The following is a 72,089-nucleotide window of genomic DNA, read 5'->3' on the forward strand; positions in this document are numbered from 1 at the left end:
CCCTCATGTACAACCACATACACCACCAACATCACCAATTTTTTCTCTCTCCTCCCTCTCAACCACCACCAGGCAACCCTATTCACTATTTTCTTTCTTCTCACACAACTACTGCACCACCACCACCTCTCAAATCAACTCACCCACCTACTCGCCAATTCGCCGCCGCCACCGCCGCCCTTCTTTGTTTTCTTTTCAAAGTCGTCGTAGTATGCTTTTTTCCCCTTTTCAAAATTCGTAGGATTTCGAAATTGGATGGGTTTTTTGAACCAATACGAGGTGAGATTTTGGATCTTGTTGGTTGTAAGGTGGGGTTTTAGATCTTTATGGTGGTAAGGTGGGATTTCGATTTGTTTCCTTGGTGGTGGTTTGTTGGGGTTTTAGATCTAAATTAGAGGTGTTTTGTTGGGGTTTCGGTTTGTTAAAGGTGGTAAGGTGGTTGTTTCGGTTCGTTGGTGGACGGCTAGTCGGTGATGGTCGTGTGAGTTAGTTGGGGTTTCGATTTGTTGGAGGTGGTAAGGTGGTCGGTTGGTTGTGCGAGTTGGTTGGGTGGGTTCGTTGGGTGGTGGTGTGAGTTGGTTGGGTGGGTTTTGGGTGGTGGTGCGAGTTGGTTGGGTGGGGTTTGGGTGGTGGTGCGAGCTGCTTAGTGGTGGTGATTGGTGAGAGGTTGGGTTACAAGGTGGGTGTTGGTGGTGTTACTTTCTCTTTAATTCAATTAGGATATTTTGTGAAAAACTACCTTTTAAACTTTGAATTTTGCGAGAAACTACCCTAAAAAAGAAATGTTGTATTTAACTACCTTATAAAGTATAAAATGTTGTAATTAACTACCTTATAAAGTATAAAATGTTGTAATTGACTACCTCCCACTGGAATAACACATTTGTTTTTTATTTTACGGTGTTGACCATGTCATGTGAGGGTCACATGACCCTTTAATGACTTAATTCCCCCCTTTTCTCCCAAATTTTCCCGCTTTATACCAACTTTTTTCCTTAACAATACGATTATTCATATTTTATATTGTTTATTTGCAACCCCTTTGCTAATTATATGGGCTGAATTGGTGTAAAGCGGGAAAATTTGGCAAAAAGAGGGGAATTAAGTCATTAAAGGGTCACGTGACCCTCGCGTGACATGGTCAACATCGGGAAATAAAAGTCAAATGTGTCATTCCGGCAGAAGGTAGTCAATTACAACGTTTTATATTTTATAAGGTAGTTAATTACAACATTTTGTTTTTAGGGTAGTTTTTCGCAAAATCTGGGGTTTAAAAGGTAGTTTTTCACAAAAAATTCATTCAATTAATCACATGACCCTTTTTTTACTAATCTTTGCTTAACAAATTTTGTCTTGGGGAATATGAAAGGGAGTTTGTTGCACATTATGTGAAACGGAGGTAGTATATAATTTGACTCTTTTTTAGTTTTGTCGTGATCTTCTTGGAATGATTGATGCATGGTTTGATCAATTACCCCCAGCCAATAATTTTGCTTTACATAATGCCCAACATCGATAAATAATTAACCTAAGTATAATGACGTTTTTCAAAATTGATTAATATGCTAAGCTAGATAGATCTTGAATATCACATCTTTTAGAACATCTTCAATCAACACTATAAATTCATTAAAAGCAAGAAAGTAAAAGAAATAATAAAGAATAACACATATCCAAACAACATTTTCAACAAACTTTTAAGATATCACAACAATAAAATCAAGAGCACACACAAGCTTTTTTTTAATTTTTCTTTTTACAAAGAGGCAAGTGAATAGTTTGATCGATGTTGTTCATATCAAGAACACATTGTCAACAATTTTGAAAAAAATATATTTTTTGATTTATGTCTGGCCTAAAGAGTACATATAAATTAATAACTAATTAAAGTATGCAATTCAAGCAGCTAGCTAGGGTAGCAAATTTAGTATATTATTAATGTGATGCTTGTCGGAAATAAATTTGCAGCCCGAATTGACTAAAGTTTGGAGCACAAAGTGTATGGTGGATTGTAGTGGCACTTGGTGTCATTATCTACAGATATTTTAACAAAATTTGGTGATTTTGTTCATTTTAGAAAATAACATCACAAACCACCATTACCGACATCGAATGAGCATGATTGATAATTTCACACCATTAATAAATAGTTAGGAAGACAGAAGATCAAAGTACAACCCACTTGAAAATCCCTTGACAAAATGACAACTTTATTTACAAGATTACTTGAAAGAGAGAAGAAAAGGGTAAAAGATCCTCACCTTAAGCACGTGCAGCACGACCGTCAGAGTTGGTGAAGACATTAATTTTTTACAAGTGCATAAATAAGAAAATAAATGTAAGGAATAAATGCTAAAAGTAAGAATGCAATTTAGGGACGTAGGGAGTAAAAAAAAACCTAATACATCCTCCAATTTTCCCTCATCTAAATTAAAGTGAAAAGATAAAAAAGATCAAATCGGAGGAAGCAATTAAGATTTGTGTGGGGTAATAGTTTTGCTCTAATTAATTAATACTCCGAATATCTCTTTCTTAACTTTTAAGTTCAACAAAGCATTTAAGATCACAACCCATTTTGTTGCATTTAAGCTCAATTGCGTATTTCATGCTTTATTTGTTAGCATCAGCATTATTGATGTGTGTATAATTCATTTGTATAGCCAGTATTTATTTGTGACACTGTTTTTGTGAGATCTCATATCCTCATACATTATTAACAAACTGTTGCCTCACTTGGTAATTTCCTACCTTAAATTCTAATAAAGGTTTGGAGTTCTCATTTTACAAGTGAGGGTGAAAAAAATAGTGAGGGCTGAGGGCCAGGTTCGATGAGTTCAGGTCGAATTTATTTTAAATTTGAGTCTATGTCCATACAAATTAAAATTTGAATTTGGTTTATTTTGGGTCGGTTTTAAATTGGGTCAATTTTTTACTCCTCTACTCATACACAGGACATGCATACAGATGAGGCGCATTGCCAGATTATTTACGATAGCTATGAAAAGAGAAGAAAGGAAACTCAATAATCCTAAAGAAGAAAGTGAGGTAATATTCGACGACTTATTGACAATTTATATGAATGAGGTAGAAAATCACACAACTCAAATAAATAGTAGTAATGGTGATGAGTTTTTAAAGGATGCATTTGTGAACTTTTTCATAGCAGGAGGCAATACAACTAGTGTTGCTTTATCTTGGTTATTTTACCTTCTAACCAAAAACCCCCTTGTCACTAATAAAATTAGTGAGGAATTAAATGCTATAATGGTAGAAAGAGACGATGATAATAATAATGACGATTTTTTAAGGAAGTTTATTAAGCACAAAAATGAGCTAGTATGCCCAAGGAAGGATGAAATCAATTTGGGGAGATGATTATATTGTAACGAGTTTAAGCCCGAGAGACGGATAAGCGGAACGAGGAAACATTAAGTTCGAACCTTCATACAAGTTTTTGGTTTTCGGGGCAGGGCCGAGGATTTGTCAAGGAAAGGACATGGCTTTAATCCAAAGGTATGATATAGAATTTGTCCAAGGACATCAAGTTGTTCCTGATGTCTCCCTTAAACTTCAAATGAAGCATGGTTCTAAGGCTAAAATTCTTCGATGTTAATTAGTAGTTATAAAACGCAGGCAAAGTACATGATTGTTGAAGATGTCGCATACAATGAATTTGATGTATTGTTGTTTTGTATTTTGAATTTACATTGTTTCTATAATCAAAATGAGTGTGTTTTTTTTTATATATATATTTTTTAACAACTGTGCTAATTTTCGTATGGTCATTTTTTTTGTAGAGGCAGATGCACCATGCTTGGTGCATCCAGTGTTCTTTAAAAAAAGGCGGAATGAACATTTAACTATTCAATAAAGAACATATAGTTGTTTTGTAAAGAACATATAGCTATTTTATAAATAACATCCGGTTTTATATGTTTTTTTTTGTAAATCTAAAGAACATTTGTAATATTAGTAAAGAACATGATAATATTAAAGAACATCATTCATATAGTAAATGTACATTTGGTATAAATGATCATGTATGTATATGAAAATGTACATTTAACTGTATTATAATGTACATTGTATTATATTCTAATGAACATATATATATGTTATAATGTTGGTTACATGTTTTATGTACATTGTATTATTTGCATCATATAAGTATATGAAAAAAGAACATTTTACTGTATTTTAATGTACATTGTATTATTTGGATCTACAACTTTTTCTAAATTTGTCTATTTGCTTGCTTTCTTCTTCCAAAATATATTAATCGGTTGATCTTCTTCAAGAATTTCATTTTATTTCTCATTGCAACAACAAAATTATATCAAAATCGCAATTAATTTTCAATAAAATCAAATATTACAAATTTCAATCAAATTTATAAAAAAACAAACACTCAAACTCAAAATAAACAAGTATGAATGTCAAATAAACAAGTATAAATGTCGAATTTGGTCCTACCTTTCGTTTTTATTTGTCATCTTGAACAATTTTGGGCTCAAAATTTCGAATTTCTTGAAATTTTGTTTGAGGTTTAAGGAATTTAAATGGGTTTGAAGTTTTGTTTGGAGAGAGAAAATGAACTTTTGGTAAAAAAAAATTGAAATGATTTATAATTAATGTATGGTAAAAAAAAAAAATAATTATAGTACTATTTATCTATTTCATTATACAAAATTTCTTTTAAAAAAAATATATATACAAAATTGTTGCATAAAAAACTGATGTACATTACAAATGAACACTATGTTCTTTTATGTATATGTCCATGTACATTATAAATGACTACTATGTTCTTTTATACGACCATGTTCATTAGTATATATCTGAATGTTCATTCCGCCTTTTTGTATTTTGGAGCGGATGCACCATGTGGATCGTGCATCCGCCTCTACAAACCAACTATTAATTTCGTACATGTTAACATTAGGAAATTTTAAATTTTGGTACCTTAAAATTAGACCCTATTGAATTTTCGTACCGGTTAAAAACATTTTTTTTTACTTTGGTACCCATCAAAGTGTAAAAAATATAGATTTTGGTACTTCTGTCCATGTTTGGTTAACTTTTCCGTCAGCGAGGCCCATTTCTTAACTATTTAATAATTTAATTTATTAAAAAAAACTTTAAAAAAATTAAAAAAAAAACAACCAGCCACTGCTACCACTCCCCCTCCTCGTCATCCACCCTTCCCCCTCCCTGTGCCGGCTGCCGGTGCCAAACTTTCCCCTGGCGTGGGCAAGCCCACCTCCTCCTTTTTCCTCCTCCGATCTCAGCCGCAATAGTTGTAAAACCACTGTACACTGCCGCACAGCAGCAACTTTCCTCCAAACCAACCATCGTTTGCTGAAAACAACCCCCTCCCCTGTTTGCCAGCATCCTCCCTCCCTGAAACAACCACCATCCCCTTTTCGCCGCCCCCCAAAACCGTAAAACCCACCTGAAATAACCTGAAAAAACAAAACCCATATAGGGTTTTTAAACAACCGAAAAAATGGGTGATTTTTTGGGGTTGTTTTAGGTGGGTTTCGCGGCCATTGCGGGGATGTTTCATGTGGGTTTTGCTGGTGCGTGTTGTAGGGGGGTACTTTTGGTGGTGGTGGTGTGATGGAGCGGCGAATTGGAGGTGCTAGTGGTGCGAATTGGAGGTACTCGGGTGTGAATCGGAGGTGCTGGTGGCGCGAATTGGAGGTGCTAGTGGTGCAAATTGAATGTGCTAGTGCTCAAATTGGTGTGAATTAGAGGTGGTGGCCTGGTGGTTAATTCAGTGGCTAACGATGGTTGCAGTCATGGTGGCGAGGTGAGTTGGCTGTGTACCTGGTTGCTATCGGCTTGAAGGTGGCTAAGTAGTGGCTGGAAGTTGGACGGGGGTACCAAAATCTATAATTTTTAACTTTGATGGTACCCAAAAAAAAAATTTTAAACGGATACGAAAATTCGATTGGTGATATTTTTGAGGTACCAAAATTCAAAACTTCCTTAAAATTATTATGATATGGAGGTTGTATGAGTGTATAAGAATAAATTTTCTTAGTGTCATAGGTAACTCCCAACACTAATATACAATATGGGCTTGTTTGGCAATTGGACTTTTCTATGGTTTTTGGCTTTTGATGTAGTCAAACAGCCAAAATATATGTTTTAGTTATTTGGCTTTTTTTGTTGGCTAAAAAGCTAGCCATTTCGCAAAAAGTTAGTAAGATTAGCTTTTTTTTTTTTTAATTGGTTGTAAGCCTTTATACATACTCTTACATTTTTTTTATCCTAATTAATAGTCAACTTTACCAAACATTTCTATTTAAGAGCTAACAATCAAACAACCAACATAAAAAGCCAACACAAACAGTTGGTCGTACCAACTAATCAAGTGAAACAGCAAGAAGCCAACAACCAACATTCATTGTCAAAAAAGCAATATCTTCTACCATAGTTGTTAAAATCTCGATCCGGATCTTACAATCCTACGATTCTACGATCCAAAATTGCGTGATCGATCTGGATCTTTGGTAGGAACTTATTACGATCCTACTCCGTTATTAATTATGCGTGGTAGGAACTCAACACGATCCTACGATTTTATTATGATCCTACGATCGATCCAATCCAACATTTTACTATAATATGAGACTTTAATTTATTTTGACATGTTTTTTTATTACTCATTACTCATTAGGTTATATGAACCTAATTAAAGTTAATGTACTCAATAATTATCGCTAATAAATTAGGAAATCCGAGACACGAATATGAGTTTATCAATTGACAACTTGCAAATGTCATAGTTAAGGTTTCATTCTTAATAAATTTAATTTGCACATAATTTATCAATTTAGAATTGTGTTATTAATCTTCTAACTACCTTACAGACAAAGCTATGCTAGATGAAGTTCAACCTTTCATAAGCAAACCAATGTCTTTTAGCATTAAAACCCCTTAGAAGAAATGTTTTTATGTCAATTTATAGCATAATATATAATATTATTCGTTATTAAGTAGGATCTTACGATCCTACGATCCGATTCTATCGATTTGATCCCACCCACCTCATTGATCCAAGGTAGAATCCCGATCCTAACAACCTTGTCTACTACTCCCTCCGTATTTAATTACTACCTCTTATCGGAAATTCTAAATCTGTCACTGCTTACATCCATATATTCAAAATTTATATTACTACCTTTTATGGAGCAAGTAATAAAATATGGAGACAGTTGAATTATATTGCCAAAAAAAAGAAATACTTCTTGTTTACCCTTCTTAATTAAAAAAAAATGATATTATGTTGTGAATTTGTGACCTTAGAAGATCGTCATCACTGTGCCTACTAGAAAGTTTGTGTCTTAGCTTAACCTATTTCACAAAAATAAGCATAAATATTTTATCTTCTTATTTAAAAAATAATTCAGAACTATTAGGTGAATTAAACACATTTGAAAACGTATTAGTAGGTGGGAGTTTAGCTATATACATTTATTTGCGTCTCATTACTCACATTAATATTGACAATACACTTTTTTTTTTTGACGGGATATTGACAATACACTTGATTTAGACGTGATAATAATAGCATTTCTAATCTTACATGTTACATTAATATTTTGTCTACACCATTAATATTACAAAAATCTCGTCCATAAAAGTACGTACATTGCCATATTATTCATAAACCAAACTCCTACCAAACAAGCAAAACCTAAACACATATTGTACTTCCTAATGGGTTATTGCATGTTGATCAATACACTAATCCTCCTTTTATTTACTTTATTTGCTTCATCTTTCGCAATAAAGATGGCCTTCCAACTAAATGGCCTCTTGTTGGGATGCTTCCTGCACTGCTCAAAAACGTCCATAATATTAATGACTTTATTTTTCATATTATGGAAAATTCTAACATGACCTTCCATTTTATAGGGCCTTGGCTAACCAACATGCACATTCTAGCAACCGTTGATCCTGCTAACCTTAACCATATATATAGCAAAAAATTTGAAAATTATGTTAAAGGTTCCAAATTTAAAGAAATCTTTGAGGGCCTCGGAGACGGAATCCTTAACTCAGATTCAGATATATGGAGTTACCATCGAAATGTGGCTCATTCTTTTCTCCACCATCCTCAATTCCATCGTTCGTTGATCAATGTAACGTGGAATAAAGTGGAGAATGGACTCATTCCCATCCTTGACCATGTTTCTAAGCACGCAATTGAGATTGACCTACAAGACGTATTCTTAAGGTTCATGTATGATACAATGAGTAAGATCATGATGGACCATGATCCGGAATCTCTTTCAATTGATTTGCCTGATTTTCCACTTTTAAAGGCGGTGTCTGATGGCGAGCATGGTGTTTTCCTTCGTCATGTTGTTCCAACATGCATGTGGAAATTCCAAAGGTGGTTAAACGTAGGAGCGGAGAAGAAGGTTAAACAAGCAATGGAAATCCTTGACGACTTTATTTACAAGTGCATAAATAAGAAGAGAGAAGAAATGAGGAATGCAACATCTAAGCCAAAGGATAATGAAATAGAGGTAAGTAGAGTAGATCTATTGACCTTATTTATGGATACCGATGAAAACTATATTAGGTCAAAGAGCCACGGTGACAATGATAAATTTTTAAGGGATACAATTTCAAGCTTTTATCTAGCCGGAGGAGAGACATCAAGTACTGAATTGACTTGGTTTTTTTACATCCTCTCAAACAACCCACAAGTTGTTAACAAGATTAAAATGGAGCTAGATGCAATAATGATACAAGTAAACAATAACTATGATAGGTTTCTAAGCAACTTTAAAGAGCTTAGCGACCAGCTAATATATCTTCATGCTACAATATGTGAATCATTAAGACTTTATCCAGCATTAGTATACAATCACAAGTCATCAGTTGAGCCAGACACCCTTCCTAGTGGTCATCAAGTGAATCCAAATACAGAAATTATCATCAACACGTACGTGATGGGAAGGATGAAATCGATATGGGGAGAAGATTGCAACGAGTTCAAGCCCGAAAGGTGGATAACTGAAGGTGGAACGATTAAACGTGAGCCATCGTACAAGTTTGCGGTGTTTAGTGCAGGGCCAAGGTCTTGCATGGGAAAGCAAATGGTTTTCACCCAAATGAAGATTATAGCTGCCTTCATCATCCAACACTACAATATAGAGACCGTGCAAGGATATTATCCTATCCTCGATCTCTCTATACTTCTTCGTATGAAAAATGGTTTTAAGGTTAAGATAAGTCGTTCTCAAAATTAATATGAAGTATAAGGTATTATATGTGGTGCCAAATAAAATGTACGTAGGTTCAAATATTAAATAATCATGGACTTTGTCCTTGCTTCCATTTTTAAATTTGTTACAAGTGATATAGAATATATCAAGGTTCTCGAAGATATACAAGTAAATTAAATAAGTAATGTCATGTATTGTATAAAATTATCTTCCCTGATAGGTTGAATTGATATTATATAACATGCATTTGTATTATATAAAATCTCACATATCTCTGTATAGAGCTGGAATACGTGCCATATCATGTCATTCTCATGTTTGTGTACAAAATCATACGAGTCGGAGAACCTTAACACTAACCCATGCCAGGTCAGGTCAGGTTCGTGTTCGGTCGACTAATTTCGGGTCAAGTACCCCCAATCCAAACCTAATCCATTTAACTTTTAATTTTGGGTTGAAATGAACGTGATATTTTCGTGTTCGAGTCAACACGAAATTGACCTTATTTGACCCCTTTTTTTTTTTACTGAAAGTAGTCTGAAACTGACCTGATTTTTATCTTCAAATAATAATTTGTCCAGTGCTTCAATTAGGTGAACCGTATAGATTATATGAATATATAAGATCGTATAAATTATGTAAATCGTATACAATATATATCAACAAAACAACAACAATAGAAATTAATAACAATATTAAAGTATTAAACTTGTAATTTAATATTACAACAACAAAAATCGAAAAGCAAAACAATATGTACAATAACGTATAATAAAATTCGAAATTAGTAAAAACAACAAGCATTATCCAATGAAAGGGAGGAGCACATGAAGTTTGAGCACTTGCAACTTGAAGCTTGATGTCCGTGAAGGAGAGGAAGACGTGGAGGAGGATGCACTTGCAACTTGCAAAGTATTTAGGAATTGATTTCTTGAGAGTTGAAGAGAGAGAAAATTGATTTTGGCAATTGATTTACCTTAGGATATTGAACTTTGAAGCCCTTAAAGAGAGAAGATGAGAGAAAGAGGAGTATGGAGCAGCGGCTACACCTAATAAAAGTGATCCTTATGGTTTTACTTTTTATAAGGAACATATATAATTTTGGCTTGGGCTGGTTACTTTTTTTTTTTTTTTTTGAAATAAGGTAAAATTATATTAACACTAGAAAAATTACACCAAAACAAGAACCCATTACGGGTTTCCCAACAAAAAAGCCAGAACAACAACAGGCTACAGGAACAGCAACCAAAAACAAAAACACAAACAGGAACTACAAGACATCAGAGATCAAAACTTAGTGATTAAACATCTAGACCACTCCCTATCCTTCTTACTCGTTTTCTTAGGCATTACCACACTAATTCTATGGTAAATATCCCCCAGCAAGTTCTTCATCACATGTTGGGGACTCTGAAGACAAAGCTCCCACACAGCCTTGTTCCTCTGCTGCCAAACAGAATACAACAACCCAACATAACAGCTCTGAATCACCTGTCTTCTAAATCTTCCTGGAATAAGTTGCAGCTTGTCATTACAACTCTCCAAAGTACTAGGGTCACATTTGTATCCAGTCACATTGTCAATAAACTTGCAGCATTCCTTAGTGTACTGACACTCAAAAAACAAATGATCTAATGTTTCATCGACTAAACCACACAAAGGACAGTCTGAAACATCAATAATGCCTAATCTAGCCAATCTCGATCTGACTCTGATTCTTCTCCATACAATCATCCAACTAGTGAAGCTATGTCTTGGAATATTCATTCTATTCCAGACCCAATTACACCAAGGCACATCCTGATGATCCTCTTTCAGCCAATTATAGCCACTAGCAACTGTGTAATCCCTTCCAGTAGCTAGCCACTTACTGCCAGAATAACCAGCTTTAAACTTTTCCTTCAACTTGCAAAACTGCTTCCAACTTCAACTAGCAGAATTAGAACAAGGAACCCTTTTCCAGTTTCTATCTTTAATATACAAGTGATTGATCCATTTTACCCAAAGACTGTCCTGATTACTAGCAAAATTCCAAACTTGCTTCCCCAAGGCAGCCAAATTCCAAAGATAGCAATCATGAATACCAAGCCCACCTTGCTTTTTACTCCTACACACAAAATCCCAAGAAATGGGAGGAACCCTGTTAGAAACAGCCTTCCCATCCCACAGAAAGAATCTGCAAACTGAAACAATCCCATCCATCACACTCTTGGGTAAAATAAAGATAGCAGCCCAATATGAATGCAGAGACAGCAGTACAGAATTAACAAGCTGAGCCCTTCCTGCATATGAGAGAGTTCTAGACCCCCAAGACCTAATTCTAGCTGTTATTTTGTCAATAAGACATTGACAATCAATCTTATTCAACTTCTTGGAGCTCACACTAACCCCAAGATCACTAGTGGAAAAAAGATCATCCGTAACGGGCAAAAACTGCCCATCCGTAACGGACAGCGGCCGTTACATATGTGGCCGTTACGGATGGCCTTTCTTATTCGTAACGGCTATTCGTAACGGGCGCTGTCCGTTACGAATAATGGGTTATTCGTAACGGGCACCTGAAAAGCCCGTTACTCTGCCCGTTATAAAAACCCCGTTATTCGTAACGGGCACCTGAAAAGCCCGTTACAAATAACCCCGTTATTCGTAACGGACAGCTTCTGCCCGTTACGAATACTATGAGATCCAATTAAAAAAAATCCAGCACATGTTTGGACAGCTAGCTTGAAAAATTATTTTATAAATTAATCAAATATATATATATATATATATATATATATATATATATATATATATATATATATATATATATACATACATACAAGTACAGTATACACTTAATAATTACCGCATAATATACAATCAAGAAAAGCTGCTTTAATTATTTACTAATAACTAAAACTAAAACAAAGCAAAAGCAAATCATTGTAATAATAATTAAACACGTTTACATAAGACTACCTAAAATAATAAATCGTTTATTCTAGCCATAATGTAAATGCTAAGCTCTCCAAAACTCTTGAGTAGCTTTGCCGCATTGCTTGCCCAACATCCTGCACGACAAGATAAATGCAAAATTTTGAGTACTTTTCAGTATAAGAAATGCATGCCTTCCAACAATCACATGGCAAAAACTTTCATCACTTTGTCTAACTGTGAATTTTAAATCCAAGTGGGAACAACAATACGATATTACATCTGGGGTAATTAGCAATGATGCAGCAAATTATGGGGCATTGATGACAAAGTACCTTGTTAAACTGTATCTTGCTCATATCTAGAGCTGTTTATAGCAATCTACTCCGGTCTCCCTCTGGGTCAGCTATCTTCTGAACAATGACATACATCTCCCAACATGAATCCGTAACATCAATAGGATTGCTACCTGTTGCCCATACAAACATAACAGATTATACTCCAACAAAAGAAAACAAATCAATAAAATTCACAAAGACAGCAAAACAAGACACATATACTTTTGCTACGAGGCTTCCATTTTCTTGCAAACTTATACATCTGAATCATCACTCAACATCTGTTAATCTGTTTTCATACTTCGATTATCATTACTTTGGGATGGGAAAATTCAATTCTGAATGTGCCTCAAAAAATTCACTTCTGAATTGGTAAAAGATCTATGGAGCAAATTGTAACTTGATGGTATAAATCCTTAATTTATTACTCCGGTTAATTGAGTTGCTAGTTTTCTGCCTTTGCTTGAATCTATCTGGAAACTCTAGCTGACATCTAGCGAGTAATGTAAAATCTCTACGACACACCATGAACAAAAACTTATGAACTTTTAGAAACAGATGTATCTTTCAAAAAGTTCATCAAATGTTCATTTACTGGGCTTTATTAAAGTGGTCAGACCTTTTATCCCCCCAAATTTGTTAGGGAGAATATCCTGGTTTCTAAGAAACCAATATTCTCTCAAAAGATTTACAGAACAAGAAAGATAAAATGTAATGAAAGTTACAAATCAATCTTCATAAATAGAGGAGCTACTTAGACCCAAGCTGACAAATTAAACCTCCCTCCATTTTACTAGCATGCCCATCCAGAATAAAACATGAAAAGTAGAATGAATCTTGATTTAAGAGTTAAAGAATTAGCTACATATTATACCTCTCAGACTAACCTCCCAACCCACCAGCCTTCTCACTCTCCTGTTATGCTATTAATATGGTTGGACTGTCTTCATATGTTTGTATAAACATCTATTAATCTCTATAAAAAAAATAATAAAAAAAAAAATTCAAAGCCAGCAATCTGACAATACCTGAACTTAAATGGCTCTCAATTTCCCCCAAATATAGTATTCTTGTACCAATAAAAATGATTGCGAAGTAACAGTTGCATAAGAAGGGAAATTTCTGGGTGGGGGTGGGGAAGGCAGGGCTTGTATATAATGAAGTTAGCATTCCATCATCGTCATATAGAAGACTAGCAGCAATATTACTCCCCATGGTAACATAGAAACTGATACATTTCAGATAACTAGTTAGTCCATTGCCTGCTTATCTGCTGCACTAATGCACTAACCTAGAGCAACCTCTACAATATCCTAAACACATATCACTGCCTCACCACTGCAACCTACTTAGATTGACAGGTGATTATGACTATTACTACATTGGAGTATGCTTTCCATAATATTTGCGTTGGAGTATGCTTCCACAAAAATGCTCACAGCGGAACATCTAACCAAAAATTTCTCAGGAAATCCTTATACAGTTATAAAACTATAACTACAAAGCTGTACCCCTAGAATGGGCATGGGCCGATCTTTAAGGGATGGAGGGAGTAATGTAAATATAAAATGTTGACTCCCCTTCACGACTCAACTCAAAATTCATGATTAATTTATTTATTAAAGGAGTCCTACCCAATAAATTAAATATATTTACAATTTCATGCAATATTAACTAATTCAATTTGTATTCAGATAATATGACAAAAACGACAAATAAAGATAGTCAAACAACAATATTGATAATTAGAAAACAAATCCAATTTTATCTACATTTAATAACAAACAAGAACCCAAAATAAAGACTTTAAATTTGATAATAACTATAGCAAAGAAAGGCAAGAATATCTTATAAAGATAACATAGGGCTTGTATTCGGCCTCGTTTCCATGACCTCAAATGAACCCCCACCAGGAAACTCTTGTACCGGCGAGACTAATTCAACAATCGAGTCACTCACACATAACAACCACTCCATTTCTCTGCACCACATCTTCTTCCTCTACGACGCCATTGGCTCGAATCTCCATAACTCCCCAAATACAGTAGCTACCCAATTTCAACAAACAAACCAAAATCAGACTAAAATATCATCAACATACTAGACAACAAAAAATCAAACAATGTTAAATAAAACAAAGTAATTATACCAGCAAGATTGGTAATTGCATTTAAGATAGCAAGAGCAGTACAAACACCCTTTCCACCACCAGACATGTCCCCTCCCAACAACAACTTTGCAAATCTCTCCTTCATCAACTCTACCACTGTACACATCAACACACACAAAACCTAAAAAAAAAAATTCAAAAATTATTATTTAATTTTTTTCAGATACACATAGAAACAGTCAATATAATGAAAAAAAATAATCATAAAAGATGCTCAAAAATGGAAATAAACACAATTTATCAATACTTTGACTTATTAGTTATTACCCATAGATTAAGCCACAGATTTATAATACAAGGTCACTATTTTTTCACTAACCCAAAAAAAAAACAAATTAGACAAAAAAATAAAAAGAAAATGACATTATTATGATAAATCCAATCAGTCTCCATTCGCAGAAATTTCGCTATAGATATATCCAATTTTTTTTAAAAAAATAAAAAAAAAATTATAGCCGACACATTAAACTGAAATTTCTCCCAAAAAAAGCAACCCAAAACACAAAATTAGAAATGTCATTATAGTAGTATAGTAAAATTATATAAATTCACATCCAATTTTCAAGCATAAATAAATTAAGTGAAAAATCGCAAAAAAATCATGAAACAAATTACATTTCTCAAACATAGAAGCAATCCTATATCATTATGTATCAATCAAACATATAAAATACCAAATAAAATAGATCGAAAAACAAAAAATCCAGAGAAAAGTAGGAAATACCCTCGAACAAAACGCCAGAAGATCTTAGAAGGAGCACAGAAATGAATAGGACCATGAGAAGGTTTGGTGTTCATCCTCTTACGAAGAAAACGAAGATACTTCATCTTCTGCCTAATAAGACCACCAGAAAGTGCGATCTCTTCGCAACGAACCACAACAACACGCTGCCCAGAAATTGTTGCGCAAATTTGAAACCCCCGTCAATAAACCCCCGTCTCTTCTGGTAGCATTGAGGAAAAACCTTGAGAAGGATCTGGCGCAACCCCGTTAATAAACCCTTGGATCTATCAAGCAAATCAAAACCCCGAATTTAAATATTTTTTCTCTAAGGCCCTTTTTGGTTGAAGGGATTTGGCAGGAAAAGAAAAGAAAGGAAAAGGTTTTAATATGTTCCCATGTTTGGTTTGATGAATGACATGAAAATTTAAAGGAAAGGAAGGGAAGTGAAAGGAAAACCTCTTTACAAATTTTCAGCTTTCCTTTCCTCCCAAATTTGGAGGAATTTGACTGGAAAGAGAAAATAAAAGCATATTTCCTTTCTCTTCCCTTCATTACATTTCATTTACCAAACATTGGAAATAAAATCTCCTTCTTTTCCCTTCTCTTCCTTTCTTTTCCCCTCCTTTCCTTTCTCTTCTTTTCCTTTACTAACAATAAACCAAACAAAGCCTAAGATTGATGGAGGAGAGGAGAGAAGACTGAGTTCGAAATGAGAGAAACAGGTGAATGACAGGGAGGAGAGGAGAGGAGAGGCCAGAGAGAGAGGGAGTGATAGCCGTGAAACCCTAATAAAAAGCCTAATGGGCTCCTCCAAGTTGGGCCAAGTTTGGGCATTTGTACGTGTAATATAGTATTCGTAACGGGCAAAATAGTGTCCGTTACGAATACTTATTTATTCGTAACGGGCACTAATTTGTCCGTTACAAATACATACGTATTCGTAACGGACACTATTTTGCCCGTTACGAATATCTTAATTGTAACGGGCAAAGCTTTGCCCGTTACAAATAGCCTGTTACGAATGAGATTTTTTCCACTAGTGGATACTTGAAAGGCAGAAAGTCTTCTTTAAACCCAGACTCCTCAATGATTTCTTTCTTCTCAGCAGGATTCATGTTGCAGCAATAAAGATTCGATTTACCACTATTAGCAACTAAACCTGAAGAAGCAGCAAAAGTGGCTAAGCTTCTTAAAAGCAGAGAGACGGACTTTTTATCACCCTTACTAAACAATATGAGATCATCTGCAAACACTAAATGATTCAGCTTCAACTTTCTGCACTTAGAATGAAACTGGAACCTTTTATCTTCACCCACACACATCAAAAGTCTAGACAAGTACTCCATACAGAGCATAAACAGCAAGGGAGACATAGGATCCCCCTGCCTCAAACCCCTTTTGCCTTGAAAAAAACCTTCCAAACCACCATTTATATTCAAAGAAAAAGCAGCAGTAGAAACACAAGTCATTATTAACTTGACAAACTTTCCAGGGAAGCCAAAAGCACTAAGCATTTCCTCAAGAAAGTCCCATTTAACTGAGTCATAAGCTTTCTTAATATCAACTTTCAACAAACAACTACTTGGAGCATTCTTTCTTCCATAATTATAGACCAAATCTTGAATAATACTTATATTATGGATGATCTGTCTATTTTCCACAAAACCAGTCTGAGAATGAGAAATAAGATCAGGAAGCACTACTTTCAGTCTCAAACACAAGAGCTTAGTAATGCACTTATAAACCACATTACAACATGCAATGGGTCTAAAATCAACCACAGACTCAGGCTGCTCAATCTTAGGAATCAGAGAAAGAGTAGTGCAATTCACTTCCTTAATCAACCTACCATTCTAAAAAAAAATTCAACACTGCTTCAGTAAACTCCTCCCCAACAATCCCCCAAGCTTTCTTGAAAAAGCAGCTAGAGTACCCATCAGGACCTAGGGCTTTATCATCAGGGATTGAAAATAAAGTTGCCTTAACCTCTTTCTTGGTAAAAGGAAGATCAATAAGCTTTACTTGCTCCTCAGTAAGCACATACCCTTTTTTCACCACATCAACATTAACAATCACTCTATCCCCAACATCCGTACCCAAAAGCTTTTTATAATAGTCCACAAAACCTTTAACAATGCTATCTGGACTATCACACACCTCCCCCATCTCATTCTTCACAGTCACAACCTTTTTCTTAAAAGTTTTCAATTTAATACTTCTGTGGAAAAAGGCAGTATTATCATCTCCTACTTGCAGCCAATTAATCTTAGCCCTCTGTCTCAACTCAGCAAAATAATGCTTTTTCACTTCACAAAACTCACTTAACTTCACAGCTTCAGAACTTCTCAGATTTACATTATCAGGACACTTCTGCAGCTTATCCTGAATCTCACCAATCTCACCTTTTAGTTTCCAGTATCTCACATCCAACTCAGAAAACTCCACTCTATTCAACTTTTTCAATTCATACTTAAGCTTCTTTAATTTCACAAGCATCCTATACATTGGGATACCCTTCACATTAGTGCTCCACACTTCCTTAACAATATCTTGAAACTTATCATGCTCAACCCACCCATTCAAGAATCTAAAAGACTTTCTGTTCTGGGAATGCTGATCAACTAATCTCATCACTGCTGGACAATGATCAAACCAAAGTTCTGGCATATAATGAACATAAGAATCAGGGTATTGAATACCCCAATCTTCATTAATCAAAGTTCTATCAATTCTGCTATAGACCCTATCTTCATTCAGCTGCTTGTTATTCCAAGTGAAAGTAGCCCCCATCTTATTCAAATCACTTGAACCACAATAATGCACACAATTTCTAAAATGCATCACCTCCCCCTGAGAAATACTTCTGCCCAATCTATCCTCAAAATTGAGAGGACAGTTGAAATCTCCAGAAATCACCCAAGGACCCATCAAATTATCATGAATTCCTTTAATACCTTCCCAAAGCTCCTCTTTCTCTTTCCCATCATTCATGCCATACACAACTGTGAAAGAAAAAGACACATTACCTGTCAGGTTCTTAACAGTTAAATGCATCAACTGTCTCTCGGTATGCACAACATTCACCTGAAAAAAACTAGGTAACCAAGCCACTAAAATCCTCCCCCCTTTCACCTTACTAAAATTAGTGGCTAAACACTACCCTTGAAACATACTATTATGAATGATAGGGAAATTCCCCACTTTTATTTTAGTTTCCAGCAAGCAACATAACCCAATCTTATTCTGCAAAAGGAAATTACCAATTTTCTTCTGCTTCTCAAGGCTATTTAAGCCCCTAATATTCCAAATCAGAACACTATCCATGATCTGGGTTTAATTCTACTCTCTTCCCAAGAGTAGCACCCAAGATCCCCATTCCAGATTCATTCACATCTCCAAATTGCACTATCTCATCCAACTGTAAGTTTGCAAAGGAATTCCTGATAGGAACAGGACAAGCAATTGTCTCACCAAGAACCTTACTTCTATGCTTCTCCCGAGAAGGCTTCCACTCATCATTGTCGACCTCCTCATTCCCATTATCATTCCCATTATCATTCATCACCCGAGTATCCTGCAACTTTTCATTCTGAACATGATTCTTCTTGGGCTGCCACACTTTCTGCACCACCCTACAATCCTTGCTCATATGCCCCCTTTTCTTACAAGTGTCACATTTACTGGGTTTCCATTCAAACTCTACCTTCTGATGAAAAATCTCCCCAGCTTCAGAAACAAACTCAATGGACTCCACAAATTCTTCGTTCAATTCAACCTCCACCAAATATCTAGCATAAGCAACCCTATCCTTCAATTGCGTAGCAGAATCTGGTTTAATTGGAACCCCAATCAAACCAACTATCTTCTCTAAGCAAGACTTTCCCCAATACTTCAGAGGAGGATTAGGCAATTGAACCCATACTGGTATTTTCGAAAATTCAGAGACATTAAACTCCATTCCATCAACCCATTGTTTCAGAAAAACAGTTCTTCTATCAAACATAACATGCAAAGCACTCAAAGCCTTATCTCTAGTTTCCACATTCAATAATCGAATCAAGAAAACCCCCTTTTTCAGCGGAATTACTTTATCAACATTCTTATCACCCCCAAATTCTCTTACAAAAACCCAGAAACGCAGAAAGAAATGGATTATTATTACCCAAAACATAAGCAACAACCCCCAAATTCCAGTATTCAAGTTCCTCAGAAACATCATCAACAGATAATTGCAATCTAGGCTTCAAATTACTTACCTCAGACGCAGATACTCTGTTTTCCTCCAATCGCACAGTACCACTTGAAGGAGCAAACACATTCAACCATTCATTCAGCTGAGACTTCTGCCTAGACCCTTGAATTAATTCCTGAATTGATTGCGCAGGTGAAAGTATGAAATTCTCCAATTCATCAGCATCATCAAAGTTCAATTGCGGAATACCCTCCCCATTCATCCTCGATTTTGTCTTCGAAACTGTAGCCAATGGATTCGCAAGCTCAATTCCTTCACAAATCTCAGATTTCTCTTGACTCCCTCGTACTCTAGTCGACTCCTTGTTCACTCGTTTCCTCGCCATTGTAGAGGTTTAGAGAGAGAGGCTCCTTCTAGAGAGAGAAAGTCTTTTTTCACATGTGTCCTTGTTATTGCCTTTTTTGGGCTGGTTACTTTATTTAGAGCTTTTTAAAATGTTTAATCCTGATTTGTTTTCGGGTTATTCAGGTGAGGTTCGAATTAACCCGACCTGATTTCAACCCAATAATTTTTTCGGGTTATATTGGACGTTTTCAGGTTGGAATTTTCAACCTTAACCTAACCCATTTAATTTTCAGGTCGGGTTCGTGTCGACCCATTTAATTTTTCAGGTTGAAAATCTCAATCCTAACCCGCTAAATTCAGGTCGGGTTCGTGTCGGGTTATCGGGCCGGGTTAGCTTTTGCCACCCCTAGTGTTGTGTTGAGTTGTTGACCCGTACAGTTTAACTATTCGTCTCAAAAGAGGTATTAACACTTACCCTCCTCATTTCGTGTCTAGTTCATATCGTGTTATCGTGTTCTAAGTAAATATGTTAGCCTCACTCAAAAAATTATCATAAATTTTTGGTCATTTTTCTTAAGAGGGGTAATTCGTGTTAATTTTGTATTGAAATTATCAGTACTAACAACCCAACCTGGTTAATAAGACGTGTCGTGTCGTGTTGACTCGTTTAATTAAATTTTTCGTAAACCCTTGACACTAATTCAGGCCAATATTTTGAGGTCCGAATTGTGTCATATCGTGTTGATTCCTGATTTGAGCTTGATACATTTGATGGAGTAATCCATAGTACAAGTTATTTAGTAGTCATGCTCACTATTAGAAAAACGTTCATTTGCTTTGCCTTATTTGCGTCATTCATAGAAACAAACGAAGCAAATGATATATTTTGGCTTCATACTAAGTGATTTGCGTCCGACATTAATTAGTAATATTTGTAAGGTGTACATAATGACGACAATGTGTTGCTTTTTGCAATGTCTAAATGTGTTACGATTATTGTCATTACACGACATATATAGTAGTTAAAAAAATGGAATATGAATATTTTATGGAGTAGTACTACTTATTCTAATGTACATATATAATTTGAGGCTTTTTCAGTTTTGTCATGATTTTCGTGGAATAATTGACGCATGGTTTGACCACTTACCCGGCAGTGATATGATTTTGTGTTATATGATGCCCAACATTGATACATCATTAACGTACAGCTATGATGACTTTTTTTCCAAAATTGACTAATATGCTAAGCTAGATGCGATCTTGAACTTCACATCTTCAATGAACACATTAAATTCATTAGAAGAGGGAAATAATAAAGAATAACACAGATAATCAAAATAATATTCTCAACAAACTTTTAAGATATTACAACGATAAAATCAAGAGCTCACATAAGCTTTATTTAATTTTTCTTTTTACAAAGGCAAGTGAATAGTTTGGTTGATGTTGTCCATTTCTAGAGTTAATTACACATTGGCAACAATTTTGACAAAATCTTCTACTCCCTTCATCCCTTTTGATAGTCCCTTATTGGCATCACGGGAATTAATAAATACAAATAAATATAGTTAAAGTACATTGAAAGGGGACGGACGTAGTACATTTTGGGACTAAAATTTGCCCATAAGAGACTATCAAAAGGAGACGGATGTAGTATAATTTATGTATGGTCTAAAGTGTACGTATAATTTTTTTATTTTTTTAAACCGTAAGATACGGGGGGATCTCCCCACCCTATCATTGGAATGGGGGATGGGAGTCAAACCCATCCCCCCCAACCACTAACCACCCCTCCATCTCCAATGTCCTCAAGACTACTTATAAATTTGATAACTTATTAAAGTATGCAATTGATGTAGCTACGGGAACAAATTTAGCAACAATACTTTATTTATGTGGGCAATGAAGATTATTATTAACACATGATGCTTGTCGGAAATAAATTTGCAACACGAATTGACTAAAGCTTGGAGCACCAAGTGTATGGTGGATTGTAGTGCGACTTGGTGTCGTTATCTACTGATATTTTAACAAAATTTGGTGATTATTTTCAATTATCACAATTAAGCTCTCATGCACATTTAATAGAAAATAACTGATAGATATTATATTTATGATAATATTTGTCGCGGATTAGGATAGATTTAATGTATATTTTGTATCCTTATCAGACTAGGTTTCCTAACGTATTTAGGCCTAGCATTGTAAACTCTATTTATTGAATCAATGGTACACACTCCAACCTTGAGGAGTTTTCCCGAAATCTAACATGGTATCACAGCCTAGGTTTTAGATCTCAAATTTTTATTTTTTTTCCAATCTTTTTGGGGTTTTTTTTACTGTTTTATTGGGACCTTGCCTTCATCACTTTCCGCATATTTTTCCCCTGATTCGTCCTCTGTTTCCAGATTTCGGCTTCGAAATTTTTTAATTTCTTGATTCTTTGCTCACTGCGTATTGAGCTACCTATGGCAAAGGATGATGAGTCCCCTCCTCCGCCACCTCCTCCACCTTCTAACGAGTTCCATCTGGCACTCACCGTCACAACATCAAGAACGCCATCCTCCTTACTCTAGACTTTGAGAAAGTCCAATATTCTAATTGGGTGGAGTTGTTTGAAAATCACATGGTTGCATACAATGTGTTAAATCACATTGATCCCAAAGTGCCTCGTCCTTCCAATGTCTCTGACTCTTTGTGGGATCGCTTGGACGCAATCGTGAAACAGTGGATTTATGGCACAATATCCACCGATCTTCTTGAAACAATTCTTGTTCGCAAGTCTACAGCTCAACAAACATGGGATCGTCTCAAGGATATATTCCAAGATAATAAGAGCACGAGGGCGGTGTTTCTTGAAACTCAACTCAATGCAATCCACCTGGATTCTTTCCCGAATGCGACTGCTTACTGCCAGCAATTAAAGAGCATTGCCAATCAACTTGCAAACGTCGATCAGCCAATCTCCGACCAGAAATTAGTGCTTTGTATGGTTGCCGGACTCAACAAAACCGGTTATGATACGGTTGCAACTATGATCGCTTAGACCGACCCATTGCCTTCCTTCAACAACGCACGATCAAGGCTTCTCTTGGAGGAGTCGCACCGGAACAATGACACAACCACTCCAGTGTCCTCCATCCTTTGTTGCACAACAGCAGCAGAACGTTGCAGATTCAGCGCAGCAACAACAGCCGCAGCCTGCTGGCGGTGGACGTGGCGGCGGCTCAGGTCGCGGCAGGGGCGAAGGCAAGGGCGGCCGAGGCAAAGGCCGAGAGCAGGGCCGTGGTGGCCAAGGTCGTGGCACACAGCAACATCAACAACAACCAAACGCACCACCTCAAGCTTCTCAACAAGCTACTGGACCAATTGGTCAACCTTGGGCCTAACAACAACAAATTCCTTGGCCTCAATGGGCTATCCCACCAGCCCCCTTTCTTACAATGGGCCAATTTCAGCAGAGGCTCGACACTCAACACCCACAGCAAGCCTACTACATTGGGTCCCCTATGTACGGTCCACCTATGACGCCAACGGAGTTTGCTGTTGCTTATTCTTCACCGGGGCTATCTACACCGGATAAGCTAGCTTTCTTCTTTCCCGGAGTCTTTTTAAAGGGATACGCAGGAGTCCAAATGTTTGAATTGCCTTGTCCGGCTGATCATTCCGCTGGCATCTCGCATTCATGCACGCCCTTGTTTGACTGTCGCTCAGGGATTTAGTTGTCCCGCCTGAAGGAGATACCTAACTTCTTTGGCTTTTGTTTAGCCGAAGGGGGGTTCTCGTGCTTCAGTGGATAAAAGCACCAGTCTACGGAGGAACGGAATTTATGCTAGGTTATGATGGAACAATTACCGACATTGAATAAGCATGATAGATAATTAATAAATAGTTAGGAGGAGAGAACTAAGAAGTACAAGCCAACGTGGAATGCCCTTGAAAAAATGACAACTTTACTTATGAGATTACTTGAAAGAGAGAAGAAAAGGGTAAAAGATCCTCACCCTAAGCATGTGCAACATGACCGCCAGAGATTGGATCTTGTAATCTTAAGATTACAACATACATAAAACTCCAACTAAGAGTTGGCGAAGACTTTAATTTTCTTACAAGCGCATAAATAGGAAGAGAAGAAAGAAACATCTAAGCCAAAAGAATAAACAAATTAAAAATAAAGGTTAGATTAGATCTCTGGACCATACATACATACATATATACATATATATATATATATATATATATATATATATATATATAAAATAGGTTTTAGAGAGGCAGGTAGGATTTAATTTTTTCAGCGCGCCCCATAATAAATTTTAGTGGTAGTCAATTAAATACAAGATTATTATTTTTTTTTAGAATTAAATAATTTAAATGACACGTAAGCAAAATTGACAAATGAGATTTTCCAGTTTAATTAATTAAATATAAAATATTATCTTTTGATATGAGAAATTTTATCTAAATACATAACAAATTTTAGCACATAAATGTATATAAATAAAAACTATTTCATCAAATTCAAACAAACCGTGCATCGCACGGGCTTTATTTAAATTTCCCTCCGTTTTATTTTAGATGCAACACACCCTTTAGCACGGTAATTAAGAAAGGTGGGGTTTACATGATATAATAAACTTTAAAATAGGATGAGTGGTTGTTAGGAGTGTAATTTAGTGGGCCATGTGCTTTAAATAAGGGAAATAGTATAGTTTTTCCCTAAAGTAACTTTCCTTTTATAATGTGTTGCAAGTATTGTGACATTTTTTTTTTTAAGAAAGTGTTGCAAGTAAAAGAAAATGGAGAAAGTACATTATAATGATAAATAAACTTTTTTAATAATACAATTTCACAAACAAATTTTTAGCCAAAGTAGAGACAACAAATACTTTTGTCAAAAAAAAAAAGGCAACAAATACTTTAATCTTTCTATTCTTTTTTCCTTTTTCTTTTCTTTTTTTTCGTTCTGTTGAAAATCCTACGCACCTTTTCATAAGATACAATGTTATCGTGCCTTGAGAAATAGAGTAACAAAAAACCTAATAATTCCTCCAATTTCCCCTCATCTAAAATTATTTTTTGTGAGACAAACAATAAAGTGAAAAGATAAAAAGATAGTTTTGAAAGTAATTAAGATTTAGAGTTTTTTTTGGTGCAGCAAGCCACACCGTGTGGCCTGCTGCCAAGTCAGTAAAAATAACGGATTCTGACGCGCGTATAACGGGGTTACTGTTCACGCGCATAATGGGGTTACTGGTTTTGTCAGGGTTACTTGTATTTTTCAGGGGTTACTTGTATTTTTTTTTTCAAGAGTTACTTGTAATTTTTTTTTCCCGAGGTTACTTGTATTTTTTTTTTCAAGAGTTACTTGTATTTTTTTTTCAGGAGTTACTTGTATTTTTTTTTTCAGGAGTTACTTGTATTTTTTTTTTTTCAGGAGTTAATTGTATGGATTAGTTATTCAAGGATTACTTGTATTTTCAGGATTTTTTTTTCAGGGGTTAATTGTATGGATTAGTTATTCAAGGATTACTTGTATTTTCAGGGGCTACTTGTATTTTCAGGGGCTACTTGTATTTTTTTTTCTGGAGTTACTTATATTTTTTTTTCAAGGGTACTTTTTTTTTAGGAGTTACTTGTATGGATTAATTCAAGGGTTACTTATATGAGTTACTTTTAAGGTTACTTGTATGAATTACTTATTCAATGGTTACTTGTTACTTATTCAAGGGTTACTTATATGAGTTACTTTTAAGGTTACTTGTATGAATTACTTATTCAATGGTTACTTGTTACTTATTCAAGGGTTGCTTGTAGGTTGGTTTCAAAAAAAAAAAAAGGGTTGCTTGTAGGCCCCATACCAAACCAATAACACCCTACAAGTAACCCCCGACCAAAACCAGTAACACCCTACAAGTAACCCCTGACCAAACCAGTAACACCCTACAAGTAACCTAACCCCTGACCAAAACCAGTAACACCCAACATGTAACCCCTGCCCAAAACCAGTAACACCCTACAAGTAACCCCTGACCAAACCAGTAACACCCTACAAGTAACCCCTGACCAAACTAGTAACACCCTACAATTTTTGACGTAGAGTGTTCGATTTGAGATTCCACAAAGAAAAGGAGCTCAAATTTCTTTGGTTCTCATCGATTTCACTATTTCAAATGTTGTTCATGATCTTAAGGATAATTAATCGCAATTTTTCACAACAATTTGACACCCAATTTTTACAATTTCGAGCTTTAATTGTAGCAATTTAGCAAAGAGGAGAGAGAAAATGGGTAGAGTAGAGATATGGTTGTTGGTGATGTGTGGTTTGGCTTGAAGAAGAAGCTAAGAAAAGAGGAGATAGAAAATGTGTGAAGTAGAGATATGCTTGTTGGTGATGTGTGATTTGGCTTGGAGAAGAAGCTAAAAAAAAAAAGGAGAGAGAAAAGTTGTGGTATTTTAAAAAAAAAATAAAAATTGTGGCTGGCCACACCGTGTGGCCAGCCACATACAAAAATTTAAGATTTGTGTGGGGTAATAGTTTTGCTCTAATTAATTAATACTCCGAATATCTCTTTCTTAACTTTTAAGTTCAACAAAGCATTTAAGATCACAACCCATTTTTGTTGGATCTCTGTTTTAAAAATCATTTCGTGGTCATTGGCTCATTGCGTATTTCATGCTTTATTTGTTAGCATCAGCATTATTGATGTGTGTATAATTCATTTGTACAGCTAGTATGTGTGACTATTTTTGTGAGAGCTCATATCCTCATACATTACCGACAATGTGTTGGCTCATTTGATAATTTTCATACCTCAAATTCTAAAGGTATGGAGTTCAAAACTTCAAATGCTACCAACTGAGGGTGGAAAAAAATCATGAGGTTTGAGGGTCAGGTTTAATGAGATTGGGTCGGATTTATTTTAAATATGAGTCATATTAAATTATTGAGTCCATATATTAGGAAAGAGATGATAGTATCCTTACAATATATGAAAATAAAAGAGCGACGTGTAAGGGGACACGCTGCCAGTCGGAGTCACACCATCCTTGCAACGTGAGCTCACTGTCCGATCGTAGTAAGATCCCTTGGCTTGGAGTACACTTCAGGTAGCGTACTACTCTTAAAGCAGCCTCCCAATGCTCTTGTTGTGAAGCCTTCATAAATTGTGATAGAACATGCACGGAGTAAGTTAAGTCGGGGCGAGTGACACCCAAGTAAACCAAGCGCCCAACAAGTCTTCTATAAGCTGCTGGATCTGGGAGTAAAGGAAAAGATATCAACAAATCTTATCAAGCTTAGGAAACTAACTATCCCTTCCTAAGATAATCTAGAAAATAATATATTGTCATAACAAATAATATATTGTCATATAGTGTAAATATAGTATCATATCTTTCCTAATACCATACAAGTTGAAATTTAAATTTGGTTAATTTCGGGTCAATTTTGAATCGGGTGGATTGGGTCATTATTTGACTACTCTACTCATACACAGGACTAGGGCTGTACAGAGTGCGGTTTAGACCACACCAAACCGCAATTTTGTGGTTTGGTGCGGTTTGCGGTTTGAAATTTGCGGTGCGGTTTTTTAAAATGACCAAACTGCAGTTTGCGGTTTGGTGCGGTTTCAAAAAATATTGAGACCAAACCGCACTTTAATGCGGTTTACGATTTTTATACTATATTTTCATTAAAATTATATAAAAGAATTAAATTATATGAGCTAATCTTTAACTATTAGTTAATTAAAGATTAATTAAAAGAGTTTAATATTTGAATTATAAACTAATAATTATAAAATAAAATAAAAGTTTTGTTTTTAAAAGAAAAATTACAATTTTAATAAAATACGGTTAAACCGCAAACCGTACCGCACCAAACCCAAACCGCATTTTGCGGTGCGGTTTGGTGCGTTTTTTTTAAAAGTGCGGTTTGAAAAAATTACAAACCGCACTTTTGCGGTTTGGTGCGGTTTATGATCCAAACTGCACCGCGAACACCCCTACACAGGACATGCATGCAGATGAGCCGCACATTGAATAATTCCTGACAACATAATCAGGGGCGAAGCTAGGAATTATAATATGGGAAGGTCGAGACTTATTAAGTAAACAGTACTCTATTTCATACGATTTTCTCATTACACAATATTTTCTTTTGCGGTATTTGCAATATTATAAATTAGAGGTGACTTTATTTTATTAAGCAACACAACATTATTTCATCAAAATATTCAAAATTACAATCATTCAACCAATGATGACTTGACGACTTGCCTCATTGATTAAAGCTAAGCGAAGGTTTGTTTACGATATGTTTGATATTGCTTTTGTGGTTCATTTGCACAAAAATAAATTAAAATATATGATAATTAAAAAAATATAATTAAGGTATGCAATTTACTGATTTAGTCAATTAGAAATATAGGAAAAATAATATAAGTAATTTAGAATCAAAACAATTGACAAAGTAATAAAAAAAGATTGATGGAAGGGGTAAAAGGAAAATAGATTAAATAAAAGAATATAGAAGTAATGAATTCTACCAGTAAGTTTCAAGTAAAAAAAAAACGTAATACTTGTAAAAGAATTAGTGAATAAAATTAAAAAATAAATAAAAGATAAAAATAATGTACACATAGTAACACCCGCGAGAGTCGAACACGTGACTTGTAGGTCAATTTATTACTGATGCTGAGCGCTCAACCACTAAGCTACCATTAAAAATGCTAAATATATACAATAAATGGATCGCCAGTTGGGCCACGGTGGGCCGGGCCTCCCACCAGCCCCCCGACTCCGCCCATGAACATAATGCTATGCTGGCCTAGGTTTACTTATTGAAAAATAATTGGAAGTGAATCAAGTATTAGATATAAATTTTATGGCTGACATTGATTCCTATTTCACACACACACACAAAAAAATAATAATAAATAAATAAATAAATAAATAAATTAAAACACAAGATAAAAACAATGTCAACCATGAAAAGAAAAAGATAAAAACAAAAAAAAACGCAAGAGAGATCAAACGGTAGTCATCAGTAGATATCAAATAAAAATATATTGCCTATTGGGTAAAGTAGGTAAAGTATATCCTCACATCTCCATGCAAATCCGAAAAATAAATCAACTTGAAAGAAAAAAAAAAAGTTTAATTCTTTTAGACACCGAAATGTTGGGAAAATAGCTATTGTAATCAAGAACAACAATTAGACAATTAAGAACTTCCTTACAATGATTGTTATATATTATGAAACCTCCTTTTGTTGTGTCATGGTTTGGGAGCTGAGACCCACTATATTAGAAGCGAAATATACCACCATAGATATCGAAAAAGAAGCTCAAAAAACACACAAAACAATTGCCGCCCTGAAATAACCATATGTAAACACGCGTGAGCAATCGGGCTGTGGCTTTGCACATTCGTCGCTTGATGACTGCCCTATAGTGCACCCGACTGCACCATGCGCATGGTGCACTCGGAAAGAACATTAGACATATTTTAAAGAACATGGGCCAAAAAAAGAACAATATAGATATTTATAAAGAACGCTACAACCCTTCAGGCAAGGTCATGTATATATCTTTATGTAGATCCCCATACAAAAAAAGCATTGTTAACATTTAGCTGATAAATATTCCATCATTTGCTTGTAGCCGGAGCAATCACATATGTAATTATAGTCATTTTGACCACTGGTGAGAATGTTTCTTCATAGTCAATCCCAAACTTCTATGTATAGCCTTTTGCAACAAGTCTGGCTTTGAATCTCTCTATGGTTCCATCAGAGCTTAATTTTGAACACTCATTTACATCCCATGGGCTTCTTTCCTTTAGGTAGATCTGCTATCTCCCATATATGATTCTTTTCAAGAGCTTCTAACTCTTTTCCCATGGCATCAACCCATTCTAAATATTTTGCAGCTTCTTTGTAAGTAGTAGGCTCTTTCATATTGGAAGCAATTGATGTTGCCAAAGCTTTCTTAGAAGGAGGAATGCTAGTATAGCATACCAAATTACACCAATGTGGTAAATTTGCCTTCTTAGAAGTCTTGTTTCACATTCTATAGTCATAATCAGACATCCAACTAGGTGCTTGTCTAGGTCTAGTTGACTTTCTTTATTCTGTCTCATACTCTTTAATTCATTAATTAACTATTATCAAATTTTGTCATGGGTTCCGTGAGAGCTCCAAAGTTGCATATATGTGTACCGGAGGTAGTATTATCAGTACAATATGTTGAAGTGTAATATTCCCAAACAACACATTTGAGTATACTACATGCATTGATAAATGAAGAGAAAGAGAATTAAACACTTTATAAGGGAATACTACTCCTCATATTTCTTATTTTAAACAAAATACCACTACTCATTTTGTATGTCATTTGGAGTATGGTTTTTTATTGGAATATCGATCCTTGAACTTGAGAAGTGGCCGGACTAGATTATTCATGTGAGGGGGAGTTTGAAAATGTGCTTATAGCACAACCTTCTCAAAATATTATCCCACATGAATAAAAGAAGATCCTGAGAGTTTAATATATTTCTTTTTCTTTTTATTAGCTGAAATTAGTTGGCTACAAATACAGAAGCTAGTTGTAATAAAAACAACAATTAATTTTCGCTCAATATTCTTCTGTAATTCTCTCTTCTCTCTTAATAAAATTTCTCCAGTTTCTTCTTCTTCTTCGATGTTTTCAATTGCATTTCTTAAGTTTTGACAAAGTGGTATTGTCGGAATTGATTTTATCACACATTGCGGGAAAAATTAAAACACATTTGAAATTAAAAGGTGTTGGTCCCTTAAAAAAAGGGCATTGGTAGGTGGGTGTTCAACTATATATGTGAAATTAGGAAATAGACTTGAAATTACGATGAAATGATTCGATTTTGATGAGTCATTTATTTTGTGAGGCCTACACCATTAACTTCTACACAAATATAAGATTAAAAAAGCATGTTCATAAAACTATAAAAGCACCAATTCAAAAATAAAAATAAAATAAAAATAAATAAATAAATAAAATAAATAAATAAATAAATAAAAAACACTGACACACACACTATAAAAGCACGTACATTTTCACATAATCATCAACCAAGCAAAACCTTGCCTAAACACATACTATAATTCCTAATGGGATTTTACATGTTGATCAATACACCGATCCTCCTTTTTTTTGCTTTATTTTGCTTCATCTTTCGCAATAAAAATGGCCTTCCAACTAAATGGCCTCTTGTTGGGATGCTTCCTGCACTTCTCAAAAACGTCCATAATATTAATGACTTTATTTTTCATCTTATGGAAAATTCTAACATGAATTTCCATTTCATGGGCCCTTGGTTTGCCAACATGCACATCCTAGTAACCGTTGATCCTGCTAACCTTAACCATATAAATTGCAAAAAATCTGGAACTTATATAAAAGGTTCCAAATTTAATGAAATCTTTGACGTCCTTGGTGATGGGATCCTTAACTCCGATTCAGATGTATGGAGTTACCATCGAAATGTGGCTCATCTTTTTTTTCCATCATCCTCAATTCCACCACTCTTTGATCTATATAACACGGAATAAAGTCAAGAATGGACTCATCCCATTTCTTGATCATGTTGCTAAGCACTCGATTGAGATTGACCTGCAAAATATATTCTTAAGGTTCACGTATGATACAATGAGTAAGATCATGATGGACCATGATCCGGAATCACTTTCAATCGATTTGCCTGATTTTCCACTCCTAAAGGCTGTGGCTGATCTCGAACACACCATTTTCACTCGTCACGTATTGCCAACATGCATATGGAAATTCCAAAGGTGGTTGAATATAGGAGGAGAGAAGAGGAACAAGCAAGCGTGGAAAATCCTTGATGACTTTATTTACAAGTGCATAAATAAGAAGAGAGAAGAAATGAAGAAAGCAACATCTAAGCCAAAGGATAATGAAATAGAGGTAAGTAGAGTAGATCTATTGACCTTATTTATGGATACCGATGAAAACACTATTAGGTCAAAGAGCCACAATGATATTGATAAATTTTTAAGGGATACAATTTCAAATTTTTATCTAGCCGGAGGAGAGACATCAAGTTCTGAATTGACTTGGTTTTTTTACATCCTCTCAAACAACCCACAAGTTGTTCACAAGATTAAAATGGAGCTAGATGCAATAATGATACAAGTGAACAATAACTATGATAAGTTTCTAAGCAACTTTAAAGAGCTCAGCGACCAGCTAATATATCTTCATGCTACAATATGTGAATCATTAAGACTTTATCCATCATTAGTATACAATCACAAGTCACCAATTGAGCCAGACACCCTTCCTAGTGGTCATCAAGTGAATCCAAATACAGAAATTATCATCAACACGTACGTGATGGGAAGGATGAAATCGATATGGGGAGAAGATTGCAACGAGTTCAAGCCCGAAAGGTGGATAACTGAAGGTGGAACGATTAAACGTGAGCCATCGTACAAGTTTGCGGTGTTTAGTGCAGGGCCAAGGTCTTGCATGGGAAAGCAAATGGTTTTCACCCAAATGAAGATTATAGCTGCCTTCATCATCCAACACTACAATATAGAGACCGTGCAAGGATATTATCCTATCCTCGATCTCTCTATACTTCTTCGTATGAAAAATGGTTTTAAGGTTAAGATAAGTCGTTCTCAAAATTAATATGAAGCATAAGGTATTATATGTGGTGCCAAATATAATGTACGTAGGTTCAAATATTAAATAATCATGGACTTTGTCCTTGCTTTCATTGTTAGATTTGTTACATCTTACATGTGATATAGAATATTTCAAGGTTCTCTAAGATATACAAGTAAATTAAATAAGTAATGTCATGTTTTGTGTAAAATTATCTTTCCTAATAGGTTGAATCGATATTATATAATATGAATTTGTATTATATAAAATCTCACATATCTTTGTGTAGAGCTGGCAAAAACATACTATATCATGTCATTCTCATGTTCGTGTTCGAAATTATACGAGTCAGAGTACCTTAACACTAACTAATGCCAACCCGCCGTATAATACGTCTCATATTGTATTGAGCTATTGACCGATACAGTTTAACTATTCGTGTCAAATGAGGTCTTAACACTAACCCTCTTTTTTCGTGTCCAGTTCATGTTGTATTGTCGTGTTCTGAGTAAAAATGTTAGCCTCACTCAAGAAATTATCATAAATTATTAATCATTTTTCTTGAGTGGGGTAATTCGTGTTACTTTTGTGTTGAAATTCTGAGCATTAACGACCCAACCTGCTTAATTAGACGTGTCGTGTTGACTCATTTAATTAATTAAAATGTCGTAAACCCTTGACACTAATTTAGGCCAATATTCCGAGGTCCGGATTGTGTCGTATCGTGTTGATTCATGATTTGATGAGCTTGTTACATTTGATATGATGGAGTAATCCATAGTACAAGTTATTTAGTAGTCATGTTCACTAGTAGAAAAACGTGACATTTGATTTGCCTTATTTGCATCATTCATTAAACAAATGAAGCGAATGATATACTCCCTCCGTTTTCTTTTATTTGCATCAGTTTGACCGGTACATTGCCGAGACACAACTTTGATCATTAATATCTTTGATTGTTAATTAGTAAAAATTATAACAAAATTATATTATGAAACTACACATTATGATGAATCTAATGAAATATTATATAATAACATTTATAATAATTGCGATCGTTTTTTTTTGCCGATCGCTTAAATTATAAAAAAAAAAAAATTAGCCCAAACACACCCCACTGCCTACCCAGCCGCACCACCAATTCCCACTAGGGGTGTTCATAAATCGGTCCGGACCGAAAAAAATGGACCGGACCACCCCGGATCGAACCGGACCGAATTAATCGGTCCAGTCTTCGAGTCTTAAAATTCAATTTTCCGGTCTTCGGTCCGGTCCGGTCCAAAACCCTATAAAAACCGGTTTTAGACCGGACCGATTATAATTTTTTCTTAAAAATATGTGTGAAACCTTAAATAATTTTAAAATTATCCTTAATAAGCTTAGTAAATTTTAACTTTATAAGTTTTTTTGCACTAAACATACAAAAAAGACGTAAAAATGACGTTACAATATAGTTTTTCCAATACTTTTTTTGTGTTTTCCTTAACTTTATTAAAAATTTAGTATTCTTTTTAAAAAAATTCTTTAATCGGTCCAAAGCGGTCCGGTCCGGGTTTTGGACCGATTCTTTCGGTCCGGTCCGCGTTCGGTCCTAACTTAATCGATCCGGTCTTCGGTTCTTAAAATTTTTTGTTCTTTGGTCCAATTCGGGTCGATCCGGTCCGGTCTTGGACCAATGAACAGCCTTAATTCCCACCATAAACCACCACTACCGCCCACAAGTAACACCACCAATAACCACCTATAACCCAAAAAACTATGAATTAATCAAAATAATTAAACCTATCAAAATACCCAATCAAACATTCAACCCAAAATTAAACCTGCAAAATTACACCAAAAAATGAAACACACAGGATTACAACCAAAAATTCAACATACAAAATTTAACCCACAAAACTTAACCTTGAAAATTCAAACCATAACAATGAACAAAACAAATTAAACCAAAAAATCAACCTAAAAACCAACCGAAAATAAGGCTAAAGTTTTGAAAAAAAAATGAACAAATATCAAATTACAATTGGAACAAAATCAATGGAAAATTCAAACACAAATTCGACCAAACATCAAACTTAAATCTGACCCAAAAAATCCAAAAACACCACAAAAATTAAAAATAAACAATTACAAACAATATTTTCAGAAAAATATACAAACCTTTTACAATGTTTCTTCGACTTTGGGTTTACATGTTCAAATTCAATCATTAAAACTCCAAATCTGGAATTTTTATGGTCGAATTTGACCTTGAAAACAATAATTCGCTTGTTGAAGAAAATCCAAACACCATAATTCGTTTATTGAGGAAAATTCGAACAACAAAACACCAGATCTGGAGAAAGTGAAAACAAAAATGGAGCGGCTTCACTCCGTGAGATAAGAACAAAATAAGAGAAGAGATCACCGGTTAAAAAAGAACAAAGGGAGAAGGAGAAGAAAAGAAAGGAAAGAGAACAGAGAGAAAGAAGAGGGAGCGATGTTCTTGTTTGAAATTAGGGTTGGGGTGAGTTGGCTAACCGCCCATTTTTTTAAAAAAATAATAATCATTTTGCGACCGATTAAAGCAATCGCAAAATTGCGACCGACTCTTAAATGGTCGTAATTTCTTCTATTTGCAACTGATTTATTTTTTTTACAATTATTTTGCACATTTTTTTACAAAAATAATATTTAAATAGCTTTGCGACGGTTTGAAAACAGTCGTAAAATTGCGACCGCATAAAAATCGGTCGTAAATTTCATATTTTAGGACCGTTTTAATGACGGTCGTAGAAAAACGGTCGCAATTTGCCCATATTTTAGTAGTGGTATGTATCCAATTTAGCAACAATACTTTATTTTTGTGGGCAATGATGATTATTATTACCGTGATGCTTACCGGAAATAAATTTGCAATACGAATTGACTAAAGCTTGGAGCACCAAGTGTATGGTGGATTGTAGTGAGACTTGGTGTCATCATCTACAGATATTTTAACAAAATTTGGTGATTATTTTCAATTATCATAATTAAGCCCGTATGCACATTTAATAGAGAGAATATTACAAATTAAACCAAGCAGCTATCTTTCTTCTTTCCAGGAGTCTTTTTAAAGGGATACGCAGGAGTCCAAATGTTTGAATTGCCTTGTCCGGCCGATTATTTGGTTGGCCGCATCTCGCATTCACGCCCTCATTTGACTGCTGCTCGGGGATGAAGTTGTCTCACCTGAAGGAGATACCCGACTTCTTTGGCTTTTGTTTAGCCAACTAGTGAATGCCTGAGAAGGGGGGCTCCGTGCTTCACTAGATAAAAATACTACTCGACGGTGAAATTTTTTCTGTGGAGGCGGATGCACCATGCTTGGTGCATCCGGTTTTCTTAAATAAAAAAGGCGGAATGAACATTTAGTTGTTCCGTAAAGAACATATAGTTGTTTTATAAAGAACATATAGCTATTTTATAAAGAACATCTAGTTTTATATGTTTTTTTTGTAAATCTAAAGAACATTTGTAATATTAGTAAAGAACATGATAATATTAAATAACATTATTCATATAGTAAATGTACATTTGGTATAATGACCATGTATGCATATAAAAAAGTACATTTTTATTGTATTATAATGTACATTGTATTATATTCTAATGAACATATATGTTATAATGTTGGTTACATGTTTAATGTACATTGTAATATTTGCATCATGTAAGTATATGAAAAAAGAACATTGTACTGTATTTTAATGTACATTGTATTATTTGAATCTACAACTTTTTCTAAAATTGTCTATTGGCTTGCTTTCTTCTTCAAAAATGGATTAATCGGACGATCTTCTTCAAGAACTTCATTTTATTTCTCATTGCAACAACAAAATCACATCAAAATCGCAATTAATTCCCAATAAAATCAAATATTACAATTTTCAATCAAATTTATAAAAAACAAATACTCAAACTCAAAATAAACAAGTATGAATGTCAAATAAACAAGTATGAATGTCGAATTTGGTCTTACCTTTCGTTTTTATTTGTCATCTTGAACAAGGCTTGTAGGGAATATTTCAAGCATTAATCCCCTAGCTTGAACCCCACTGTGATCATACACTAAAGTACGGTGGCGTCCAAACGAAAAGAAGATAGAGCAAAAGAGTCGCCAACAAGTTTTTTTAGGAACTTGTAAACCGTCACGAGGTGAAGGTTACACCCCTTAACGATCCAAGAGATCGTCAACTCCATAAGGTCTTGAACCAGATAGGGTTCGGGGATGAAGGTACAAATCCAATCTAAAAGAGATTGAACCTGCCCTAATAGTAGGCCTCTACTTTATTCTGATCGTATTCATGTGCGCTTTTTGACTAACATGCAATCAATAGGTTAAGAAAACATATATATACACAACAAATAATGCACAATTAGTCAAGTAGGCACAATATGATGCAATGATTTGCAACCTAACCATGGCTCTAGTTCTCTAAAGTTCGGGATATGGTTTAGTCAATATAGGGTCCATGGTTAATTGTCCGGATGCACCGCGCGGAAGCCTAACCGTGAAGGGTTGGCGCGAGTGGATGGGACACCGCGAGTTTTGAAAAAAACTCGCTTCCATGGTTTGGTGAATTCAACATTCTCGGATGTACCCTTTGTTGCTTAGAGTGTTCAATCAGGTAGATGGAGCATGAATTCCCAGAGGGTTATGTCCATATGTAGAACACATATGGGTTTCAGAAAAGTGAGAAAAACTCAATCAGGAAGTAGATCGAGCAAACAATGCGAAAAACTGGTCGAAATTAGAACGCATATTTCTGGCTCGGTATTGGAAGAATTTGGCGCCAGCAAACAGAGCTTGGCGCCAGGTTTTAGCTGTAGCGCCTGGCGACAAGCCTGTCGTCTGTCGCTACAGTTAAATGTCTGGCACCAATGCTCTAGTCTCTGATGCTAATTCCTACATGCCTCGGCAGCTTTCTGTGCTCGATAAAATTTTCCAATTTCGCGCAGTGTTATTTCGGTCCTAGTTGTGAAAGATATTTCTCAAATTTCCTACGTGTAAAATCCTATGCTTTAACTCATTACGGATGGTCTTTCCAATGAGATCTTTTTTATGCATATGACAATAATGTTAATCAAAATTACGCACATGAAATACTTAGAACGTTTCGAGTCTCATCCACTCATTCTAAATCATTGCCGAAACAAATTCAGGAATCAAAATAGAAATCCTCCCCAGTGGAGTCGCCAAAAATTTTAGGGAATATTTCAAGCATTAATCCCCTAGCTTGAACCCCACTGTGATCATACACTAAAGTACGGTGATGTCCAAAGGGAAAGAAGATAGAGCAAAAGAGTCGCCAACAAGTTTTTTTAGGAACTTGTAAACCGTTCACGAGGTGAAGGTTACACCCCTTAACGATCCAAGAGATCGTCAACTCCATAAGGTCTTGAACCAAATAGGGTTCGGGGATGAAGGTACAAATCCTACCTAAAAGAGATTGAACCTGCCCTAATAATAGGCCTCTACTTTATTCAGATCGTATTCATGTGCGCTTTCTGACTAACATGCAATCATTAGGTTTACCCTAAACCCGTTTATCTATGTTGGTTGAATATTAATGCACAAAATAAATCTATTATTGGCGATCACTTGAATTATAATCAAATTAACCCTAAACAAGATTATTAATTATCTTATTAAGCGTGATTACAAGTACCAATTCCCTTTAAACATGCATAAAGGCGTGATCAAGCAATAAATATAAATATATATCAAGCAACATAATAATCATAATAACAATTATAAAAATAATCGTAATATTATAATCATAACAATCATAATTAAAAATAATCATCATAACAATAATTATAACAATCATAATCATAAATCATAAAAATAATCATAATAATGTTAAAGCATAATAATAGCAAGATCCTAGGCATGACTAACAAGATTAATAACAAACCCTAGCATGTCACTAAGCAATAAAAATCAAAGCTTTAACCCTAACATGATACTAACAATCATAAATATTAGGAAGAACATAAAAGGCATCATACTTTTAATCATACTTGATATTAAAATTACCCTAGACATGATACTAGGAATATCATAATAACATCATAATATCAATTAAACCATTAAAGTACTTACTTTGATGCCTCGTACCTCTTTCTAATAACAAAATACACGCGTTAATAAGTTCAAGGAAAATAATAAACAAATCAATTAAATAATAATTGAAAGAAATATTTGGGACCAAACCCTTAGAAATTAAACCTTTCACGTCTAGGGCGAAGGCAACTTCGAATATGGCTAGGTGTATCTAGATCTAATGAATGCGGAATTTTTGTATTTGAGAGAAGCTAGTTTAGAAAGAGAGAGAGAGAGTAAATTGGTAGATTGTAGATGATTGTGGATGATTGTTGATGAATGTTGATGAATGAAAATGGAGTTTTTACGACGTTATTTATAAAGAAAATCAGCCAAAAAGATAAAATATCAAAACAGAGTTCTGGCGCAAATAAAACCTGATTAGCGCCAACACTGGCTATTGGCGCCAAACGCCAACATTAGCGCCAAACGCCAATCGTAGCGTCAGGCGCTACAGCTGGCGGTTGGCGCTGATCTGGAAATTCACTCGTTTTCTTAAAATTAGATAAAAATTGTCGTACAGGAGGTTAAAATCGTATTTTTCCTCAAAGATGCTCTTTGATTCTAATTAAAACTCTAAAAAGTCAACAAAAGTAAATTTATCAATGCTAATTGAATTAGGAATGAAAAGAACCTTCTAGAAGAATCTAGAAGACTAAAACCATTCCTAATTGCATTAGAATGATAAATCTATATTAGGCCCTCCCCTAGATCATTGGGCCGCATATAAGGCTCAAATCGGGCCCAATTTAGTAAATCGACCATAATTTCCTCAATATTCATCGGAATTAGGCTTATAATCCCTACAAAAAAATGTCCATATAGAAACGGAATTCTAGCGACGGAATTTTATCTGTTTCTAAATTAGAGACGGAATCAAAAAATCCGTCTCTAAATTAATTTAAAGACGGAATTTAAAAATCCGTTTCTAATTTAGAAACGGAATTAAAAATTCCGTCGCTAAATAAGCAACGGAATTGAAAATCTGTCTCTAAATTAGAAACGGATTTTTTTTCCGTTGCTAAATTAGCAACGGATTTTTTTTCCGTTGATGAATCTATCAACGGATTTTTTTCCGTTGCTAAATTTAGAGAAGGATTTTTTTTTCCGTTGCTAAGTTAGCAACGGATTTTTTTTTTCCGTTGCTAAGTTAGAGACGGGATTTTTTTTTTTCCGTTGCTAATATGAGCAACGGATTTTTTATTCCGTCTCTAGATAATTTTTTAAACTAATTATTTAAAATATTACATTAGAGACGAATTATGTAAGTTAAATTCATCTCTAAACTAGAAACGGATTTTCAAATCCGTCTCTAATTTAGAAACGGATTTGAAAATCCGTTTCTAAATTAGAGACGGATTTGAAAATCCGTTTCTAAATTAGGGACGGATTTGAAAATCCGTTTCTAAATTAGAGACGGATTTTAAATTCCGTTTCTAAACTAGAGATGGATTTTAAATTCCGTCTCTAATATTTCTTTCATTTATTATCAATTATGTGCGTAAAAGTAAACAAATAATATTTGGTATAGTTGGTAAGAGTATCAATATTTGACATTGAGGTCACGGGTTCGACTCCTACTAACAGTAATATTGCGATTGGAGATTCAAGGAGCGTTACATGGAAAGCCGAGTCGGGTTGACCCGAGTGAGGTCGACCCAAATAGCAGCTTTTTTTCGATTCAAAATATTTTTTCCGTTGCTGAATCTAGCAACGAATCCAACGACGGATTTATTTTTTCCGTTGCTAAATCCAGCGACGGATTTTTTTTCCCGTTGCTAAGTCCAGCGACGGATTTTTTTTTTCCGTCTCTAAATTCATTTAGCGACAAGGTTTTTACCAACGGAGTGATTCCGTTGATAAATCTGTAGCTAGCTATGTCCAGCGACGGATTTTTAGCAATTACCAACGTATTTCACCTGTTGCTAAAAGGCCAAATTTTTGTAGTATCGTCGGAAAGCTCTTGTCAAGCCCCATCCAACGACACTACTATTGGACCCATATCATGGACCAACCAAGCTGGATTAGCTGTTTTCTTAAAATAAGTTTTCAAAAACAGAGAGAAGAGAAAAGAAATTTAAACTATCCGCAACATTAAACTTTCCACACTTTTGCTTCATTCGATTATGATTCGACGTGAAAGGTACTCATCACCGGGTTTGGTTTTAGGGAGACACAAATGGGTGTCTACAAGGCTTGACTCAAAATTTTGAATTTCTTGAAATTTTGCTTGAGGTTTGAGGAATTTAAATGGATTTGAAGTTTTGTTTGGGGGAGAAAGTGAACTTTTGGTAAAAAAAATTGAAATGATTGTAATTAATGTATGGTAAAAAAAATAATTATAGTACTATTTATCTATTTCATTATACAAAAAAAATAATTATATTATTATACTAAAATAATACACAAAATTGTTGCACAAAAATCTGATGTACATTATAAATGAACACTATGTTCTTTTATGTATATGTCTATGTAAATTATAAATGAACACTATGTTCTTTTATATGCCTATGTACATTAGTATATACCTACATGTTCATTCCGCCTTTTTGTACTTTGGAGCGGATGCACCATGCGGATCGTGCATCCGCCTCCACAAACCAAGCTTTACTCGACGGAGGAACAAAATTCATGCTAGGAATTGTGAGGGAACTATTGATAATTAATAAATAGTTAGGAGGAGAGAACGAAGAAGTACAAGCCAACGTGAAAAGCCCTTGACAAAATGACAACTTTACTTACAAGATTACATGAAAGAGAGAAGAAAAGGGTAAAAGATCTTCACCCTAAGCACGTGCAGCGTGACGACCAGCAGGGATTCGATCTTGTAATCTTAAGATTACAACATACATGAAACTTTAACTAAGAGTTGGCGAGGACTTTATTTTACTCCCCATGGTAACATAGAAACTGATACATTTCAGATAACTAGTCAGTCCATTGCCTGCTTATCTGCTGCACTAATGCACTAACCTAGAGCAACCTCTACAATATCCTAAACACATATCACTGCCTCACCACTGCAACCTACTTAGATTGACAGGTGATTATGACTATTACTACATTGGAGTATGCTTTCCATAATATTTGCGTTGGAGTATGCTTCCACAAAAATGCTCACAGCGGAACATCTAACCAAAAGTTTCTCAGGAAATCCTTATACAGTTATAAAACTATAACTACAAAGCTGTACCCCTAGAATGGGCATGGGCCGATCTTTAAGGGATGGAGGGAGTAATGTAAATATAAAATGTTGACTCCCCTTCACGACTCAACTCAAAATTCATGATTAATTTATTTATTAAAGGAGTCCTACCCAATAAATTAAATATATTTACAATTTCATGCAATATTAACTAATTCAATTTGTATTCAGATAATATGACAAAAACGACAAATAAAGATAGTCAAACAACAATATTGATAATTAGAAAACAAATCCAATTTTATCTACATTTAATAACAAACAAGAACCCAAAATAAAGACTTTAAATTTGATAATAACTATAGCAAAGAAAGGCAAGAATATCTTATAAAGATAACATAGGGCTTGTATTCGGCCTCGTTGCCATGACCTCAAATGAACCCCCACCAGGAAACTCTTGTACCGGCGAGACTAATTCAACAATCGAGTCACTCACACATAACAACCACTCCATTTCTCTGCACCACATCTTCTTCCTCTACGACGCCATTGGCTCGAATCTCCATAACTCCCCAAATACAGTAGCTACCCAATTTCAACAAACAAACCAAAATCAGACTAAAATATCATCAACATACTAGACAACAAAAAATCAAACAATGTTAAATAAAACAAAGTAATTATACCAGCAAGATTGGTAATTGCATTTAAGATAGCAAGAGCAGTACAAACACCCTTTCCACCACCAGACATGTCCCCTCCCAACAACAACTTTGCAAATCTCTCCTTCATCAACTCTACCACTGTACACATCAACACACACAAAACCTAAAAAAAAAAATTCAAAAATTATTATTTAATTTTTTTCAGATACACATAGAAACAGTCAATATAATGAAAAAAAATAATCATAAAAGATGCTCAAAAATGGAAATAAACACAATTTATCAATACTTTGACTTATTAGTTATTACCCATAGATTAAGCCACAGATTTATAATACAAGGTCACTATTTTTTCACTAACCCAAAAAAAAAACAAATTAGACAAAAAAATAAAAAGAAAATGACATTATTATGATAAATCCAATCAGTCTCCATTCGCAGAAATTTCGCTATAGATATATCCAATTTTTTTTAAAAAAATAAAAAAAAAATTATAGCCGACACATTAAACTGAAATTTCTCCCAAAAAAAGCAACCCAAAACACAAAATTAGAAATGTCATTATAGTAGTATAGTAAAATTATATAAATTCACATCCAATTTTCAAGCATAAATAAATTAAGTGAAAAATCGCAAAAAAATCATGAAACAAATTACATTTCTCAAACATAGAAGCAATCCTATATCATTATGTATCAATCAAACATATAAAATACCAAATAAAATAGATCGAAAAACAAAAAATCCAGAGAAAAGTAGGAAATACCCTCGAACAAAACGCTAGAAGATCTTAGAAGGAGCACAGAAATGAATAGGACCATGAGAAGGTTTGGTGTTCATCCTCTTACGAAGAAAACGAAGATACTTCATCTTCTGCCTAATAAGACCACCAGAAAGTGCGATCTCTTCGCAACGAACCACAACAACACGCTGCCCAGAAATTGTTGCGCAAATTTGAAACCCCCGTCAATAAACCCCCGTCTCTTCTGGTAGCATTGAGGAAAAACCTTGAGAAGGATCTGGCGCAACCCCGTTAATAAACCCTTGGATCTATCAAGCAAATCAAAACCCCGAATTTAAATATTTTTTCTCTAAGGCCCTTTTTGGTTGAAGGGATTTGGCAGGAAAAGAAAAGAAAGGAAAAGGTTTTAATATGTTCCCATGTTTGGTTTGATGAATGACATGAAAATTTAAAGGAAAGGAAGGGAAGTGAAAGGAAAACCTCTTTACAAATTTTCAGCTTTCCTTTCCTCCCAAATTTGGAGGAATTTGACTGGAAAGAGAAAATAAAAGCATATTTCCTTTCTCTTCCCTTCATTACATTTCATTTACCAAACATTGGAAATAAAATCTCCTTCTTTTCCCTTCTCTTCCTTTCTTTTCCCCTCCTTTCCTTTCTCTTCTTTTCCTTTACTAACAATAAACCAAACAAAGCCTAAGATTGATGGAGGAGAGGAGAGAAGACTGAGTTCGAAATGAGAGAAACAGGTGAATGACAGGGAGGAGAGGAGAGGAGAGGCCAGAGAGAGAGGGAGTGATAGCCGTGAAACCCTAATAAAAAGCCTAATGGGCTCCTCCAAGTTGGGCCAAGTTTGGGCATTTGTACGTGTAATATAGTATTCGTAACGGGCAAAATAGTGTCCGTTACGAATACTTATTTATTCGTAACGGGCACTAATTTGTCCGTTACAAATACATACGTATTCGTAACGGACACTATTTTGCCCGTTACGAATATCTTAATTGTAACGGGCAAAGCTTTGCCCGTTACAAATAGCCTGTTACGAATGAGATTTTTTCCACTAGTGGATACTTGAAAGGCAGAAAGTCTTCTTTAAACCCAGACTCCTCAATGATTTCTTTCTTCTCAGCAGGATTCATGTTGCAGCAATAAAGATTCCATTTACCACTATTAGCAACTAAACCTGAAGAAGCAGCAAAAGTGGCTAAGCTTCTTAAAAGCAGAGAGACGGACTTTTTATCACCCTTACTAAACAATATGAGATCATCTGCAAACACTAAATGATTCAGCTTCAACTTTCTGCACTTAGAATGAAACTGGAACCTTTTATCTTCACCCACACACATCAAAAGTCTAGACAAGTACTCCATACAGAGCATAAACAGCAAGGGAGACATAGGATCCCCCTGCCTCAAACCCCTTTTGCCTTGAAAAAAACCTTCCAAACCACCATTTATATTCAAAGAAAAAGCAGCAGTAGAAACACAAGTCATTATTAACTTGACAAACTTTCCAGGGAAGCCAAAAGCACTAAGCATTTCCTCAAGAAAGTCCCATTTAACTGAGTCATAAGCTTTCTTAATATCAACTTTCAACAAACAACTACTTGGAGCATTCTTTCTTCCATAATTATAGACCAAATCTTGAATAATACTTATATTATGGATGATCTGTCTATTTTCCACAAAACCAGTCTGAGAATGAGAAATAAGATCAGGAAGCACTACTTTCAGTCTCAAACACAAGAGCTTAGTAATGCACTTATAAACCACATTACAACATGCAATGGGTCTAAAATCAACCACAGACTCAGGCTGCTCAATCTTAGGAATCAGAGAAAGAGTAGTGCAATTCACTTCCTTAATCAACCTACCATTCTAAAAAAAAATTCAACACTGCTTCAGTAAACTCCTCCCCAACAATCCCCCAAGCTTTCTTGAAAAAGCAGCTAGAGTACCCATCAGGACCTAGGGCTTTATCATCAGGGATTGAAAATAAAGTTGCCTTAACCTCTTTCTTGGTAAAAGGAAGATCAATAAGCTTTACTTGCTCCTCAGTAAGCACATACCCTTTTCTCACCACATCAACATTAACAATCACTCTATCCCCAACATCCGTACCCAAAAGCTTTTTATAATAGTCCACAAAACCTTTAACAATGCTATCTGGACTATCACACACCTCCCCCATCTCATTCTTCACAGTCACAACCTTTTTCTTAAAAGTTTTCAATTTAATACTTCTGTGGAAAAAGGCAGTATTATCATCTCCTACTTGCAGCCAATTAATCTTAGCCCTCTGTCTCAACTCAGCAAAATAATGCTTTTTCACTTCACAAAACTCACTTAACTTCACAGCTTCAGAACTTCTCAGATTTACATTATCAGGACACTTCTGCAGCTTATCCTGAATCTCACCAATCTCACCTTTTAGTTTCCAGTATCTCACATCCAACTCAGAAAACTCCACTCTATTCAACTTTTTCAATTCATACTTAAGCTTCTTTAATTTCACAAGCATCCTATACATTGGGATACCCTTCACATTAGTGCTCCACACTTCCTTAACAATATCTTGAAACTTATCATGCTCAACCCACCCATTCAAGAATCTAAAAGACTTTCTGTTCTGGGAATGCTGATCAACTAATCTCATCACTGCTGGACAATGATCAAACCAAAGTTCTGGCATATAATGAACATAAGAATCAGGGTATTGAATACCCCAATCTTCATTAATCAAAGTTCTATCAATTCTGCTATAGACCCTATCTTCATTCAGCTGCTTGTTATTCCAAGTGAAAGTAGCCCCCATCTTATTCAAATCACTTGAACCACAATAATGCACACAATTTCTAAAATGCATCACCTCCCCCTGAGAAATACTTCTGCCCAATCTATCCTCAAAATTGAGAGGACAGTTGAAATCTCCAGAAATCACCCAAGGACCCATCAAATTATCATGAATTCCTTTAATACCTTCCCAAAGCTCCTCTTTCTCTTTCCCATCATTCATGCCATACACAACTGTGAAAGAAAAAGACACATTACCTGTCAGGTTCTTAACAGTTAAATGCATCAACTGTCTCTCGGTATGCACAACATTCACCTGAAAAAAACTAGGTAACCAAGCCACTAAAATCCTCCCCCCTTTCACCTTACTAAAATTAGTGGCTAAACACTACCCTTGAAACATACTATTATGAATGATAGGGAAATTCCCCACTTTTATTTTAGTTTCCAGCAAGCAACATAACCCAATCTTATTCTGCAAAAGGAAATTACCAATTTTCTTCTGCTTCTCAAGGCTATTTAAGCCCCTAATATTCCAAATCAGAACACTATCCATGATATGGGTTTAATTCTACTCTCTTCCCAAGAGTAGCACCCAATATCCCCATTCCAGATTCATTCACATCTCCAAATTGCACTATCTCATCCAACTGTAAGTTTGCAAAGGAATTCCTGATAGGAACAGGACAAGCAATTGTCTCACCAAGAACCTTACTTCTATGCTTCTCCCGAGAAGGCTTCCACTCATCATTGTCGACCTCCTCATTCCCATTATCATTCCCATTATCATTCATCACCCGAGTATCCTGCAACTTTTCATTCTGAACATGATTCTTCTTGGGCTGCCACACTTTCTGCACCACCCTACAATCCTTGCTCATATGCCCCCTTTTCTTACAAGTGTCACATTTACTGGGTTTCCATTCAAACTCTACCTTCTGATGAAAAATCTCCCCAGCTTCAGAAACAAACTCAATGGACTCCACAAATTCTTCGTTCAATTCAACCTCCACCAAATATCTAGCATAAGCAACCCTATCCTTCAATTGCGTAGCAGAATCTGGTTTAATTGGAACCCCAATCAAACCAACTATCTTCTCTAAGCAAGACTTTCCCCAATACTTCAGAGGAGGATTAGGCAATTGAACCCATACTGGTATTTTCGAAAATTCAGAGACATTAAACTCCATTCCATCAACCCATTGTTTCAGAAAAACAGTTCTTCTATCAAACATAACATGCAAAGCACTCAAAGCCTTATCTCTAGTTTCCACATTCAATAATCGAATCAAGAAAACCCCCTTTTTCAGCGGAATTACTTTATCAACATTCTTATCACCCCCAAATTCTCTTACAAAAACCCAGAAACGCAGAAAGAAATGGATTATTATTACCCAAAACATAAGCAACAACCCCCAAATTCCAGTATTCAAGTTCCTCAGAAACATCATCAACAGATAATTGCAATCTAGGCTTCAAATTACTTACCTCAGACGCAGATACTCTGTTTTCCTCCAATCGCACAGTACCACTTGAAGGAGCAAACACATTCAACCATTCATTCAGCTGAGACTTCTGCCTAGACCCTTGAATTAATTCCTGAATTGATTGCGCAGGTGAAAGTATGAAATTCTCCAATTCATCAGCATCATCAAAGTTCAATTGCGGAATACCCTCCCCATTCATCCTCGATTTTGTCTTCGAAACTGTAGCCAATGGATTCGCAAGCTCAATTCCTTCACAAATCTCAGATTTCTCTTGACTCCCTCGTACTCTAGTCGACTCCTTGTTCACTCGTTTCCTCGCCATTGTAGAGGTTTAGAGAGAGAGGCTCCTTCTAGAGAGAGAAAGTCTTTTTTCACATGTGTCCTTGTTATTGCCTTTTTTGGGCTGGTTACTTTATTTAGAGCTTTTTAAAATGTTTAATCCTGATTTGTTTTCGGGTTATTCAGGTGAGGTTCGAATTAACCCGACCTGATTTCAACCCAATAATTTTTTCGGGTTATATTGGACGTTTTCAGGTTGGAATTTTCAACCTTAACCTAACCCATTTAATTTTCAGGTCGGGTTCGTGTCGACCCATTTAATTTTTCAGGTTGAAAATCTCAATCCTAACCCGCTAAATTCAGGTCGGGTTCGTGTCGGGTTATCGGGCCGGGTTAGCTTTTGCCACCCCTAGTGTTGTGTTGAGTTGTTGACCCGTACAGTTTAACTATTCGTCTCAAAAGAGGTATTAACACTTACCCTCCTCATTTCGTGTCTAGTTCATATCGTGTTATCGTGTTCTAAGTAAATATGTTAGCCTCACTCAAAAAATTATCATAAATTTTTGGTCATTTTTCTTAAGAGGGGTAATTCGTGTTAATTTTGTATTGAAATTATCAGTACTAACAACCCAACCTGGTTAATAAGACGTGTCGTGTCGTGTTGACTCGTTTAATTAAATTTTTCGTAAACCCTTGACACTAATTCAGGCCAATATTTTGAGGTCCGAATTGTGTCATATCGTGTTGATTCCTGATTTGAGCTTGATACATTTGATGGAGTAATCCATAGTACAAGTTATTTAGTAGTCATGCTCACTATTAGAAAAACGTTCATTTGCTTTGCCTTATTTGCGTCATTCATAGAAACAAACGAAGCAAATGATATATTTTGGCTTCATACTAAGTGATTTGCGTCCGACATTAATTAGTAATATTTGTAAGGTGTACATAATGACGACAATGTGTTGCTTTTTGCAATGTCTAAATGTGTTACGATTATTGTCATTACACGACATATATAGTAGTTAAAAAAATGGAATATGAATATTTTATGGAGTAGTACTACTTATTCTAATGTACATATATAATTTGAGGCTTTTTCAGTTTTGTCATGATTTTCGTGGAATAATTGACGCATGGTTTGACCACTTACCCGGCAGTGATATGATTTTGTGTTATATGATGCCCAACATTGATACATCATTAACGTACAGCTATGATGACTTTTTTTCCAAAATTGACTAATATGCTAAGCTAGATGCGATCTTGAACTTCACATCTTCAATGAACACATTAAATTCATTAGAAGAGGGAAATAATAAAGAATAACACAGATAATCAAAATAATATTCTCAACAAACTTTTAAGATATTACAACAATAAAATCAAGAGCTCACATAAGCTTTATTTAATTTTTCTTTTTACAAAGGCAAGTGAATAGTTTGGTTGATGTTGTCCATTTCTAGAGTTAATTACACATTGGCAACAATTTTGACAAAATCTTCTACTCCCTTCATCCCTTTTGATAGTCCCTTATTGGCATCACGGGAATTAATAAATACAAATAAATATAGTTAAAGTACATTGAAAGGGGACGGACGTAGTACATTTTGGGACTAAAATTTGCCCATAAGAGACTATCAAAAGGAGACGGATGTAGTATAATTTATGTATGGTCTAAAGTGTACGTATAATTTTTTTATTTTTTTAAACCGTAAGATACGGGGGGATCTCCCCACCCTATCATTGGAATGGGGGATGGGAGTCAAACCCATCCCCCCCAACCACTAACCACCCCTCCATCTCCAATGTCCTCAAGACTACTTATAAATTTGATAACTTATTAAAGTATGCAATTGATGTAGCTACGGGAACAAATTTAGCAACAATACTTTATTTATGTGGGCAATGAAGATTATTATTAACACATGATGCTTGTCGGAAATAAATTTGCAACACGAATTGACTAAAGCTTGGAGCACCAAGTGTATGGTGGATTGTAGTGCGACTTGGTGTCGTTATCTACTGATATTTTAACAAAATTTGGTGATTATTTTCAATTATCACAATTAAGCTCTCATGCACATTTAATAGAAAATAACTGATAGATATTATATTTATGATAATATTTGTCGCGGATTAGGATAGATTTAATGTATATTTTGTATCCTTATCAGACTAGGTTTCCTAACGTATTTAGGCCTAGCATTGTAAACTCTATTTATTGAATCAATGGTACACACTCCAACCTTGAGGAGTTTTCCCGAAATCTAACATGGTATCACAGCCTAGGTTTTAGATCTCAAATTTTTATTTTTTTTCCAATCTTTTTGGGGTTTTTTTTACTGTTTTATTGGGACCTTGCCTTCATCACTTTCCGCATATTTTTCCCCTGATTCGTCCTCTGTTTCCAGATTTCGGCTTCGAAATTTTTTAATTTCTTGATTCTTTGCTCACTGCGTATTGAGCTACCTATGGCAAAGGATGATGAGTCCCCTCCTCCGCCACCTCCTCCACCTTCTAACGAGTTCCATCTGGCACTCACCGTCACAACATCAAGAACGCCATCCTCCTTACTCTAGACTTTGAGAAAGTCCAATATTCTAATTGGGTGGAGTTGTTTGAAAATCACATGGTTGCATACAATGTGTTAAATCACATTGATCCCAAAGTGCCTCGTCCTTCCAATGTCTCTGACTCTTTGTGGGATCGCTTGGACGCAATCGTGAAACAGTGGATTTATGGCACAATATCCACCGATCTTCTTGAAACAATTCTTGTTCGCAAGTCTACAGCTCAACAAACATGGGATCGTCTCAAGGATATATTCCAAGATAATAAGAGCACGAGGGCGGTGTTTCTTGAAACTCAACTCAATGCAATCCACCTGGATTCTTTCCCGAATGCGACTGCTTACTGCCAGCAATTAAAGAGCATTGCCAATCAACTTGCAAACGTCGATCAGCCAATCTCCGACCAGAAATTAGTGCTTTGTATGGTTGCCGGACTCAACAAAACCGGTTATGATACGGTTGCAACTATGATCGCTTAGACCGACCCATTGCCTTCCTTCAACAACGCACGATCAAGGCTTCTCTTGGAGGAGTCGCACCGGAACAATGACACAACCACTCCAGTGTCCTCCATCCTTTGTTGCACAACAGCAGCAGAACGTTGCAGATTCAGCGCAGCAACAACAGCCGCAGCCTGCTGGCGGTGGACGTGGCGGCGGCTCAGGTCGCGGCAGGGGCGAAGGCAAGGGCGGCCGAGGCAAAGGCCGAGAGCAGGGCCGTGGTGGCCAAGGTCGTGGCACACAGCAACATCAACAACAACCAAACGCACCACCTCAAGCTTCTCAACAAGCTACTGGACCAATTGGTCAACCTTGGGCCTAACAACAACAAATTCCTTGGCCTCAATGGGCTATCCCACCAGCCCCCTTTCTTACAATGGGCCAATTTCAGCAGAGGCTCGACACTCAACACCCACAGCAAGCCTACTACATTGGGTCCCCTATGTACGGTCCACCTATGACGCCAACGGAGTTTGCTGTTGCTTATTCTTCACCGGGGCTATCTACACCGGATAAGCTAGCTTTCTTCTTTCCCGGAGTCTTTTTAAAGGGATACGCAGGAGTCCAAATGTTTGAATTGCCTTGTCCGGCTGATCATTCCGCTGGCATCTCGCATTCATGCACGCCCTTGTTTGACTGTCGCTCAGGGATTTAGTTGTCCCGCCTGAAGGAGATACCTAACTTCTTTGGCTTTTGTTTAGCCGAAGGGGGGTTCTCGTGCTTCAGTGGATAAAAGCACCAGTCTACGGAGGAACGGAATTTATGCTAGGTTATGATGGAACAATTACCGACATTGAATAAGCATGATAGATAATTAATAAATAGTTAGGAGGAGAGAACTAAGAAGTACAAGCCAACGTGGAATGCCCTTGAAAAAATGACAACTTTACTTATGAGATTACTTGAAAGAGAGAAGAAAAGGGTAAAAGATCCTCACCCTAAGCATGTGCAACATGACCGCCAGAGATTGGATCTTGTAATCTTAAGATTACAACATACATAAAACTCCAACTAAGAGTTGGCGAAGACTTTAATTTTCTTACAAGCGCATAAATAGGAAGAGAAGAAAGAAACATCTAAGCCAAAAGAATAAACAAATTAAAAATAAAGGTTAGATTAGATCTCTGGACCATACATACATACATATATACATATATATATATATATATATATATATATATATATAATAGGTTTTAGAGAGGCAGGTAGGATTTAATTTTTTCAGCGCGCCCCATAATAAATTTTAGTGGTAGTCAATTAAATACAAGATTATTATTTTTTTTTAGAATTAAATAATTTAAATGACACGTAAGCAAAATTGACAAATGAGATTTTCCAGTTTAATTAATTAAATATAAAATATTATCTTTTGATATGAGAAATTTTATCTAAATACATAACAAATTTTAGCACATAAATGTATATAAATAAAAACTATTTCATCAAATTCAAACAAACCGTGCATCGCACGGGCTTTATTTAAATTTCCCTCCGTTTTATTTTAGATGCAACACACCCTTTAGCACGGTAATTAAGAAAGGTGGGGTTTACATGATATAATAAACTTTAAAATAGGATGAGTGGTTGTTAGGAGTGTAATTTAGTGGGCCATGTGCTTTAAATAAGGGAAATAGTATAGTTTTTCCCTAAAGTAACTTTCCTTTTATAATGTGTTGCAAGTATTGTGACATTTTTTTTTTTAAGAAAGTGTTGCAAGTAAAAGAAAATGGAGAAAGTACATTATAATGATAAATAAACTTTTTTAATAATACAATTTCACAAACAAATTTTTAGCCAAAGTAGAGACAACAAATACTTTTGTCAAAAAAAAAAAAGGCAACAAATACTTTAATCTTTCTATTCTTTTTTCCTTTTTCTTTTCTTTTTTTTCGTTCTGTTGAAAATCCTACGCACCTTTTCATAAGATACAATGTTATCGTGCCTTGAGAAATAGAGTAACAAAAAACCTAATAATTCCTCCAATTTCCCCTCATCTAAAATTATTTTTTGTGAGACAAACAATAAAGTGAAAAGATAAAAAGATAGTTTTGAAAGTAATTAAGATTTAGAGTTTTTTTTGGTGCAGCAAGCCACACCGTGTGGCCTGCTGCCAAGTCAGTAAAAATAACGGATTCTGACGCGCGTATAACGGGGTTACTGTTCACGCGCATAATGGGGTTACTGGTTTTGTCAGGGTTACTTGTATTTTTCAGGGGTTACTTGTATTTTTTTTTTCAAGAGTTACTTGTAATTTTTTTTTCCCGAGGTTACTTGTATTTTTTTTTTCAAGAGTTACTTGTATTTTTTTTTCAGGAGTTACTTGTATTTTTTTTTTCAGGAGTTACTTGTATTTTTTTTTTTCAGGAGTTAATTGTATGGATTAGTTATTCAAGGATTACTTGTATTTTCAGGATTTTTTTTTCAGGGGTTAATTGTATGGATTAGTTATTCAAGGATTACTTGTATTTTCAGGGGCTACTCGTATTTTCAGGGGCTACTTGTATTTTTTTTTCTGGAGTTACTTATATTTTTTTTTCAAGGGTACTTTTTTTTTAGGAGTTACTTGTATGGATTAATTCAAGGGTTACTTATATGAGTTACTTTTAAGGTTACTTGTATGAATTACTTATTCAATGGTTACTTGTTACTTATTCAAGGGTTGCTTGTAGGTTGGTTTCAAAAAAAAAAAAAGGGTTGCTTGTAGGCCCCATACCAAACCAATAACACCCTACAAGTAACCCCCGACCAAAACCAGTAACACCCTACAAGTAACCCCTGACCAAACCAGTAACACCCTACAAGTAACCTAACCCCTGACCAAAACCAGTAACACCCAACATGTAACCCCTGCCCAAAACCAGTAACACCCTACAAGTAACCCCTGACCAAACCAGTAACACCCTACAAGTAACCCCTGACCAAACTAGTAACACCCTACAATTTTTGACGTAGAGTGTTCGATTTGAGATTCCACAAAGAAAAGGAGCTCAAATTTCTTTGGTTCTCATCGATTTCACTATTTCAAATGTTGTTCATGATCTTAAGGATAATTAATCGCAATTTTTCACAACAATTTGACACCCAATTTTTACAATTTCGAGCTTTAATTGTAGCAATTTAGCAAAGAGGAGAGAGAAAATGGGTAGAGTAGAGATATGGTTGTTGGTGATGTGTGGTTTGGCTTGAAGAAGAAGCTAAGAAAAGAGGAGATAGAAAATGTGTGAAGTAGAGATATGCTTGTTGGTGATGTGTGATTTGGCTTGGAGAAGAAGCTAAAAAAAAAAAGGAGAGAGAAAAGTTGTGGTATTTTAAAAAAAAAATAAAAATTGTGGCTGGCCACACCGTGTGGCCAGCCACATACAAAAATTTAAGATTTGTGTGGGGTAATAGTTTTGCTCTAATTAATTAATACTCCGAATATCTCTTTCTTAACTTTTAAGTTCAACAAAGCATTTAAGATCAGAACCCATTTTTGTTGGATCTCTGTTTTAAAAATCATTTCGTGGTCATTGGCTCATTGCGTATTTCATGCTTTATTTGTTAGCATCAGCATTATTGATGTGTGTATAATTCATTTGTACAGCTAGTATGTGTGACACTATTTTTGTGAGAGCTCATATCCTCATACATTACCGACAATGTGTTGGCTCATTTGATAATTTTCATACCTCAAATTCTAAAGGTATGGAGTTCAAAACTTCAAATGCTACCAACTGAGGGTGGAAAAAAATCATGAGGTTTGAGGGTCAGGTTTAATGAGATTGGGTCGGATTTATTTTAAATATGAGTCATATTAAATTATTGAGTCCATATATTAGGAAAGAGATGATAGTATCCTTACAATATATGAAAATAAAAGAGCGACGTGTAAGGGGACACGCTGCCAGTCGGAGTCACACCATCCTTGCAACGTGAGCTCACTGTCCGATCGTAGTAAGATCCCTTGGCTTGGAGTACACTTCAGGTAGCGTACTACTCTTAAAGCAGCCTCCCAATGCTCTTGTTGTGAAGCCTTCATAAATTGTGATAGAACATGCACGGAGTAAGTTAAGTCGGGGCGAGTGACACCCAAGTAAACCAAGCGCCCAACAAGTCTTCTATAAGCTGCTGGATCTGGGAGTAAAGGAAAAGATATCAACAAATCTTATCAAGCTTAGGAAACTAACTATCCCTTCCTAAGATAATCTAGAAAATAATATATTGTCATAACAAATAATATATTGTCATATAGTGTAAATATAGTATCATATCTTTCCTAATACCATACAAGTTGAAATTTAAATTTGGTTAATTTCGGGTCAATTTTGAATCGGGTGGATTGGGTCATTATTTGACTACTCTACTCATACACAGGACTAGGGCTGTACAGAGTGCGGTTTAGACCACACCAAACCGCAATTTTGTGGTTTGGTGCGGTTTGCGGTTTGAAATTTGCGGTGCGGTTTTTTAAAATGACCAAACTGCAGTTTGCGGTTTGGTGCGGTTTCAAAAAATATTGAGACCAAACCGCACTTTAATGCGGTTTACGATTTTTATACTATATTTTCATTAAAATTATATAAAAGAATTAAATTATATGAGCTAATCTTTAACTATTAGTTAATTAAAGATTAATTAAAAGAGTTTAATATTTGAATTATAAACTAATAATTATAAAATAAAATAAAAGTTTTGTTTTTAAAAGAAAAATTACAATTTTAATAAAATACGGTTAAACCGCAAACCGTACCGCACCAAACCCAAACCGCATTTTGCGGTGCGGTTTGGTGCGTTTTTTTTAAAAGTGCGGTTTGAAAAAATTACAAACCGCACTTTTGCGGTTTGGTGCGGTTTATGATCCAAACTGCACCGCGAACACCCCTACACAGGACATGCATGCAGATGAGCCGCACATTGAATAATTCCTGACAACATAATCAGGGGCGAAGCTAGGAATTATAATATGGGAAGGTCGAGACTTATTAAGTAAACAGTACTCTATTTCATACGATTTTCTCATTACACAATATTTTCTTTTGCGGTATTTGCAATATTATAAATTAGAGGTGACTTTATTTTATTAAGCAACACAACATTATTTCATCAAAATATTCAAAATTACAATCATTCAACCAATGATGACTTGACGACTTGCCTCATTGATTAAAGCTAAGCGAAGGTTTGTTTACGATATGTTTGATATTGCTTTTGTGGTTCATTTGCACAAAAATAAATTAAAATATATGATAATTAAAAAAATATAATTAAGGTATGCAATTTACTGATTTAGTCAATTAGAAATATAGGAAAAATAATATAAGTAATTTAGAATCAAAACAATTGACAAAGTAATAAAAAAAGATTGATGGAAGGGGTAAAAGGAAAATAGATTAAATAAAAGAATATAGAAGTAATGAATTCTACCAGTAAGTTTCAAGTAAAAAAAAAACGTAATACTTGTAAAAGAATTAGTGAATAAAATTAAAAAATAAATAAAAGATAAAAATAATGTACACATAGTAACACCCGCGAGAGTCGAACACGTGACTTGTAGGTCAATTTATTACTGATGCTGAGCGCTCAACCACTAAGCTACCATTAAAAATGCTAAATATATACAATAAATGGATCGCCAGTTGGGCCACGGTGGGCCGGGCCTCCCACCAGCCCCCCGACTCCGCCCATGAACATAATGCTATGCTGGCCTAGGTTTACTTATTGAAAAATAATTGGAAGTGAATCAAGTATTAGATATAAATTTTATGGCTGACATTGATTCCTATTTCACACACACACAAAAAAAAATAATAATAAATAAATAAATAAATAAATAAATTAAAACACAAGATAAAAACAATGTCAACCATGAAAAGAAAAAGATAAAAACAAAAAAAAACGCAAGAGAGATCAAACGGTAGTCATCAGTAGATATCAAATAAAAATATATTGCCTATTGGGTAAAGTAGGTAAAGTATATCCTCACATCTCCATGCAAATCCGAAAAATAAATCAACTTGAAAGAAAAAAAAAAAAGTTTAATTCTTTTAGACACCGAAATGTTGGGAAAATAGCTATTGTAATCAAGAACAACAATTAGACAATTAAGAACTTCCTTACAATGATTGTTATATATTATGAAACCTCCTTTTGTTGTGTCATGGTTTGGGAGCTGAGACCCACTATATTAGAAGCGAAATATACCACCATAGATATCGAAAAAGAAGCTCAAAAAACACACAAAACAATTGCCGCCCTGAAATAACCATATGTAAACACGCGTGAGCAATCGGGCTGTGGCTTTGCACATTCGTCGCTTGATGACTGCCCTATAGTGCACCCGACTGCACCATGCGCATGGTGCACTCGGAAAGAACATTAGACATATTTTAAAGAACATGGGCCAAAAAAAGAACAATATAGATATTTATAAAGAACGCTACAACCCTTCAGGCAAGGTCATGTATATATCTTTATGTAGATCCCCATACAAAAAAAGCATTGTTAACATTTAGCTGATAAATATTCCATCATTTGCTTGTAGCCGGAGCAATCACATATGTAATTATAGTCATTTTGACCACTGGTGAGAATGTTTCTTCATAGTCAATCCCAAACTTCTATGTATAGCCTTTTGCAACAAGTCTGGCTTTGAATCTCTCTATGGTTCCATCAGAGCTTAATTTTGAACACTCATTTACATCCCATGGGCTTCTTTCCTTTAGGTAGATCTGCTATCTCCCATATATGATTCTTTTCAAGAGCTTCTAACTCTTTTCCCATGGCATCAACCCATTCTAAATATTTTGCAGCTTCTTTGTAAGTAGTAGGCTCTTTCATATTGGAAGCAATTGATGTTGCCAAAGCTTTCTTAGAAGGAGGAATGCTAGTATAGCATACCAAATTACACCAATGTGGTAAATTTGCCTTCTTAGAAGTCTTGTTTCACATTCTATAGTCATAATCAGACATCCAACTAGGTGCTTGTCTAGGTCTAGTTGACTTTCTTTATTCTGTCTCATACTCTTTAATTCATTAATTAACTATTATCAAATTTTGTCATGGGTTCCGTGAGAGCTCCAAAGTTGCATATATGTGTACCGGAGGTAGTATTATCAGTACAATATGTTGAAGTGTAATATTCCCAAACAACACATTTGAGTATACTACATGCATTGATAAATGAAGAGAAAGAGAATTAAACACTTTATAAGGGAATACTACTCCTCATATTTCTTATTTTAAACAAAATACCACTACTCATTTTGTATGTCATTTGGAGTATGGTTTTTTATTGGAATATCGATCCTTGAACTTGAGAAGTGGCCGGACTAGATTATTCATGTGAGGGGGAGTTTGAAAATGTGCTTATAGCACAACCTTCTCAAAATATTATCCCACATGAATAAAAGAAGATCCTGAGAGTTTAATATATTTCTTTTTCTTTTTATTAGCTGAAATTAGTTGGCTACAAATACAGAAGCTAGTTGTAATAAAAACAACAATTAATTTTCGCTCAATATTCTTCTGTAATTCTCTCTTCTCTCTTAATAAAATTTCTCCAGTTTCTTCTTCTTCTTCGATGTTTTCAATTGCATTTCTTAAGTTTTGACAAAGTGGTATTGTCGGAATTGATTTTATCACACATTGCGGGAAAAATTAACACACATTTGAAATTAAAAGGTGTTGGTCCCTTAAAAAAAGGGCATTGGTAGGTGGGTGTTCAACTATATATGTGAAATTAGGAAATAGACTTGAAATTACGATGAAATGATTCGATTTTGATGAGTCATTTATTTTGTGAGGCCTACACCATTAACTTCTACACAAATATAAGATTAAAAAAGCATGTTCATAAAACTATAAAAGCACCAATTCAAAAATAAAAATAAAATAAAAATAAATAAATAAATAAAATAAATAAATAAATAAATAAAAAACACTGACACACACACTATAAAAGCACGTACATTTTCACATAATCATCAACCAAGCAAAACCTTGCCTAAACACATACTATAATTCCTAATGGGATTTTACATGTTGATCAATACACCGATCCTCCTTTTTTTTGCTTTATTTTGCTTCATCTTTCGCAATAAAAATGGCCTTCCAACTAAATGGCCTCTTGTTGGGATGCTTCCTGCACTTCTCAAAAACGTCCATAATATTAATGACTTTATTTTTCATCTTATGGAAAATTCTAACATGAATTTCCATTTCATGGGCCCTTGGTTTGCCAACATGCACATCCTAGTAACCGTTGATCCTGCTAACCTTAACCATATAAATTGCAAAAAATCTGGAACTTATATAAAAGGTTCCAAATTTAATGAAATCTTTGACGTCCTTGGTGATGGGATCCTTAACTCCGATTCAGATGTATGGAGTTACCATCGAAATGTGGCTCATCTTTTTTTTCCATCATCCTCAATTCCACCACTCTTTGATCTATATAACACGGAATAAAGTCAAGAATGGACTCATCCCATTTCTTGATCATGTTGCTAAGCACTCGATTGAGATTGACCTGCAAAATATATTCTTAAGGTTCACGTATGATACAATGAGTAAGATCATGATGGACCATGATCCGGAATCACTTTCAATCGATTTGCCTGATTTTCCACTCCTAAAGGCTGTGGCTGATCTCGAACACACCATTTTCACTCGTCACGTATTGCCAACATGCATATGGAAATTCCAAAGGTGGTTGAATATAGGAGGAGAGAAGAGGAACAAGCAAGCGTGGAAAATCCTTGATGACTTTATTTACAAGTGCATAAATAAGAAGAGAGAAGAAATGAAGAAAGCAACATCTAAGCCAAAGGATAATGAAATAGAGGTAAGTAGAGTAGATCTATTGACCTTATTTATGGATACCGATGAAAACACTATTAGGTCAAAGAGCCACAATGATATTGATAAATTTTTAAGGGATACAATTTCAAATTTTTATCTAGCCGGAGGAGAGACATCAAGTTCTGAATTGACTTGGTTTTTTTACATCCTCTCAAACAACCCACAAGTTGTTCACAAGATTAAAATGGAGCTAGATGCAATAATGATACAAGTGAACAATAACTATGATAAGTTTCTAAGCAACTTTAAAGAGCTCAGCGACCAGCTAATATATCTTCATGCTACAATATGTGAATCATTAAGACTTTATCCATCATTAGTATACAATCACAAGTCACCAATTGAGCCAGACACCCTTCCTAGTGGTCATCAAGTGAATCCAAATACAGAAATTATCATCAACACGTACGTGATGGGAAGGATGAAATCGATATGGGGAGAAGATTGCAACGAGTTCAAGCCCGAAAGGTGGATAACTGAAGGTGGAACGATTAAACGTGAGCCATCGTACAAGTTTGCGGTGTTTAGTGCAGGGCCAAGGTCTTGCATGGGAAAGCAAATGGTTTTCACCCAAATGAAGATTATAGCTGCCTTCATCATCCAACACTACAATATAGAGACCGTGCAAGGATATTATCCTATCCTCGATCTCTCTATACTTCTTCGTATGAAAAATGGTTTTAAGGTTAAGATAAGTCGTTCTCAAAATTAATATGAAGCATAAGGTATTATATGTGGTGCCAAATATAATGTACGTAGGTTCAAATATTAAATAATCATGGACTTTGTCCTTGCTTTCATTGTTAGATTTGTTACATCTTACATGTGATATAGAATATTTCAAGGTTCTCTAAGATATACAAGTAAATTAAATAAGTAATGTCATGTTTTGTGTAAAATTATCTTTCCTAATAGGTTGAATCGATATTATATAATATGAATTTGTATTATATAAAATCTCACATATCTTTGTGTAGAGCTGGCAAAAACATACTATATCATGTCATTCTCATGTTCGTGTTCGAAATTATACGAGTCAGAGTACCTTAACACTAACTAATGCCAACCCGCCGTATAATACGTCTCATATTGTATTGAGCTATTGACCGATACAGTTTAACTATTCGTGTCAAATGAGGTCTTAACACTAACCCTCTTTTTTCGTGTCCAGTTCATGTTGTATTGTCGTGTTCTGAGTAAAAATGTTAGCCTCACTCAAGAAATTATCATAAATTATTAATCATTTTTCTTGAGTGGGGTAATTCGTGTTACTTTTGTGTTGAAATTCTGAGCATTAACGACCCAACCTGCTTAATTAGACGTGTCGTGTTGACTCATTTAATTAATTAAAATGTCGTAAACCCTTGACACTAATTTAGGCCAATATTCCGAGGTCCGGATTGTGTCGTATCGTGTTGATTCATGATTTGATGAGCTTGTTACATTTGATATGATGGAGTAATCCATAGTACAAGTTATTTAGTAGTCATGTTCACTAGTAGAAAAACGTGACATTTGATTTGCCTTATTTGCATCATTCATTAAACAAATGAAGCGAATGATATACTCCCTCCGTTTTCTTTTATTTGCATCAGTTTGACCGGTACATTGCCGAGACACAACTTTAATCATTAATATCTTTGATTGTTAATTAGTAAAAATTATAACAAAATTATATTATGAAATTACACATTATGATGAATCTAATGAAATATTATATAATAACATTTATAATAATTGCGATCGTTTTTTTTTGCCGGTCGCTTAAATTATAAAAAAAAAAAAATTAGCCCAAACACACCCCACTGCCTACCCAGCCGCACCACCAATTCCCACTAGGGGTGTTCATAAATCGGTCCGGACCGAAAAAAATGGACCGGACCACCCCGGATCGAACCGGACCGAATTAATCGGTCCAGTCTTCGAGTCTTAAAATTCAATTTTCCGGTCTTCGGTCCGGTCCGGTCCAAAACCCTATAAAAACCGGTTTTAGACCGGACCGATTATAATTTTTTCTTAAAAATATGTGTGAAACCTTAAATAATTTTAAAATTATCCTTAATAAGCTTAGTAAATTTTAACTTTATAAGTTTTTTTGCACTAAACATACAAAAAAGACGTAAAAATGACGTTACAATATAGTTTTTCCAATACTTTTTTTGTGTTTTCCTTAACTTTATTAAAAATTTAGTATTCTTTTTAAAAAAATTCTTTAATCGGTCCAAAGCGGTCCGGTCCGGGTTTTGGACCGATTCTTTCGGTCCGGTCCGCGTTCGGTCCTAACTTAATCGATCCGGTCTTCGGTTCTTAAAATTTTTTGTTCTTTGGTCCAATTCGGGTCGATCCGGTCCGGTCTTGGACCAATGAACAGCCTTAATTCCCACCATAAACCACCACTACCGCCCACAAGTAACACCACCAATAACCACCTATAACCCAAAAAACTATGAATTAATCAAAATAATTAAACCTATCAAAATACCCAATCAAACATTCAACCCAAAATTAAACCTGCAAAATTACACCAAAAAATGAAACACACAGGATTACAACCAAAAATTCAACATACAAAATTTAACCCACAAAACTTAACCTTGAAAATTCAAACCATAACAATGAACAAAACAAATTAAACCAAAAAATCAACCTAAAAACCAACCGAAAATAAGGCTAAAGTTTTGAAAAAAAAATGAACAAATATCAAATTACAATTGGAACAAAATCAATGGAAAATTCAAACACAAATTCGACCAAACATCAAACTTAAATCTGACCCAAAAAATCCAAAAACACCACAAAAATTAAAAATAAACAATTACAAACAATATTTTCAGAAAAATATACAAACCTTTTACAATGTTTCTTCGACTTTGGGTTTACATGTTCAAATTCAATCATTAAAACTCCAAATCTGGAATTTTTATGGTCGAATTTGACCTTGAAAACAATAATTCGCTTGTTGAAGAAAATCCAAACACCATAATTCGTTTATTGAGGAAAATTCGAACAACAAAACACCAGATCTGGAGAAAGTGAAAACAAAAATGGAGCGGCTTCACTCCGTGAGATAAGAACAAAATAAGAGAAGAGATCACCGGTTAAAAAAGAACAAAGGGAGAAGGAGAAGAAAAGAAAGGAAAGAGAACAGAGAGAAAGAAGAGGGAGCGATGTTCTTGTTTGAAATTAGGGTTGGGGTGAGTTGGCTAACCGCCCATTTTTTTAAAAAAATAATAATCATTTTGCGACCGATTAAAGCAATCGCAAAATTGCGACCGACTCTTAAATGGTCGTAATTTCTTCTATTTGCAACTGATTTATTTTTTTTACAATTATTTTGCACATTTTTTTACAAAAATAATATTTAAATAGCTTTGCGACGGTTTGAAAACAGTCGTAAAATTGCGACCGCATAAAAATCGGTCGTAAATTTCATATTTTAGGACCGTTTTAATGACGGTCGTAGAAAAACGGTCGCAATTTGCCCATATTTTAGTAGTGGTATGTATCCAATTTAGCAACAATACTTTATTTTTGTGGGCAATGATGATTATTATTACCGTGATGCTTACCGGAAATAAATTTGCAATACGAATTGACTAAAGCTTGGAGCACCAAGTGTATGGTGGATTGTAGTGAGACTTGGTGTCATCATCTACAGATATTTTAACAAAATTTGGTGATTATTTTCAATTATCATAATTAAGCCCGTATGCACATTTAATAGAGAGAATATTACAAATTAAACCAAGCAGCTATCTTTCTTCTTTCCAGGAGTCTTTTTAAAGGGATACGCAGGAGTCCAAATGTTTGAATTGCCTTGTCCGGCCGATTATTTGGTTGGCCACATCTCGCATTCACGCCCTCATTTGACTGCTGCTCGGGGATGAAGTTGTCTCACCTGAAGGAGATACCCGACTTCTTTGGCTTTTGTTTAGCCAACTAGTGAATGCCTGAGAAGGGGGGCTCCGTGCTTCACTAGATAAAAATACTACTCGACGGTGAAATTTTTTCTGTGGAGGCGGATGCACCATGCTTGGTGCATCCGGTTTTCTTAAATAAAAAAGGCGGAATGAACATTTAGTTGTTCCGTAAAGAACATATAGTTGTTTTATAAAGAACATATAGCTATTTTATAAAGAACATCTAGTTTTATATGTTTTTTTTGTAAATCTAAAGAACATTTGTAATATTAGTAAAGAACATGATAATATTAAATAACATTATTCATATAGTAAATGTACATTTGGTATAATGACCATGTATGCATATAAAAAAGTACATTTTTATTGTATTATAATGTACATTGTATTATATTCTAATGAACATATATGTTATAATGTTGGTTACATGTTTAATGTACATTGTAATATTTGCATCATGTAAGTATATGAAAAAAGAACATTGTACTGTATTTTAATGTACATTGTATTATTTGAATCTACAACTTTTTCTAAAATTGTCTATTGGCTTGCTTTCTTCTTCAAAAATGGATTAATCGGACGATCTTCTTCAAGAACTTCATTTTATTTCTCATTGCAACAACAAAATCACATCAAAATCGCAATTAATTCCCAATAAAATCAAATATTACAATTTTCAATCAAATTTATAAAAAACAAATACTCAAACTCAAAATAAACAAGTATGAATGTCAAATAAACAAGTATGAATGTCGAATTTGGTCTTACCTTTCGTTTTTATTTGTCATCTTGAACAAGGCTTGTAGGGAATATTTCAAGCATTAATCCCCTAGCTTGAACCCCACTGTGATCATACACTAAAGTACGGTGGCGTCCAAACGAAAAGAAGATAGAGCAAAAGAGTCGCCAACAAGTTTTTTTAGGAACTTGTAAACCGTCACGAGGTGAAGGTTACACCCCTTAACGATCCAAGAGATCGTCAACTCCATAAGGTCTTGAACCAGATAGGGTTCGGGGATGAAGGTACAAATCCAATCTAAAAGAGATTGAACCTGCCCTAATAGTAGGCCTCTACTTTATTCTGATCGTATTCATGTGCGCTTTTTGACTAACATGCAATCAATAGGTTAAGAAAACATATATATACACAACAAATAATGCACAATTAGTCAAGTAGGCACAATATGATGCAATGATTTGCAACCTAACCATGGCTCTAGTTCTCTAAAGTTCGGGATATGGTTTAGTCAATATAGGGTCCATGGTTAATTGTCCGGATGCACCGCGCGGAAGCCTAACCGTGAAGGGTTGGCGCGAGTGGATGGGACACCGCGAGTTTTGAAAAAAACTCGCTTCCATGGTTTGGTGAATTCAACATTCTCGGATGTACCCTTTGTTGCTTAGAGTGTTCAATCAGGTAGATGGAGCATGAATTCCCAGAGGGTTATGTCCATATGTAGAACACATATGGGTTTCAGAAAAGTGAGAAAAACTCAATCAGGAAGTAGATCGAGCAAACAATGCGAAAAACTGGTCGAAATTAGAACGCATATTTCTGGCTCGGTATTGGAAGAATTTGGCGCCAGCAAACAGAGCTTGGCGCCAGGTTTTAGCTGTAGCGCCTGGCGACAAGCCTGTCGTCTGTCGCTACAGTTAAATGTCTGGCACCAATGCTCTAGTCTCTGATGCTAATTCCTACATGCCTCGGCAGCTTTCTGTGCTCGATAAAATTTTCCAATTTCGCGCAGTGTTATTTCGGTCCTAGTTGTGAAAGATATTTCTCAAATTTCCTACGTGTAAAATCCTATGCTTTAACTCATTACGGATGGTCTTTCCAATGAGATCTTTTTTATGCATATGACAATAATGTTAATCAAAATTACGCACATGAAATACTTAGAACGTTTCGAGTCTCATCCACTCATTCTAAATCATTGCCGAAACAAATTCAGGAATCAAAATAGAAATCCTCCCCAGTGGAGTCGCCAAAAATTTTAGGGAATATTTCAAGCATTAATCCCCTAGCTTGAACCCCACTGTGATCATACACTAAAGTACGGTGATGTCCAAAGGGAAAGAAGATAGAGCAAAAGAGTCGCCAACAAGTTTTTTTAGGAACTTGTAAACCGTTCACGAGGTGAAGGTTACACCCCTTAACGATCCAAGAGATCGTCAACTCCATAAGGTCTTGAACCAAATAGGGTTCGGGGATGAAGGTACAAATCCTACCTAAAAGAGATTGAACCTGCCCTAATAATAGGCCTCTACTTTATTCAGATCGTATTCATGTGCGCTTTCTGACTAACATGCAATCATTAGGTTTACCCTAAACCCGTTTATCTATGTTGGTTGAATATTAATGCACAAAATAAATCTATTATTGGCGATCACTTGAATTATAATCAAATTAACCCTAAACAAGATTATTAATTATCTTATTAAGCGTGATTACAAGTACCAATTCCCTTTAAACATGCATAAAGGCGTGATCAAGCAATAAATATAAATATATATCAAGCAACATAATAATCATAATAACAATTATAAAAATAATCGTAATATTATAATCATAACAATCATAATTAAAAATAATCATCATAACAATAATTATAACAATCATAATCATAAATCATAAAAATAATCATAATAATGTTAAAGCATAATAATAGCAAGATCCTAGGCATGACTAACAAGATTAATAACAAACCCTAGCATGTCACTAAGCAATAAAAATCAAAGCTTTAACCCTAACATGATACTAACAATCATAAATATTAGGAAGAACATAAAAGGCATCATACTTTTAATCATACTTGATATTAAAATTACCCTAGACATGATACTAGGAATATCATAATAACATCATAATATCAATTAAACCATTAAAGTACTTACTTTGATGCCTCGTACCTCTTTCTAATAACAAAATACACGCGTTAATAAGTTCAAGGAAAATAATAAACAAATCAATTAAATAATAATTGAAAGAAATATTTGGGACCAAACCCTTAGAAATTAAACCTTTCACGTCTAGGGCGAAGGCAACTTCGAATATGGCTAGGTGTATCTAGATCTAATGAATGCGGAATTTTTGTATTTGAGAGAAGCTAGTTTAGAAAGAGAGAGAGAGAGTAAATTGGTAGATTGTAGATGATTGTGGATGATTGTTGATGAATGTTGATGAATGAAAATGGAGTTTTTACGACGTTATTTATAAAGAAAATTAGCCAAAAAGATAAAATATCAAAACAGAGTTCTGGCGCAAATAAAACCTGATTAGCGCCAACACTGGCTATTGGCGCCAAACGCCAACATTAGCGCCAAACGCCAATCGTAGCGTCAGGCGCTACAGCTGGCGGTTGGCGCTGATCTGGAAATTCACTCGTTTTCTTAAAATTAGATAAAAATTGTCGTACAGGAGGTTAAAATCGTATTTTTCCTCAAAGATGCTCTTTGATTCTAATTAAAACTCTAAAAAGTCAACAAAAGTAAATTTATCAATGCTAATTGAATTAGGAATGAAAAGAACCTTCTAGAAGAATCTAGAAGACTAAAACCATTCCTAATTGCATTAGAATGATAAATCTATATTAGGCCCACCCCTAGATCATTGGGCCGCATATAAGGCTCAAATCGGGCCCAATTTAGTAAATCGACCATAATTTCCTCAATATTCATCGGAATTAGGCTTATAATCCCTACAAAAAAATGTCCATATAGAAACGGAATTCTAGCGACGGAATTTTATCTGTTTCTAAATTAGAGACGGAATCAAAAAATCCGTCTCTAAATTAATTTAAAGACGGAATTTAAAAATCCGTTTCTAATTTAGAAACGGAATTAAAAATTCCGTCGCTAAATAAGCAACGGAATTGAAAATCTGTCTCTAAATTAGAAACGGATTTTTTTTTCCGTTGCTAAATTAGCAACGGATTTTTTTTCCGTTGATGAATCTATCAACGGATTTTTTTTCCGTTGCTAAATTTAGAGAAGGATTTTTTTTTCCGTTGCTAAGTTAGCAACGGATTTTTTTTTTCCGTTGCTAAGTTAGAGACGGGATTTTTTTTTTCCGTTGCTAATATGAGCAACGGATTTTTTATTCCGTCTCTAGATAATTTTTTAAACTAATTATTTAAAATATTACATTAGAGACGAATTATGTAAGTTAAATTCATCTCTAAACTAGAAACGGATTTTCAAATCCGTCTCTAATTTAGAAACGGATTTGAAAATCCGTTTCTAAATTAGGGACGGATTTGAAAATCCGTTTCTAAATTAGGGACGGATTTGAAAATCCGTTTCTAAATTAGGGACGGATTTGAAAATCCGTTTCTAAATTAGAGACGGATTTTAAATTCCGTTTCTAAACTAGAGATGGATTTTAAATTCCGTCTCTAATATTTCTTTCATTTATTATCAATTATGTGCGTAAAAGTAAACAAATAATATTTGGTATAGTTGGTAAGAGTATCAATATTTGACATTGAGGTCACGGGTTCGACTCCTACTAACAGTAATATTGCGATTGGAGATTCAAGGAGCGTTACATGGAAAGCCGAGTCGGGTTGACCCGAGTGAGGTCGACCCAAATAGCAGCTTTTTTTCGATTCAAAATATTTTTTCCGTTGCTGAATCTAGCAACGAATCCAACGACGGATTTATTTTTTCCGTTGCTAAATCCAGCGACGGATTTTTTTTCCCGTTGCTAAGTCCAGCGACGGATTTTTTTTTTCCGTCTCTAAATTCATTTAGCGACAAGGTTTTTACCAACGGAGTGATTCCGTTGATAAATCTGTAGCTAGCTATGTCCAGCGACGGATTTTTAGCAATTACCAACGTATTTCACCTGTTGCTAAAAGGCCAAATTTTTGTAGTATCGTCGGAAAGCTCTTGTCAAGCCCCATCCAACGACACTACTATTGGACCCATATCATGGACCAACCAAGCTGGATTAGCTGTTTTCTTAAAATAAGTTTTCAAAAACAGAGAGAAGAGAAAAGAAATTAAAACTATCCGCAACATTAAACTTTCCACACTTTTGCTTCATTCGATTATGATTCGACGTGAAAGGTACTCATCACCGGGTTTGGTTTTAGGGAGACACAAATGGGTGTCTACAAGGCTTGACTCAAAATTTTGAATTTCTTGAAATTTTGCTTGAGGTTTGAGGAATTTAAATGGATTTGAAGTTTTGTTTGGGGGAGAAAGTGAACTTTTGGTAAAAAAAATTGAAATGATTGTAATTAATGTATGGTAAAAAAAATAATTATAGTACTATTTATCTATTTCATTATACAAAAAAAATAATTATATTATTATACTAAAATAATACACAAAATTGTTGCACAAAAATCTGATGTACATTATAAATGAACACTATGTTCTTTTATGTATATGTCTATGTAAATTATAAATGAACACTATGTTCTTTTATATGCCTATGTACATTAGTATATACCTACATGTTCATTCCGCCTTTTTGTACTTTGGAGCGGATGCACCATGCGGATCGTGCATCCGCCTCCACAAACCAAGCGTTACTCGACGGAGGAACAAAATTCATGCTAGGAATTGTGAGGGAACTATTGATAATTAATAAATAGTTAGGAGGAGAGAACGAAGAAGTACAAGCCAACGTGAAAAGCCCTTGACAAAATGACAACTTTACTTACAAGATTACATGAAAGAGAGAAGAAAAGGGTAAAAGATCTTCACCCTAAGCACGTGCAGCGTGACGACCAGCAGGGATTCGATCTTGTAATCTTAAGATTACAACATACATGAAACTTTAACTAAGAGTTGGCGAGGACTTTATTTTTCTTACAAGCGCATAAATAGGAAGAGAAGAAAGAAACATCTAATCCAAAAGAAAAAAAATAATAAAGGTTAGATTAGATCTCTTGTCCATACATTGAGAGATTGTTATATACTCCCGGGTGTACCGTACACCCAACTAGCCCAAGGTTAGTTTTTACTCTTCATTTGATTATTAAATGAAAAACAATCATTAAATGAGAACAAAATACTTATAGGTATATATAACAAATTCCACATATGGATAAGTATGAAATACTATAAAGTATAAACTCAATAATACATTATAATGATAATATTTTTTTAATAATACAATTTCACAAATAAATTTTAAGCCACCTTCAAAAAAACAAAAACAAAAAAAAAACAAAAAAAAAAAAACAAATTTTTAGTCAAAGTAGAGACAAAAAATACTTTAATCTTTCTATTCTTTTTTCTTTTTTATTTTCCTTTTTTTGTTCCATTGAAATCCTACACACCTTCTCATAAGAGAAAATATTACCTTGCCTTGAGAAATAAAGTAACAAAAAACCTAATAATTCCTCCAATTTTCCCTCATCTAAATTATCTTTTGTGAGACTCTTGAAGCTTAAAGGTTTTGATGATAATGAACTTAAACAAAGCAAACTTCAAACTAATCCAACACCCACCACCACTGCTATCTTTAACCATAAAAAAAACCCACAAAAAATAAATCAACCAACCATATATATGAATTTATTAAAAAAAAACCACAAAACTAAATCAATAAAACCACCCACTAAAATCAAACCGAAATCAAACCAAAAATTGAAATTAACAAAAATGAAACCCAAATTCAAACCGAAATCACACCGAAAATTAACATATATCAAAACGAATATTAAACCCAAAATTAACAAAAAAATAATCAAAACGAAAAATGAAACCCAAAAAGAACAAAAAAACAAATAAAAAAAAATCAACAATCAAACATGAAATTCGAATAAAAAAAAAACAACCAAAAAAATTACAAACACGAAAACATACCTCAAAGCACAAATTTGACTTCGAATTTGGTTTAATAAGGCCAAATTCGACCATGAAAAGTCTAGATCTAGAATTTTCATCTAGACTTTTCATGGTCGGATTTGACATTAAAAACCATTAACTTGCTTTAAAACACCAGGCCACCAAAGCATCGAACCGTCGAACTCACCAACACCACCGAAGTTGTGGGAAATTTTCAGAAACTAGATCAGAAGAGAAGAGGATAGAGAAGAAAGAGAATTAGCAGGAGAAGAGGAAAGGCGAAGAGAAAAGAAGAGACGGAAATGGGAAGAAAGAGAAGGGGAAAAGGAAAGAGAAGAGGGCAGGGAGGAGAAGTGTGAGAAGAGAGGGAAAGGAAAGAGGAGTGAATAAGAAACGGCGCTCACATATTTAGGGTTATTAGGGGGATTTGGCCACTCTATTTATACCTATTTTTTATTACAAAAATAAAAATCCTATTACAACCGCCGAAGACGGTCGCAACTTACGACTGTTTTTGAAACGGTCGCAATTTTGGTAATTTGCGACCGTTTTTAGCGGTCGCAATATAATTATTTTTATTTAGAATTATTTTATACATGTATTTTTTTTAAAAAAAATCTTTAATTACCTTTGCGTCCGTTTAATAGCCCAAAAACGGTCGCAAATCTGCGACCGCTTAAAAACGGTCGCAAATTTGCGACTGGTATAAAAACGATCGCAGATTTTATATTTTGCGACCGTTTTAATGACGGTCGTAAAAAACAGTCGTAATTTGACCGAATTTTAGTAGTGTTAGTTCTGGACTGCGTGAAGCCAAAGTATCCTACACTATAGAATATTGGCGCAGCAAATTAGTTTTGTGAAGATTTTACCTTTTAGATTTGCTGTAAATATGTTAAGTAGGTTTACGCATGAGACTTATTATAAAACGTGACAAAAAGCTTGGCAAGCGTCTTAAAATAGGAAAGTTTAAAAAGATAAGTTTTTAGGAAAAGATTTTATATATGATTTATTTTATAAAAACCGATTATCAAAAAGATATTATTCTTTTTGATAATTTATCTTTGATAAGTTTTCTAAAAGTTTTTTTTTAATTATAGATTTACTAAAACCGTGTTTTAGGATTTTGGTAAAATGATATATTTATCTTTTGAAAATCCTACTTTCTATACAAGCAAGTCTTGTATAAATTGTAGAAATCCTAATTCATTATTTTCTGTGAGTTTATGCGTGAAGAAATTGAAGTGTGCTTAATTGTGTAAGTTTGACAAGTCCATAACTTTGTCATATTAGTTTTGGATTTCATGCGTAGCTTGCCTCTCATATAATAAGAGTCTCTATTTTGTAATTGGTTGGGTTCTTGGGTGTGTGTGTGTAATCCATCTTTGCATACAGTGTTGTAGGATTCTAGGTTGAAGCTGAGTGAGTAGTACTCAGGTAGTACAAGTGAATCTAAGTCAAGGACTTAGGTTGGATAGGATAGGGTCCTACTAAGCAGCAAGTTTAGTCCGGAACTTGTGAGTAAAGGTCTGATTATAATAGGTTGTAACTTGTGTGTTTTCCCTATTATATTGGTTTGGTTTGGAAATCCCTTAGAAGGGTCGAGG

General features: G+C 34.9%; 2 protein-coding genes and 3 pseudogenes across 2 annotated transcripts; all 5 read left to right on the plus strand.

The window, feature by feature from the left end:
• The first annotated feature begins 7,728 nt into the window (after window positions 1-7,728).
• LOC145571922 (alkane hydroxylase MAH1-like) lies at window positions 7,729-9,499 on the plus strand (annotated as a pseudogene).
• Window positions 9,500-22,562: 13,063 nt separating this feature from the next.
• LOC145570825 (uncharacterized) lies at window positions 22,563-22,982 on the plus strand. The gene has a single exon (XM_081629955.1). It carries the CDS (start codon window positions 22,563-22,565, stop codon window positions 22,980-22,982), a length of 420 nt encoding a protein of 139 aa, XP_081486081.1.
• Window positions 22,983-30,940: 7,958 nt separating this feature from the next.
• LOC145571923 (alkane hydroxylase MAH1 pseudogene) lies at window positions 30,941-32,769 on the plus strand (annotated as a pseudogene).
• Window positions 32,770-50,479: 17,710 nt separating this feature from the next.
• On the plus strand, window positions 50,480-50,899 carry LOC145570826 (uncharacterized). The gene has a single exon (XM_081629956.1). It carries the CDS (start codon window positions 50,480-50,482, stop codon window positions 50,897-50,899), a length of 420 nt encoding a protein of 139 aa, XP_081486082.1.
• Window positions 50,900-58,779: 7,880 nt separating this feature from the next.
• Window positions 58,780-60,608, plus strand: LOC145571924 (alkane hydroxylase MAH1 pseudogene; annotated as a pseudogene).
• The last annotated feature ends 11,481 nt before the right edge of the window (window positions 60,609-72,089 follow it).

The sequence above is a fragment of the Chenopodium album genome, chromosome 12, assembly GCF_948465745.1.
Source record: "Chenopodium album chromosome 12, dcCheAlbu1.1, whole genome shotgun sequence".
In the NCBI taxonomy this organism is placed as follows: Eukaryota; Viridiplantae; Streptophyta; class Magnoliopsida; order Caryophyllales; family Amaranthaceae; genus Chenopodium; species Chenopodium album.

What these genes read in the sequence shown, in the direction of transcription:
- LOC145570825 (XM_081629955.1), top strand. Translation starts at nt 22,563, where the DNA reads ATGGTTGCATACAATGTGTTAAATCACATTGATCCCAAAGTGCCTCGT.
- LOC145570826 (XM_081629956.1), top strand. Translation starts at nt 50,480, where the DNA reads ATGGTTGCATACAATGTGTTAAATCACATTGATCCCAAAGTGCCTCGT.